Genomic DNA, 70,885 nt, shown 5'->3' on the forward strand with positions numbered 1-70,885 from the left:
GCTCAACCTTTTGTCTCTCGGGGACTCTCTTCTCTTTCGCTTCTCCTTTTACCCATCAAGTCTATGGCTTCTTAATCTCTTTTGACAGAGGAGCCATTTCTCATCCCCTAACTGTCAGAATCCCTGGCGTTCCAGCCTGGATTTTCCTCTCTATGGTTTTTTCTTTTTCTTTTGGGCACATTTTTAGAAAATGCTTTTTCACAGATTTAACAGTTGTTTACCTGTACAGTCTCACTTGGTAATGCCATCAGTTTAATTATCATACTTGAACAGATTAATCCCAATCTATATTGCCCCAGTGCTGGATGCTCTCCTGAGCCCTGTCCCTATAACTCCCAACTGCCATTTTTACATTTGAATCTGGGAGTCCTGTAGGCATTTCAAACTCAACAGATCCCAATCTAAACTTGTTTTTTTCTCCTAGGGTACCTTTATCCTCTAAGTACCCCTGGATCACAACTTCAGAGTCATCTTTAAATTCTCCCTCTCCCTCCTCCTCTCCCTCTCTCTCCATCTTTCTCTGCCTTCCATCCCATCTTCCCTTCTTCCATATATATGTATATATGTACACATATATACACACACACATATATACACACATACACATATACATGTGTGTTTTGTAGATTGTACTTCTACAACATCTTTCAAATCTGCCCCTTTCTCTCCATTTATACAGAGACTATTCTAGTTTAGACTTCTCACCTAAATTACTGAAATAACCACCTAATTGTGTTCCTGCCTCCAGTTTCTCCCTTCTCCTATACATATTCCCTGCAGCTGCCAAAATATTTCTTTTTTTTTAATTTTTAAAATTTTTTTATATTTTATTTTATTTTATTTAATAATAACTTTATATTGACAGAATCCATGCCAGGGTAATTTTTTTTTATAACATTATCCCTTGCACTCGCTTCTGTTCTGATTTTTCCCCTCCCTCCCTCCACCCCCTCCCCTAGATGGCAAGCAGTCATATATATGTTAGATATGTTGCAGTATATCCTAGATACAATATATGTTTGCAGGACCGAACAGTTCTCTCGTTGCACAGGGGGAATTGGATTCAGAAGGTAAAAATAACCCGGGAAGAAAAACAAAGATGCAGATAGTTCACATTCGTTTCCCAGTGTTCTTTATTTGGGTGTAGCTGCTTCTGTCCATCATTTATCAATTGAAACTGAGTTAGGTCTCTTTGTCAAAGAAATCCACTTCCATCAGAATATATCCTCATACAATATCGTTGTCGAAGTATATAATGATCTCCTGGTTCTGCTCATCTCACTTAGCATCAGTCCATGTAAGTCTCTCCAAGCCTCTCTGTATTCATCCCGCTGGTCATTCCTTACAGAACAATAATATTCCATAACGTTCATATACCACAATTTACCCAGCCATTCTCCAGTTGATGGGCATCCATTCATTTTCCAGTTTCTAGCCACTACAAACAGGGCGGCCACAAACATTTTGGCACATACAGGTCCCTTTCCCTTCTTTAGTATCTCTTTGGTGTATGAGCCCAGTAGTAGCACTGCTGGATCAAAGGGTATGCACAGTTTGATAACTTTTTGGGCATAATTCCAGATTGCTCTCCAGAATGGTTGGGTTCCACCATTCTCTACCAACAATGCATCAGTGTCCCAGTTTTCCCGCATCCCCTCCAACATTCATCATTATTTTTTCCTGTCATCTTAGCCAATCTGACAGGTGTGTAGTGGTATCTCAGAGTTGTCTTAATTTGCATTTCTCTGATCAATAGTGATTTGGAACACTCTTTCATATGAGTGGTAATAGTTTCAATCTCATCCTCTGAAAATTGTCTGTTCATATCCTTTGACCATTTATCAATTGGAGAATGGCTTGATTTCTTATAAATTTGAGTCAGTTCTCTATATATTTTGGAAATGAGGCCTTTATCAGAACCTTTAACTGTGAAAATGTTTTCCCAGTTTGTTGCTTCCCTTCTAATCTTGTTTGCATTAGTTTTATTTGTACAAAGGCTTTTTAATTTGATGTAATCGAAATTTTCTATTCTGTGATCAGTAATGGTCTCTAGTTCATCTTTGGTCACAAATTTCTTTCTCCTCCACAAGTCTGAGAGATAAACTATCCTATGTTCCTCTAATTTATTTATAATCTCGTTCTTTATGCCTAGGTCATGGACCCATTTTGATCTTATCTTGGTATATGGTGTTAAGTGTGGGTCCTTGCCTAATTTCTGCCATACTAATTTCCAGTTATCCCAGCAGTTTTTATCAAATAATGAAGTCTTATCCCAAAAGTTAGGATCTTTGGGTTTGTCAAACACTAGATTGCTATAGTTGACTATTCTGTCTTGTGAACCTAACCTATTCCATTGATCAACTAATCTATTTCTTAGCCAATACCAAATGGTTTTGGTGACTGCTGCTTTATAATATAGTTTTAGATCAGGTACAACTAGGCCACCTTCATTTGATTTTTTTTTTCATTAATTCCCTTGAGATTCTCGACTTTTTATTGTTCCATATGAATTTTGTTATTTTTTTCTAGATCATTAAAATATTTTCTTGGAAGTCTGATTGGTATAGCACTAAATAAATAGATTAGTTTAGGGAGTATTGTCATCTTTATTATATTTGCTCGGCCTATGCAAGAGCACAAAGTGATATTTCTAAAGCACATTTCTGATCACATCATTCCCCTGCTTAATAAACTTCATTGGCTCTCTGTTATCTAGGGTCAAAATTTTCCAGGTTGATTATGTATTGCTCCCTTTCACATACTCAGGCATCTAGCCATAGAGCGCTTCTTACTATTCCTTTGTGAAAGACTCTTCTTTTGTCTCCCTGTTTTTAAAGGCACAGATGTCTCCCATGCCTCTAATATACTCCCTTCTCACCCTAACTTTCTTCACAGCTCATGTGTCACTTCCTACATTACCCTTCCTGATTTTCATTTACCCTTAATAACCCTTTGCTACTAGTGCTTCCCCATCAAATATTTATATTTATACTTATGTGTGTATTATGTGTGTGTGTGTGTGTGTGTGTGTGTGTATCTGTATCTGTATATAAGAGAAGGTAGTACAACATAACTGACTACCAAATCATGTTAGGATTCAAGTCCTGACTTTGACAGTTATCATTTGTGTGACCCTAGGCAAGTCACCTAATCTCTCAGTATCCTGGACAATTCTGTATAATAATAAGATGCTGAGGAAGTCTCGATTGCCTTCCTAGAAGGAGTTCCCTCTCTAGGTATTCTCAATACTAATGAATCATAGCTCCAGTCCAAAATAAAATTATGTATACATATTATCTCACCTGATAAATTTGTAAGCTCCACGTGGGCAGGGCCTGTTGCATTTTTGTCTGTATAGTCTCAGAACGTAATACAATGCCTAGCTCATAATTGTTTTGTGATTGTTTGATTGCAGAAATTGAGATCCAGAGAGATTAAGGGCTTGGCCAATGTCATCAAGTTAGTCGAAGAGTCAGAAGTAGGACCTGGGTCACCTGAGTTTGACGCTCTTTACATTGAACCACCCAATTGATCCAATGCTCTCGCCATCCCTTTGGAAAGGCTTTTCTTGAGTTGACACTTGTTTGAGCTTTGGGTTTCCTTTGCCTCTTTCTTTGAGGTAACTTTTCCAAAAATAGTGGCCATATTGGTGTGCCCAGCGGCCCTTCCCTTTAATTTTTATCTGAGGGCCTTGTGCCTAATCTCTTACACCGGGCATCCAGGCAAGTTGACAAGAATGTTGCCATGGCATGGGAATGTTGGGAAATTCTGTTGTAAAATACGGGTAGGAACGTGGGGCCATGCTTCATTTAATGTGTGTGTTTCCCCTGCAGGTGGCGACTCACCAATAGGAATATTGTTACCTCATTTCAAATTGTGAAAATAAAATTAGTTTCAAAGGAAAAAAGATTGGCATCTATTCTTAGATGAGTGTGTTTCTTCCACTGAATGGTTAGCTATTCAACTGAGACACTGTGTTGAGTTGTTTGAGCTGTTTGCCCTCATGTTGTTAATGATGATGTAAAGAGGCAGAGGTATAAAGCCTGATCGCGGGTTAAATCAGTGGCTGTGAAAGAGGGGCTTGATGGGCTTGCTAGTATTTGGCTCCTTGTCACACATCAAGAGAGAGACCTTGCTGAGTAGCTGCCTGAGGGAAGAGTCTGTGGAATATTTAGCAGTAACATACTGACCACCCAAACACAACTGGCTCTTGTCAGTGGCCCCGCTAGGACGAGCCTCAAACACAAAGCCTTCTTTGTATTTTTAATTCCACGTTCCAGATTCGACCTTGTCACACACATTCATCTCAGCGATACTTTATTTTTCTTATTTTTATTTTTCATTAATATTTGATGGTACCTTCCACTAGCTAGTTTTGCATCCTCACAAGGAGGTGGCATTCTTTATTATCCATGTTTTCTAGATGAAGAAACCGAGAGAGAAATAGCTACATGGCTAGGCTAGGTAGGCCTCGACTTGGGGGTGGGCCAACTTACCTTTGAATGACTTCTAAATGTGTGTTTTTTATTTGGGAATAGGAATGGTTCTTTTGATTTTGATTCCCCAGCACCTAACACAGTGCCTTTCAACTAGTCAGCACTTAATAAATGCTTACTGATTGAGTCTCTACAGTTTTCTTCCCCATTATGCATAGATATTGTTGTGATAAATTGAAAGTGTTGAGAGGTTCCAAGCCTGTGGTAAAATATAACCCTCTGAGGCCTGGGGCGTCATAAGACCGTGGCCTTTGGCCTTGAAGGGACTTTTGAGGTCCTCTTTCTCACTCCTCTCATTTTATATATGAAGAAACTGAGACCCAGAGAAGTTATGAACTACTCAGAGGGAGCAGAATTAGATCCTCTCACACAGACCACCATTACCCATTCTACTGTGTCCACATGGTGCTTTTCCATCCTACTTTGTTATCGCATTACATTCTCGTGGAGAAAGAAGTAGGATGTTATTCCTTTTCTTAACATGGGAAGCAGACACTAAGAAGTTAGTTTGTGATATAACAAGCTGCAGTGAACCCAGATACTTGGGTTCCTTAATTCCTAAACCAGTACTTTTTCTTTGCACCCAATTGATCCAATGATCAATTCACAATGATCCTTTAGGTTGATTTCTTTGAAGAAAAAATAAAGTTTAAAGACTGAAGCCTGGCAAAATCTATAGATGCTTTGTAAGATTTAGACTTTGTTGTCCAGGTTTCAGCATTGCCTTATGGTTTTTGATTTCTAGGAAACCTTTTTCCTGTGCCCCAAAATGTCCAGTATCCAAAGGCCATGGAAGACCCACTATTTTCCTGCCTGACCTTGGGCAGTTCACTGGGGCCACTCTCTGTGCCTCAGTTTCTTCCTCTGTACAAAGAAGATGTTAAATTAAATGGCCCCTCTAGTTCTAGGATCCTATGTGTGATCTTAAGTAAGTCTCTTCACCTTAGGGGTCCCTTCCTTCTCTAGTTCTCTGCTCCTCTGATCAGTATGATTTTGGAAATTGATGGTTTCGAGGGGAAAAATACATTAGGCACATTCAGACAAGTGTCATTCATTTTTCATGTCTTATTGGAGAGATTAAAACCAGGAAGGACTTCTTAAAATTTTTTCCACTTTGACCCTTTTTAGCCTGAAAATTTTTTATGTGACCCTGAGGATAGAGGTATATAAAAAATATAGAAACAAAACATTTACTAATAATAAATGATAATTTTGTGATTCCCACAGTCAATTACATGATCCCATGTGGGGTTGCAACCCATAGCTTAAGTAGCTTTGGTTTAAACTAACATATAGTTTAAGATATAGCCAAATTTATTTTGTTCATCTTGATGAAGTGCCAGTTGTAACAGGATATTGCTCATTTATGAGGCCTTTGTGAAAAAGCAAGAAGATAGTTTTGTTCCCTTTGGTAGCATATAAGGTCTTCATTTTGGTTTTTATAACTCCAACAGCCAGCACGGTGCCTGGCACATGGAAAGCAGCTTAATAAACACCTGTTGATTGATTTTGATTTTGGTTTTTGTCATGCGAACCGTCGGAATTCTGCTACAGAAAACAAGGAAGCAATTGGCTAGGTTGATTTATACCAAATAAATGTGGCTGACCCTCTGACTTTGAGAAATGTCAGGTTTAATTATTACCATCTTAAATGTCATTTGCAGAAGGACTGCAGCTTTAAAGTTTAAAGGTCTGGTAAAGAGAAAAGGCAACGAAATCCTATTGAATATGTCTGGCATCCTGGACCTGTAGCTGGAAGGACCCTCTGGGGCCAACCCTCTTGTTTTATATATGAGGAAACTGAGACTGAGGAAAGGGAAATCACTTGCTGTTATAATGACCCAGCCCTTTGCTTCTAGAGGCAATGGAGTTTTCACTGCCCCCTGTTGCCTCCCATTTCCTCCTCTTAACAGTCAGGTTTAGGAGGAGTTGGCATGAATGCCTTTGTCCATCCCTCAAGAGGTGAAATTAAGGAAGTTGTTGGTTGTGGTCATTTAAAAAAGGGGTACAGAATTTTCATGAGAGCAGCTCATTGTTCCCTCACTCACAGACAAGAAGACTGGGTGACTAAAGAAAGCAGCTCAGGTTGTCTTGAGGTTTCACCCACAATCTCCCTTCCATAAAAGAAGTGTGTGGAGGCTTTAAAATTCCAGCATCAAAGTATGTTCACAAGATATTACTGGAATGCACTGTCCAAACATTATGTTACCGTGACTTTTCCCCAAGGTTAAAAGAGCTCTCATTTGCCTGTAAAAATAAAATGGAAAACAGATTGATTCAACGGTGTTACTTTTGATGGAAAAACTCAAAAGAGTCCAAAAGAATATGGGAAAGGTGTTTTTTTAAGAACTTAATTCCATGTCATAAAAACGACATGAAAAAGAGCATTTAGGTCTTCATCAAGCTCTTCTTTAACAGCAGTGGGACTTGCTAGCAGAGAGAGAAATTGCTAATAAATTCTGTCCTTGCTCTCAGTTGAGAGTCAGTTTGGTAAAATAAAATTTTCTCAAAGAATTTGGTTGTTTCTGAAGGCCAATTTTTGAACCTAGCCAGAGAAGGGTGGGGATTCTGCCAGCTTTGTTTACATTCCAAATAGGATTTGTTTTAGAACCATCTTGTATAGACTTCAGAAACCACTCATAACAGCATGTCCTAAGTCAGCTTTCACTAGGTTTCAGACTGGCATATTCTGGCTGCCTGTTGACACACCGTCTCATTTTAATTAAGAATAAGATTGTTGTCTGTGAACTCCTAAAAGAGATTCATGGATTTATTTCTAAGGATCTGTGAATTTGTCTTTTTAATATTTTAATAGAACTGGTTTCCTTGGTAACGCAGTGTCTTTTATGCATTTGAAAATTAAAAATGATTCTGAGAAGATGTCTGTTGGTTGCCATATACTGCAAAATGGATACAGGCACAGAAATGGTTAAGAATTCTCTGAATTAGAGCTATTCAAAATGGAAGGAGCAGCCTTAGGGGGAGGTAGTAAGTTTCCCCTCAACTGAAATCTTTAAGAAAAGGATGAATGATCATTTGTCAGGAATATTATAGAGACTATTGATATTCAAGCATACAACACCATGGACCATTTATTGTTTTTTAAAAGAATAACATTAAAACTGGGATCTTGAGTGGATGTAGAAATTTTCTGAATTTTCTGAAATGTCTGGCAATAAACTTTGATATTTAAAGCATTTCTTTGACCACAGTGATCATAACCCTCCATGACTTAGTAGAAGGTCTTAAAGTGTTGTCATAGCCAAAAATTTCAATCCCTTTGGCCAAGGGAATGATGAGCTAGGTAGGCATTTATTTAGCTAGGCTAAATTTAGATGTTTGGTAGATTACTAGGTCTATGCTTCAAGCCTTTTCCATCTTGGAGAGCCTTTGGTGTCTCAAGGTCACCTCCACATCTCCAGGAGGCAACAAAGGAGGACTTCAGTTGGAAGATTACAAATGAATGAACATTGATTGACAAAGTCATTTCCTGGGAATTGGTTCTATTTACATCTCTTGCTCTTGGTCCTGTTGAGTGCTGATGAAATGGCTAGCTTCTACTTTGTTAGAAATAGAACAGATTTTTACTCTCCCAAATCAGTCTTAAAGTTGAAAGGGTTAGTATCATTAAATAGAAGAGTTCTTCACCTGATCTTAACTTGTAGTCCATAGAGCCCCTAAGGAGTCTATGGATGGATTTCAGGGGATCTTTGAACTTGGGTGGGGAAAAAATCCAGCCATTTTTATTTTCATTAATTCTAACTGAAATTTTGAATTTCCTTCAATTATTTAGAGACATTATTTTGAAAAGGAGTCCATGGGTTTCACCAGAATGTCAAAGGATCTGTGATCCCCAAAAGCAGTGATTCTCAAAGTATGGTCTAGAGAATCCTGGGGATCTCTGAAACCCTTTGAGAGGGTCTACAAATTCAAAAATAGTTTTTATTTCCAATATGGTAAATGTCTATAAATATAATCCAGATAAAAATGCTTTGGAGAGATCCTTAATAATTTTTAATAGGATAAAGATACTGAAAACAAAAGTTTGAGAACCACTGCCCAAAAGATTCAAAATCCCTCAATTAGTTTGATCTTCTACCTGTTGCAAGAAAATTAGATCTCAATGGTGAGATCTGGTAAAACCAGAGGATTGTATCGTATGGTCATTAAGGCCCCACTGTTTATGGATTCATTCCCTCCAATAATCTCCCAGAGGGCAGGGAATTTGATTTTTGCCTCTGTGTCTCCAGTACTTGACATGGTTCCTGGCATATAGCAGATACTTAATAAACGTTTGAATTGAATATTTACTCTTTGCAAAATTGTCTGTCCCAGGTTTTTTTTTTTTAACCTTTTTTTCTATTGATAATTGTATATTAGTAACACCTTATGGCTTTTGGATGTCAAATCTAGTTCTGCTATATTTCATGTAACTAGTTTTCCCCATGTTTTTCTTTTAATTGTAGTGACTGCTTTTATAAGGGCAAGTTCTTTTTGTCTCTGTACAATCAAACCTTTTGAGATTTTTTTCTAGTTGATTTAGGAAAAAGAGCCCCTCTCTGCACAGTTGAGACAAACTTACTCTGTTTTCCAGTTTGAAAAAAGTGTTGTTTTATCCTTGTATGGTTGTCCAGTAAGAATTTGTAGGGCAAGGTATGAAGTATGAGTCCAAACTCAGTTTTTGCCCTGTAACTAGCTATCCAGCTTTCCCAATAGTTTTTATTGAAAAGTGATTCCATTTCCCAGTGTATTTTCTACATGGACTTATCAAATACTGACCTTATATTCATTAGGCTCTATTTTTATATCCTCCCTTCTGCTCGTTTTCTCTTTTATAGATCTGGATATTCTTGTCCTTCTCATTTTCTGTATGAGTTTTGTTACAACTCATTCTATTAAATAACTTACTAGTACTTTCATTGTTATCGTATTAAATCTGTACCTTTGCTTTGGTTTAAAAAATTGACATTTTTACTATCTAGCTGTGAGCAGGGGATATCTTCCTTTCTATCAAAATCAGAAATGTTCAGCTTGCCTTTACATAGGCCTTTTGTATAAATTGATAAGTTAATGACCAAATATGTGATGTGTTTTCCTGGTAATATAAAGCACAGTCCTCTTTCTTTGTGTTTCTTTTGATTCTTGGTGTTGGTCCAAATATGGAGATAATTGCTATGGGTTTATCTTGTGTCCTTCTACTGGTTACTAAAGCAACTTACCTCCATTACTTTTGGAGCTGTCTTGAGTTTTTCTGGGTAAACAATCATGTAGCCTGCAAATAGAAGTAGTAGACTCCTGCACTTTGCTCATCTACTTAGATTAAGTCACACAAGGAGTAAGCAGCAAAATCTGGTCCTCTGACTCCAAATCCATTTGAACTCCCATCAACAATGCTTATTTCATTCATTGCTTTTTCATGTTATGTAACATCAGCTCAGGGTTTCAAATATGCACTTTAAACAGCATAGCAAACAGATTCAGCTCATTCTTCTTTTTGGATGGTTATATTTATTAGACAATTTTTCCTTCTTATTGAACTGAAATTGACTTCCCTATAACTTTGAGCTGCTTATTCTCCCTTTCCCTGGAACTACACAGAATTAAATGTGAAACAACTTCTTTAAGACAGCATTCTACATGTTTGAAGAGGACCTAATGATCTTCCCTACTCCTCAACAACAGCAAAAGCTTTGACTACACTAGGCTAACCATCCCCAGGTCCTTGAACTGTTGTGCATGTGGCTTGTTTTTAGAATCCTTTACTGTACTTCCCTATTCTATGGATTTGGCCCTGTTCCAGTTTGTATGTGCTCTTAAAATGCTGATCCCAGAGGTGAACACAATATTGCAGAGATCGTCCGACCAGGACTAAAAGAGAACAGACTGATGCTTTCCCTTGTTCCAGTTAATTTGCTTCTTAATGCCATCTAAATTTTTATTAACTTTCTGGATGGTTGCATCATCATATTCTTGACTTACAATAAACTTACCATTAGTTAAAATCCTCAGATCCTTTTTTTTCCTATATGAATTACTAATTACCTTTCCTTCATATTGTACTTTTATAGTTTTTGGTAAACCTAAACGTGAGAATTCAAATGTATTGCTCTTAAGTTTAATCTTACTGATTTAGACCCATCAAGATGGTTTTTGAATCTAGATTCATAAAACCACATTAGCTATCTATCTTCATTTCATCTCTTCTGAGATTTTGTTAAGACTGCCTTTTATGTTTTCATCTAAGTCGCTAGTAGAAGCATTCAGTGAGATGGGGCCAAGTACAGGGAAACTTCTAGCTTGCCGCCAGAGTCCATCAGCCAACATCTACCTATGACTGCCGAAATCTACCATTATCTGACATATGTTCCTCTATGTTGTTCACATGGATCATGAGAGACTGTCATATGAATGAATAAAAACCATTTATTAGACATGCTATCCTATGTGCCAAGCATTGTACTGGGTTCTAGGAGTAGAAATACTAAAAGTCAGAAAGGCTTTGCCATCAAGGAGTTTGCAAATAGGAAAGGACCACCTACGTGGGAGACTGATGATGGGAGGGAGGGAGGGGAAAGGAAGAGAGCCATAAGGAGACTTATGAGATCCTTCCCAGAATGCTAGTGTTGACTCAGAGATTGGTGTGCTCAGAGGTAGAGGAAGTGACTCTATATGTTGTGGCTTGGCATAAAGATGACGGGCTGGCTGTGGTGAATGTTTGCCAGAATCTGGCAAAATCTGATCAGTTCTCTTCTCCACTCTTTAGCAATATCCTACTGCGTACTCTGAAATTTAGGCCAGCCCCACAACCTGGTATTCAAGGACCTTCATGATCGGATATTACTTCGTTCTTCCAGCTTTATACTGTTTCAGGTGAATTGGGCTGCTTGGTGGCCCCTGAATGCATTTCCTAACTTCATGACATTGCCTTCTGCTTTTATTCCCCTTCTTCACTTGTTGAATTCTCCTACCTTTTAAAAGAAGCTTGCTAATCACCTTCTGCCCTCCCCCCTCCATTGTACTTTATTTTTGAATGTACTGAGGCACTGAGCTTGTAATATTATGTATTTTAGTTATCTCTGTGTTTTCTCTGTTTGGATGCCCTTCCTGAGGACAAGGATTATGTCTTATCAGTAGCTCTTTTATCTCCCATGGCAGCTCATTTCACATCTAGATAACGCTAATTGTTATGAAGTCAGTTCATGTCAGTTGTTTCAGGGTCTTCTCTTTTACCCTGTGTGGGTTTGTGTTTGGTTTTTCTTTCTTTCTTTCTTTCTTTTTTTTTTATCGTTGTCCTGGCAGGATCACGTCAAGGATAAAAAGACTGTCTCTAAAAAAAGTGAAATCTGTGAATTTTAGTTTTAGTGAGAGAGCTTAAAGAATCTAGCTAGGAGAGTGTTTAAGCCTTTGTATTTCTTATACGTAAAGTGTTTCGCAAACCTTAAAGCACTATATAAATGCTAGCTAATATTATTAATAAAATACCATCTCACAAGGGTATGCATTTTTTCAAAAGAAGAAATCATCTTCAGACCCGCAGTGATGGGGTTAAAACAAAGTAATGCAGCTCTGAAATTTTATAACCCATGTAGTTGGCAAATATTATAAAAATGCTAAGAACAGTTAGTGTTGGTGGCTCTGTGGGACGGTAGGCACACTGAGACACAATTAATGGAGCTTTGAGTTGGTCCAGAAGTCTTGGAAATAATTTTAGAATTATGTGAGGAAACTAAAACATTGAACTTTGCCCTCACAATCTCATTATTAGGCAAATATCTTCAGGAAAGAAAGATTTTATGTATAATAAAATATTCATAACAGTATTCTCTGTGATAATAAAAAAGTGGAAACAATGTGTATCCATCTGTTGGGGAATGGCGGAAGGAATGGTGGTACATGAATGTAATGGTATGTTAGGTATACTAAAAAGTAACAAATAGGAATTCAGAGAAACATGGGAAGGTGTGTATGAAATGATGCAGAGTGAAAAAGGCAAAACCCAGAGAGGAATTTATACAGTGACCGTGATAATTTAAATAATAACAATTAAAAGCAAATTTGGAGGAATAATGATGAACAGTATCCATTGGTCTTGGAGACCTGATAAGAACATGTAGTAGAGAGAACTACAAATGTAGAATACAGGATATACTGTCAAAAGGGAGTCTGTTTTCTGGAATTTTATTGAATCATGTAATGCTAGGAAATGTCTTTGGTCCTAGATGATCAATGTTTCGAGAACTATAATTGCCTTATATGAAACATAGCATTCGTTGTTTGTTTTATGGGGGAAGTGATTTTAAATAATTAATTATTTTTGCTTTTATATCATCATTTCTGAATATATCCTTTCCCTTCTCTTACCCAGTGAGACTGTCTTTGTAACAAAGAAAGGAAAAGGAAAAAAGAAAAAAAAAAGGTTCCGCAAAATCAAACAATACATTATCCACATTAGATAGTAGATGCAACATTTTCTGTCCTCTGCTAAGAAGGGAGAGGTATATTTTCCTAGCTCTTCCCCAGGACCAAGCTTAGGTCTTATAATTAAACTACATTCACTATGGTTATTTTTGTTCTTTCTGTTTGCATCATTGTTGCTGTCATTGTATATATTGTTTTTTCTGCTATTTACTTCCCTATGTATCAATTCATATAAATCTTCTCATTTCAAATGGTGGGGTGGGGGTAGCTAGATGGCACAGTGAATAGAGAACTGGCCCTGGGGTCACTTAAGGCCCAAGATGACACAACAGTAACTGTGTGACACTGGGCAAGTCACTTAACCCCATTGTCTCACAAAAACCCCCAAAACAAATAGGGCTTTTTTTGTCTTTTAACCTCTTTCAGGTATATGTCTAGATATAGGTTCTTTGGATCCAAAAGTATGGATCTTTTAGTCACTTTTTTAAAAAGCATAGTTTCGATTATTTTTCATAATGTTTGCCCCATTGACAGTGTGTCAATGTGCCTGACTTCCCACAGCCTCTTCAGCATTGACCATTTCAATCTTTATTCCTTTGAATCAATTTGTTGAAATGAGATAAAACTGAGATTTGGGGAAATCTTTCACATGATTGTTAATGGTTTGTAATTATTTTGCAAACAGTTGGTTCATGTCCTTTTGACCACAAATGGTGGGGGGCAGCTAGATGGCACAGTGAATAGAATACTGGCCCTAAGGTCTCTGAGGACCTGAGTTCAAATACGGTCCTCAGACACTTAATACTCACTGTTTTACATTAGGCAAGTCACTTAACCCCATTGTCTCACAAACTCTCCCCGCGACCAATACATTGGTGTTCATTATTTATATGTCTTAGTTATCAGACTCAGGGTGGGATTATGAGAGGATAGAACTTGCTCAGTTTATAGTCTCTTTACAAATCCATTTCTTTAAAATATCTATTGTTACCTTCTGTTTAAGATGGGCAAGAAGAAATATTAATTTTCAATTTTCCATTTTCCATTTTAGGAATCCTCTTAAAAATGTTCCGTTCTGGGGATCATAATGCTATTTTGTTTTTTGCAAAGATGAACAAATGAGGGTCAGTTAGATTTGGAACTAGTTGAACAGCTGGCTTGATATGTAACTGGAGAATGTGGAGTGCTTTAGAGATTGGTGATTGGCCCTGTGTTACTTTTAATATTTTTGTGAATCACTTGGACAAAAGCATAAACGGCATGCTTATTGAATTTACAAGTGACACAAAGCCACCATTGGGTGGCTAACATATTGGATGACCAGTCTGAATCCCAAAGATCTTTCTTGACAGACTAGATTATTGAGCCAGATCAAAGAAGATGCTTTTTAATAGAGATAAATGTGAATGCTTTAATTTTTTCTTTGAAATAGTTTTATTTTTATTTTATTAATTTTTTTTATTATAACTTTTTATTGACAGAACATATGCTTGGGTAATTTTTTACAACATTATCCCTTACACTCACTTCTGTTCCAACTTTTCCCTTCCCTTCCTCCACTCCCTCCCTTAGATGACAAGCAGTCTTATACATGCTAAATATGTTATAGTATATTCTAGATACAATATATGTTTGCAGAACCAAACAGTTATCTTGTTGCACAGGAAGAATTGGATTCAGAAGGTAAAAATAACCTGGGAAGAAATACAAAAATACAAACAGTTTATACTCATTTCCCAGTGTTCCTTCTCTGGGTGTAGCTGATTCTGTCTATCATCGATCAATTGGAACTGAGATCTCTTTGTCAAAGAAATCCACTTCCATTAGAAAACATCCTCATACAGTATCATTCTTGAAGTATATGACGATCTCTTGGTTCTGCTTATTTCACTCAGCATCAGTTCATGTCAGTCTCTCCAAGCCTCTCTGTATTCATCCTGCTGGTCATTTCTTACAGAACAATAATATTCCATAACATTTATATACCCCAGTTTACCCAACCATTCTCCAATTGATGAGCTGAATGCTTTAATTTAAAACATCTGCCTCACAAGTTTAGGATGGAGCCATGACTAGATAACTGTTTATATGAAAAAGATCTGGGTTAGGGTGGGGTGATATAGATCCCAGCTTCTTAAACTGTCGGTAGCTACCTCATATGGGATCTTGTAACTAAATGTGTGGATTATGAAATTTATTATCAGTAAATGTTATAAGATCATGTTATAAGAGAAGGAGTTAAAGGAACTTGAGGTGTTTAGCTTGTAGAAAAGAAGTATTCAAGTATCTTCAAGAACTTGAAGGACTATCACTGGAATGGTTGTCATATGTTCTTTTTGGCTCCAGAGGGCAGACCTAAGAGGAAGTTGCAGAGGCAGCTCTGGGCTTGATCCCTCCAGAAAGCACCTAATAGTTAGGTCTGTCCTAGAGTAGAATAGACTGTCCCTACCAGTACTTTTCAATCAGAGGCTAGCTGAACACTTGTGAAATCTGCTGTATGAATTGGTCTGTGTGATCTCTGAAGACCTGTCAGAGATTCTTTAGAAGAACCATGTTGGTCTGCTGGATGAAATGCTAGGAAGGTCCTTGTGTTTTTAGGTGTTGCTGGTTTCAAAGGAAAACGCAAACTGATGAGCTTATCTTCTTCCAGTAGCCAAGCTAGTAGGGGAATACTCTTTCAATCTCAGAGATGAAATGTGTCCACTGAGTATCTAATTCATGAATGCTGCTTAACAGAACTAGATTTTGCAGTACATGTCATCCTTTATAGGATCTCAAACTTGCGAGTTGATGAGACATACTAGATTGAGAATTTTCCTTGACAGCTAGAAGCCCTGGGGTCAAGTCCTACTTCTAACACTAACTTTGTGATTCTAGGAAGCCTCTTCATCAGTCAGGGCATCCTAGTAGCTGTCTAAGACTGTGAGTTGCTGTGCAGGCGCTGACCCTCATTGGTAAAAAGACTTTCCTCATTTGAGATTTTCCTAGACCACTTCAGTTACAGAGTCCAGTCCTTAGCCCTTTTCCAAGCCGAAGATCTTTTGGGAATCCTAGGGTTTCAGCCCAAATCAGTCAGGGTCTAATTTTAATTCTAGACACTTATTTTGACTGGCATTTTGATATGCCAGTGCTAGTGGGAGGTGTCCAAAACTCGATCTTGATTTCCCTGTTTGTGTTAACATCATTTTATCTTTTTTCTCCTTAAGGAGCATTGAGGACACAATGACTGTCAGCATAGTTTACGATAACTCAGAGGCCATGGAGCTGTGTGCAGCTCAGCACCTGTATCTGAAGCCTATAGCCAGACTGACCATCAATGTGATGCTGCCCGAAGATCTCACATATACTAGATCATTTTCCAACTGGGAGATACTAGACCATCTGAAGAATCTTATTTGCCCAGATCAGTTTAGCACTGTTCGACTCTCAAAAAGCACCAAGGACTTCATTCGGTTTGAGGGCGAGGCAGAGACCAGAAGTCTAGTTCAGATCCTAAAGGCGAAACTGCATGGAAAGATCATTAGGTTGAACGGCTTGAAGAACGGCTTGAAAGTAGTGGCCACAGATGCCTGGCCAGACTTCCCATCCCAGCAAGACTGGGAATTGGCTTGCAAGAAAAACAAGGCAGAAAGTGATGAGCTTCTTAACCAAAACTTTAATGAGAGTCTTGATTCCATTTACTTTCAGGGGTTGCCCTGCAAATGGTTTGCATCCAAGGGTTCCACTGGGGAAAAACCATGTGAAGAGATCCTCAGGGTAGTGTTTGAAAGTTTTGGGAAAATAAAGAACATTGACATTCCCATGCTTGATCCTTACCGAGAAGTGATGGCCAGTGGCACCTTCAAACATTGTACATTAGGCAGCCTTCAGACTTTTGAAGCTTTCATCCAGTATCAGGAGTATGCTGATTTTGTCAAAGCCATGGAATCCTTGAGGGGAATGAAGCTGATGCTTAAGGGGGAAGATGGGAAAGCCCTGGCCTGCAACATAAAGGTAACAGGCCTGGCTGGGATTTACAGATGGGACAGAGCCGAAATGAAAACATCCAGACCAACCTTGTGCCTCTGGTCCCATTAGGCATCCACATGACAACTAGCATGTGGATCTCGGTTGTCATGACATTGAAGTCTTTTAGAGAGAAATCTTCTTTTTGGAAGTCTTCTTTTCTTCTTCTGTTACCAGGCATGCCATCAGCTAGTGTTTGAAGAGATGGTTATTAGAAGTGGATAGGAAGACGAAGACAGGGCATGTGGGTTTTTTCCCAGGATATTGGTATCTTGATGCCAATGATGAGTACAAACTCCCAAGTTGATTATTGATAGGTTCATACATCTGGAAGAGTCCTTAGAGACAATCTAGTTACAAGCCCCTCATTTTACAGAGGGGAAACAGAGGCCTGAAGAAGTTAAGCAACTTGTGCCTGAGGTCACAGAGGTAGTATTTAGAGGTAGGATTTGAATCCAAGTCCTGTCAATCTAAGAGTCAGTTTTCTTTGCTATATTGTCTCTCACTCTCTATACCATAGTTAGGAAGTCTTTGATTTTGGTTTGGTTTAGGTTTTTTTTTGTTTTTTTTTTTTTTGTTTTTTTTTGTTTTTTTTTTTTTTTTTTTTACATCTCTGATGTGGATTTTAATGGAGCTAGGTTTTTTTTTTTTTTTTGGACATCTCTGAGTTGAATTTTAATGGAGCTAGTTTTCATTGAAGGACATTTCTGAAGCTAAGAAACTTCCAAATTTGAGAGATTAGGACTTGACAGAAACTATGAGGAAAATCATAGGAGCTTTGGCTTTGGGGAAATAAGAGACTGGCATTTAGAGTCTTAGCCCAATTCCACCGAGAAAGGAGAGAAAAACTGGAAGATAGTTAGGTAACCTTGTCAAAAAAAAGGAAAAGAAGTTCCTTTGGCATGATCTGTTCTTGGGGAAGCAACCATTTCTTTGTGATCTCTGACTGCTTCCTTACCTAAATGGGCACTGATCATGATGTAGAATTTAGCCAGAAAAATGAATGCAAATTCCCTTTGTAGGCGCCATTCTCTTTCCGTTTTTGAAAACTGGGATAATATTTGCTTTTCTCTTGTCCTGGAGCCACCATCTTGTTCTCCATATTATTTCAAAGCTTAGTTAAAGCAGTTTAGCAATCACTTCCACCAGGTCTTTCATCAGCTCGAGTACGAATTCATCTGGGTCTCGTGTGACTTGAACTCAGTAAGTATAACTAAATTCTATCTTATATCCCTTTACTTCCATTTCATCTCTTCTAATTTTCTCTTCTATTGCTCTAAAATTCATTTTTGTCATCCTTAGCTTTCCTTATCATTGTTGGCTTGTTCTGATAGCCTTAATTCTCATCATACAGGGATGTGCCAGGTGTTGTCATTCATCTTCTGTTATGTGCATCCTGGCTTCCATCTTGTGTGCCCCTGCTTTCGTCTTCTCTGTTTGACGTTGAACAGTCAGCTGGGTTGGTGAAGCCCATGTGCATTCACATCTTTAAACATTTTCTTTCTTCTTCACTGAAATTATTGCTTGTCATGTCCTTAGGACTTCTTTCTTGGGAGTTTCCAGTCCCTCTTGGACTTCTTTGGGTGGTAGAATTTCAGGGCATGGGATCCCCTCTTATTTTTTCCTCAAAACCATTAAAATGTATTCTCCCCAATCTAAGGTACACACTATTCCCAGTTCTCCTCTCTAGCATAAATTTTATAGGTGGTCATCTCCCCACTAGGCTCCCATCATTTTTACCCCCATAGTCAGTTCTCCTTTGCAAGTGGGAGTAAAAATTTCTTTTATTGGTTCTTCTACCTTTTGAAGGATGAAATTACTGTTAAGGTAAGTAAAGAAGTTATGACCTTTTTCGTTTTTAGTAGAGAGAAAGCTATATCTAGATAACAGAATTCTTCTCTCATGCCTCAGGGCCAGTCTTGTGATTTGTTTCCTGAACTCATCTATTGACTTTTTCTGCCTAGGTGGTCTGAAGTATATTCTGATGATAATGTCACTTCTTGTTTCTGCCTCTATTGCTCTTTTCCCGAATGTTCCCTGTCATGATTTCCTTTTCTGATTCCTGGATTTCTTTGCATAAATATATCTTCTTATACCCCCATGTGCTGTTTTTCCATTCTACATTTTTTATCTATGTTATTCCTTTCGAATAAAGTATATTCCAGAGCCCTATTGAAGTCATAAATCTAATTCAAATTACATCTCAACAATACCTCTGAAGTAAGATTTGTCTTGCTGAGGATAGGATTTTCAGTTTTATCTTGTTTATTCCCCATATTTTGAGTTTAGAGATTTAATACCCCGGGTTTTGTGGCTGGCAGTTTTATACCTTATAGTTGGTAACTTTTGACTGTAGGAATACTAAAAACCCTTAATGGAGCTCATCTTGATAAGTAGTAAGTAAGGTGATATGTAGACAACTTGTACAAGTGTGCCCCAAGAAGGGCACTTGAAATTACCTCCCTTAACTAACATGGAAATGTGCAAATGAACATCTAATGACTCATGAGACAAGGCCTGTTCTCCAACATTATGGCTGGAGGAAATTCTGGCCTCTTGTTCAGAGAAGCCGCTAGATACTGTTGGAGTGGGAATAAGCCAGGATAATGAGGGATTTCTTCAACTGACTATGAGCCCTTGGGTTTGGTTTTCGTGGATGGCTAGCCAGACTCGGCAAATCCTTGGTTTCTCCAAGTCAGTGAACTTGGCCTTTTACTGAACCTTCATCTTCTTTTTGGACAGGTTATGTTTGATACAACCCAACACTTCAGCGAAGGAGCTATAAGGAAGAGAAACCAGGAAAGATTAAAATTGCAAGAGCTGGAACAGGAGAGAAAAAGAGAAAAGAAGCGAGAAGAGGCAGAAAGGTGAGTTTAACTTTTTTTTTTTTTATCAACTTCAGGGTGAAATCCATGCAGCAGGCTTTGATTGTAAGGGCCCTGATTGTTAGGAGTCGAACAAGCCGGGGCCAATATTGGCCCAAGCTTAAAAACACAACCAAAGACTGTACCTGCTTGGTTTGTTTGTTTCATGCAGGAAGTCTCCATCTTGGTTGTTCCATTTGTGTTGGCGTGAAATGAAAATGAATGTGGCCAGAGGTTCCCTTTCACAAATTTCCTGTTGTTTTTTTTTAAATTATGAACTCAGACATCAAGTAAGAACATTTTCATGTAGATGAAGAACAGAAAAAGAGGATTGTAAATGAAACAATGAGTATCATATGTTTTTCTTAAAAAATACATATGTGTGTGTTTTTATACAAATATGTACAAACATATGTATGTATAAACAAATTTTCACCCAACGATACCACCATTGCTCTATTTCCCTCTGAAGCTTCTGATCTTCTTTCTGCTTTCTTCTGTATATTTTAAAGTGTTTTATTGACATTGTTTCTTTTTTGTATCTCTGTCACTTCCCCTCCCATTTTCACACACTTAAAAACTCTCCCTTATAACAAATAGTCAAGCCAAACAAATTCATTCAGTTATCCAGAGATTTCGAAGACAGAGTGTGGAAGTGCAGAATGTTAGTCATGATGGCAGAACTTGAGAGGCCTAGAATTATAGGGAGGATGAGGTTAACTAATATCAGAGGTCCCTTCACTGCTAGTTAGTGCCTTCCCTCTGAGGTCACCTACCATTTACACTGTATAGATCTTGCATGTTCATTTTTTATATATGTTCTTCATTAGATTGTTTCTTGGGAACAAGGAGCTCACAGTGTTTTTACCTTTTTTGTATCTCCAGAGCTTTGTATGGCATCTGGCATATATAGTAAGTGCTTAATAAATGCTTATTGAGTGATTTACTCACCTAAGTTTACCATAGGTCTGGGAAAGATTTTTGCTGGGCAAATGGCAGCTAGAGTTAGGTTGACCCAATAAGGCCCACAAGTATTGACTTATTGGCCACCTCTGTGTGGGATCATTTTTGTTGTCTGGGGTACTTTTTTGGTGTTCAAGAACCTTTCTCCTTTTTTGAACCTATCAGTATTTTTCACATGGACCCAGGTTCCTTAGGAAGGGGAATTGGTTTTCCCCAACAGCATGTCAGGAAGGTCTGAAATATCAGAAATCTGAAAATCTATTCTCCCATGATTTATATGAATAGAATCAGACTCTTTCACCTCTTTATGCCTTCTCCCTTGATCTCTTTCAGTCTTTTACAACAATTTCTTGCCATTTCTTCCTTCTTTGTTTTCTACTTATTTTTCCTAATGGGATAATGAGTCACCTTGGGTCACTGCAAAATGAAGATATTTTAGAGAAATATTGCCAGAAACCTAGTCAAGACAAGAAGCTTCAAGATCAGCCCAGAGGTGTTTCCAACTAAGCATAGTTTGCCTGGCTTTTGAACAAGGCCTTGGTCACATTGTTGGTCTATCTTTTTGGAGTCTTGAGCAAAATCAGGCTTAATTTTTGGATGACTGAAGCAGGCAGACTCATGACATTCTAGGCCAGTAGGTTCTTCTATTTGTACCCTATTTGGGACTAAGGACTCATTCTCATTCTCTAGGTTCTTTCAATACTTGTAACTTATTTTCTGCTTTTGAAGGGGAGGGGACTAGCAAACTGAACCTTTGATGGTATCTTAAGTTTTTAAAAAATCCACGTAAACTTCAGGCCTGGCATAAGAGTTGGATTGCAGAGGGCCTTGCCTGCAGGAAAGAGGGGGCTAGAAGATCATTTTCCTTTTACATATCACACCATTTTTGCATAGGTTTCTGTTTTAAACACTTTGTCTCAGTCAGTTAGTTGACTATAATGCCCCAGGTGAGTTCAATTTGTCAAAAGAACTTGAACAGAAACAGTAATGTTTGGACAGATTTTTCAAAAGACTTCTCTTGGGATTCTCTTTTGACTGAATGCTAAAGAAACGTCAGTGACCCTTAAATTCTTGATGTGTTGAGTGTATTTCCTTGTTCATCAAGGATAATAAAGATTTTTCTTCATTTTTCTCTTTCTATAGTTTTCCCTTTTTTTTCCCCACTCAATCAGTAAGCATTCATTAAGTACCTACTATGTGTCCATTACTCTTCCAAATGTGGGGAATACAAAGACAGAAGCCTTTCCTATGCTCCCCGAGCATTGTATTCTATCGGGGAGACAGTATCAACACGCAGGAGTATATACAACATGCATAGAAAAAAAAGACTATTTATAAAAACAGTTTTGCTCTATGGGAATGTGATTTTGTCTCATGAAATTTTAAAAAATGTTTGAGGTAGTGCTTAACTAGAAAGTGCTATGGCTCCTTTGTGAGGCACAAATAAACTATTTTTTCCCTGCCACAAAGATGTAGAGTCAAACAAAAACAAATTCCTGCATTGACCATATCCCAAAAAAGTCTCCTAAATAACTTTTTTGAAAACAAATTTCCTTTTTCATTATTATCAACTTAGCAACCATGAACAGTTCATATATAAAGAGGATCATATATGAATCTATGACTCTCTATTCCAAGTAATTTATCTTAAAGTATATATTAAATCTAAGCTAGTGATTCCAATGCTATCATTCTGGTTGATGTTCCCTTCTTTTGTGTATTTTTAAAAACATCTTATTGATTTGATCTTCTTCTTTTTTTGCCATCACTGTCCCCTCTCCTCCCCCAGATAGCATTTCCTTGTAACAAATAAAAATGGTCAAGTAAAGCAGATCCATACATTGGCCATGTCGGAAAATGGATGTCTTTTATGGACCTCCAGGCCATCAGTTCTCTGCTGTTACAGATAACAGTAAGGAGCACTGTGGCACTGTTCAGGACTAGCTCTCCTACCTGAAAAGAGGGTTAGGGACAAGAGCTGATCTAGTTGGAGAAACTATTGATTTTGCTGGGCAAGCTATTGGTCATAGGTAGAGCTGCTGGAAAACTTTGGTGTTAAAGAATGAATGAACGACAGTGACTGCTTGCTCTTGCCCAAGTACTGTGCTGTGTGCTGGGGGATAGGAATAGAAAACAACTAGATAGTCCCTGGTGTGAAGGATCTCATGTTCTTTTTTTTTAATTTTTAATTTTTTTTTTTGCTGAGGCAATTGGGGTTAAGTGACTTGCCCAGCATCACACAGGTAGGAAGTGTTAAGTGTCTGAGACCAGATTTGAACTCAGGTCCGCCTGACTTCAGGGCTGGAGCTCTATCCAATGTATCACCTAGCTGCCCCAAGATCTCACATTCTAATAGGGAAGGCAACACATATAGAAGGGTTCAGTTGAAGATGGGAAGGCCCAGTGATCCTTACAATGCAGTAGCAAATGCCAAAGGTTAATGTAATCTGCTTTCTTGCCATTTCCATTGGTAAAAAACCATATGACATTCAATTTGGTCTGAGGATCTTGTATCTAACTCAAAGGGCTTGTAAAATGGCTATTCCAAAGAATAGGAATCACTTCTCCCCCAGTACTCTCTGGAGCAGGGATTCTGTACCTTTGGGGAGGTCACAGACTCATTTGGGCAGTCTGATAAAGCCTCACAATTTTAAATGCATAAACTAAAACATATGGAATTACAAAGGAAGCCAATTATGTTGAAATAGAGAGATCAAAATATTTTTAAAAAACAAACTTACAGATCTCAAATTAAGAACCTCTTTTCTAGAGATATTTTCACAAGCATCAATGAAAAGGAACATGTAAACGCAGTGAGGAAAGAGAATTTGAATATTAGAAGCAGCTAAAGATGAGCAGATGTGATTGCATAGCTTCCTCCATGAACGATTTAAAGGGATTTCTTGAGAATGAAGCTTTGAGAGCCCCCTACAAATCCCTCCATGTGTACATTCTTCATCCTAGTCTGAGAGTGCCAGGACCTGACATTTCTTGGTTAGTATAGTCTGTTGATGCCAGATATCTCAGTTCCAGCCCTTAGAGAAATACCCTGTGGCTTGTTCATCTTAATCGTTACCTAGGAAACGAAAAGATGATGAGAAAAAGCTTCGAGAAAAGAAGAGGAAAAGCAAGCTCAAACGGAAAGAACAGAAGCAGAAACTAAAGGAGGAGAAGCGCCCCAAAAAGAAGGCTAAAACTCAGGTACCTAATTCTGGTTCCCATGATGAGTGGGGGAGGGGGGAAGAGAGTATTTGCTGGTCTTGAGGCATGAAGGGACCCTTCTACTGCTAAGGTTGCTGCTGAGTGGAATTATTTCACAGTCCCTCTTTAGATTTGGCAGCAAGCCCTTGTGCTAAAAGGGATACCCCTTTTTACTGAACTTGGGTGGTCTCTTCCAAATAGGATCCATTTGAAGACCATGCTGAATTCAGTGAAGCTTTCTTTAAGCTGCTATTAACAACTCAATTCATGTAAACCATAACTGGAATATGGGGTGAGACTCTGCATTTATTTAAAATGGAAAATAATCTTCCCTCCCAGCATCTTCTGAGGTCTCCCATCAAGAAGAGTTTCTTAGGGTTTCCACTCATTGCTCCTAGTACTAGAGAAGAGAAACAACACTATAGTCTGTGAAGAGTTCAGATATGGAGCCTCTGTTTCCATTTATCAGACTGACCTTTTGCCTGCTATATAGCTGTTTGTTTTACAAAGTTCCATTTATGTTTTTTTTTCTTTCTAACAATGGACTTTGAAAGACATTCAGAGATCCCAGATATGGTTGAGTAGCAGCTAGGATAGGGGGCCTGACTTAGAGTTAGGAAGTCCTAAGTTTGAATCCTGCCTCAGATACTTATTAGCTGTGTGACACTAGGCAAAGTCATTTTACTTCTGTCTGCCTCAGTTTCCTCATCCATAAATAATAGCATCCATCTCCTAGGATTGTTCTGAGGAGCACATGAAATAACATTTGTAAAAGTACTTTGCACACCTTAATGAGCCCACATAAAGTCTAGCTGTTATTAGTAATAATTATGCATATTTAATCATTCTGACATTAAATAAGCACAACCTGGATTCTTTCAGATTTTACAGAGGAGGAAACTGAGAGCCAAAGGAGGGGAGGGACTTACCCAAGAGCAGATGATATTACCATTAGCGCTGCTAATTAGTGCTACTGCCACTATCTAGAACCCAGAGGTTTACAGGGCAATGGCCCATAGCAGGCCTATGGCAAGTAGTGTAGTAGTTATTATCCTCATCGTATAGACGAGGAAACTGAGGCTCGGATAGATGAAGTGACTTGTCTAGGGTTCCACATCTATTTTGTGGAAGGTCCAGGATTTGAACTAAGGTCTCCCAGTTACAATTTGTGCTCTTTCCACTGCACTAAAACACCTCTTAAGAATTCCATTTATATTTGCAGTCTGGAGCCTACTTACCAGTGGGGGGGGGGGTTGCAGATAGGGAAATTCAAGGTCAAAACATTATTAAAAAAACATTTAAAATGTTTAAAAATGTTTTTATTGATGCCTTGTTTTCATGCCAGTCATTTTCTGATATACCTCCTTGAATTCTTCCCTGTTTAAAAAAGAAAAACAATTAACCACATTTGACAGAATATATGGCATGCCATGCCAGCTCTCTATAGAGATGGGGAAAGTATAAGTGGCATTTGCTATCTAGGACCAAGATTGGTCTTCGCTGCAATTAGTCTGAATTTAGCTGACTTTTAGCCTTATTTGCATTGCTGTGGTTAATGTGTACATGATTCTTCTGCACATCACACCATGTAAACCTTCCCTGTGTTTCCTGGAATTCTGCACATTTGCCATTTCTTCCAATGCAATAACATTTAATTCTATTACTATACACCATTTGTTCAGCCATTCCTCAACTGATAGGCTCTAGTCTCAGACATAGATATTTTCTGACAAAGTTGAAATGACCTTTGATTTCATCTTTCTTTATGATAGCCAAGGAGTAATTAATTCTCTTTTAGGTACCAAGTATCTAGCTCTTTAATCTTGTAGTACTTAAGTCTTGTTAACATTATTTATTGGCTCTATAATCTACAGAGCCTAATGTAGTCAGAGCTCTGATAATAAGTGGTTGCTCCTGATGAGTGTTAGATGTCACTAGGAGCAAAGGATAAGTTCACTGGCAGTTGAGAGACTGTTAATAGGCTCTCCCTCCTACCCTCCCCCTCTCCCTCTTATTCAACAAGAAGCTAGCTGATGTCCACTTCCCACTTTTTATCTTCTCCATGAGCTGTGACAGGAGATAGAAGGGGACTGGGATGCACCAGTTCATGTCTTGCAGAGCCCTGCGAACAAGACCAAACAGGAACCTAGAGAAAGTAGCACGTAACAGAGGACAACTCTTTGTCTTCTAGCTCTCTAATGTAATCTTGTTAACTGCGTGGCTTGCTCCTGTGGTATTAATGATAGCTCAATGAAAAGAAATTAAAACTGTATTTGAGACCTTTTTTTGCTGTGTTTTCATCTGAGGTTTTTTTGTTTGTTTTTAAAGCATTTTAATTCGAAGGAAAGTGGAAAAGTTAACAGTCAGAAGATGGAGAACCCTAAAACTGAAGAAGTGTACATTCTGGAATCTGAGGTGAAGACAATGAAGAGAGAAAACACAAACCCTCTAAATTCCCTGTTCCAAGAGACAAAGAAGAGAATGTTAGAAAAGAAGTCTATTCCGAATATAAATACTCTATTCCCCCAAACCACGAAGAGGAATGAACTCTTTGAATCTCCTTCCCTTCTAATGGGGAAAATGGTTCTAAGTGACCCAAGTGAAGAAGACACCGATCATTTATCTGAAGTAGGCAAGCACAGTTTTGTCACTCCCTCAAACTCTTTACAGATCACAATCAAACAAGACCCGAGCCAGGTAATGCAGTTTGTTAAAACAGAAGAAGATGATGAAGAAGATTGGCGGGTATGGAATACATCCTCTAACCCTAAAGTCTATAAAGAAAAACGTAACAGAAAAGAGAAAATCTACGAAACTGAGGAATTTATTTACTACCTGTTAAATTACTACCAACCTTCAGAATATGCCCGTTTTTATGAAGACCCAAAGAATACCTTAAGCAAATTTCGGTGGCAAAGAGAGGTCCGTGACATTGGAACAGAGCTAAATATCAATTTGAACCAGTCAGACAGTAACAGCATGCAAAATGGGCAGAAGATCAGTTGGGCTCCAGAGGATGATCAGCAGTGGAAGTTTGCCCATCAGGAGTCAGGGCCCAGACCAAGAGAGGCTACAGACGCAAGCTGTGCTGAAGGATTCACGAAGGCACTTAAACGCCGTTGCGTAGAGTCGAGCAGTGAAATTGAAGATTTTGCATTTGATGTGGATGAAAAACCATATCAGTGGCAGAATTCCTATGTTAGCTCCAATAAAGATCCCAAGTATCGGCCTAAGAGAAAGAGTTCTCAAATCACACTTACTAGCGCTACTTACGAGGTAGCAGACTTTTTAGAAGAGATCAGCAGTAATTCTGATTGCTTTAACGAAACACTGAGTGAAGACAGTGGGCCTCAAAGCCCTTTTCCAAATACAGACAACTTGGTGAAGGTGAAGGAGAGATCAGACAATTATGATGAAATTATCGCCTTTGACCGAGAAAACAGATGTAGCCAGTGTGGCATGTGCCCAAAGTCTAGTGGCTTGTCAAAGCCCTTCAGATCCAAGCTCAAGAAAAAAGTAGAGAGGTCCATGAATGAATTAAAATACTCAAGGCCCAAAGATGAATTTGCAACCAATGGTATTGAGAAAAACGCCCGAAAAATGAAGGGAAAATCACTCGTAGGAGACAGTTTTTATGGAGACCTCCTTGGACCAGATCACTTCAACTTATGGCCTATCAGAAAACCTGAGAAGAAATTGATGGAACCCAAGATGAAATTTTCATCTTCACAAAGCATTACCATCCCCCTACTCAAGGATTTTTGTGAGGCTCCAGATAATCCTTGGGAGCTGAAATTTGATCAAGACATAGGAGCCTCTAACAGATGTGTTAAACTGAAAGAAGGAACCTCAAATTCCAGTAGTTGTCCCACCAGTTGTGACAGTCCGGATCTTCTTTCCTCTGAAAATGATTCCGAAAAGAAATCTTCATTCTTTAAACCGAAGAATTTTTGAGAGCCGCTGGGCTCAGTCACCCATTTTTTTCATAAGGGTAAATGACTTGAGAAGAGAAAAAAAAACACAAAGCAAGATCTTAGGAATTCATCAGCTAGATGGCAAGATGTCACTTAAAAGTTTTAGTTGTGACCAGTTTAACCCTTCATCTAGTATAGCTCATTTATTGTGATGAAAGCCGATATATTAGTAAGGCTTGGGGATAGTTCTAAGATGTACTTGCAGATCACTGCTAGCTAAGAGTGAGCAGTCCAATAGTTTAATTGAACCTTCGATAGAGTATCCGACAAAGTGCAAATATAACTTTGCAGAGTAGGGAAGTGTCCTTACCACATTATTTTTTGTTCTTCTCAAAACAACAGCTGTGAATTTTGGGGATCTTTTCCTGTTTTCTTCCATTTGGTCAAAAATGATTTATGTATCAAGAAGCGTGATCAAAAATGATTTATGCATCAAGAAACGTAATCTTTGCATATGGCAGAGTTCTTAGCCTTTTTTTGTGTCTTGGAGCCATTTGATAGCAGTCTGGTGAAACCCATTAACTTTTTTTTTTTCATAATTGAAAAGAAATGCTAAATTTCATTTAGAAATTAGGGAAAATCAAGATGTGATTTTTTTCCCCCTCCTCCAAGTTCATGGACTCCGTAAAATCTATTTGTGGACCCCAGGTTAAGAACTAGAGCTTAAAAACGTCTGGTACCTTTTTGTGTTTCTTCTTGGCAGAGAATGGTCAAATGAAAAAGAGAAAGAGCTAGAATCACACTTTGAATTGTGATTTTGAAAAAATGATTTTGAACATTTTATGGACAGGTACCGGAAGAGAATAAACACACAGTCATCAATTGACCATTCCTTTGGGGACAACATATGGAAGAAGAATGTGACAATTCATTTCATTTCCACTTCTTCCAATTTTTCCTGGGTGCCACCTGCTAAGTGTTCGGACCCAGGGAAGAGATGACATGTTCAGAAACATCTCAAACACAAAAATAGAGTCTTGGGGGGGGAGTACATCAGACCAAAGGACTAAGTTCCTAGGGAGGAAGACTAATGTGCTTGGAGGTTTAAATGGGACAACAGAGCTCCAAGGACCTGGCAGTAGCATCTGCTGCTTGCAACATGTCTTAATGTGAAGGCAGGTAACAAAATTGCATTGAAGTTGGCAACTAAGCAACTGGATCCTAGATGACCTGAATCTGGCTGAAGACTCAGCCATTCTGAGGTCTAAGGGCAGCTCGAATGCTGTTTTGAGAAATTGAGGGGAAGACTCAGAGAAGTGAAAGAGTAAGAAGAGCAAAATACTTTGTGAGTTTGTATACTTGTTTTGCTTAGAGTCGAGAATGAAATCTGTTTGTAAAAATCATTCAGTGTCCCAGGCTTTGCTTTTTAAAGGCCTCCTCATTTGTTATCCTGAGGTGTCATGGAAAAACATGACCTGGTCTGAGTCCTTGGTGAGGTTTTCTAGATGGAAACATGTTAAGATTTTTTGGATCTGTAGGCTGAAAATGGGAACTTTTTTATTGCATTACATGTTTGGTGCTGCTTTAAAGCTGAACCCTTCCCCAGAATTATATAGTTATGACTTTAAGAATTTTGCAGCATATACATGATATATTGAAGTTGGGTACTCCAGACATAGGAGATAAAAATAATTCCTACAAAATCATACTTGGCTTAAACAATTGAAAATAAATGGTCAGAGACCATTTATTTTACAGAGGCTAGAGACTAGATCAGAGACAACCTGAAGCATAAATGCTATTTGATGCTCAGAAGTCATAGCAAGCCAGGTTTGAAAAATTTGGCTTTTTTTAAAACAGGCCTGATTGAAAATTCTTCTGGATTTCTATGAGCACATTCCTGAATTTCTATATTCTGTCTTGTATTATAATTATTTCTCTAAAAGTGCTCCCCCTCTAGCCAACGAGATTGTGTATATGTGCTCCCATCCTATCCACCCAGTAAGATTTCTGTGTGCTTTGACCTCCCACCCCAGCCAATTAGATTGTGTTCCCGTGTATAAAATCCCCCTAGCCAATTTTGCTGCATGCTCCCTAAGAGCAAGGTCTGCCTCATTTCAGTAGCCTCATGTATGAAGCCTCATACGTGGCGGGGGCTTAAGAAATATCTGCTAAATTGGTTAAATTGAAGCGTACGAGGATCCCATCTTTCCCCCTAGTAGCCTGAACTGGTTGAACCCCAAAATTTGACCGACTCTTGGGCCGGGCCTTCTCTGGGGATCGACGGGGAGATGGGTGGTGGAAATGGAGACGGATCCTCTTCTCTTGAGCGGCCTGTTTGATGTCCGGTACCTCATCCTTCAAAACTACCAAATACCCCAACTTTTCTGCATTAAGAACCACATGGTGGTGGCTTAAAATATTTAAATGTATAGCTATGTGACTCAACAAGGACTCAACCGAGAATATGTTGTGATGTACGTACGCGCTTATCGTGTTGTTGAATAAGATTGTGATGAGAAAAATGTGCTGCTCTTCGTGTACAATTTGGCTTTTTGTTGAATGACTCAGCAAACTGGATGTGATCTGTTGTCAAATTTTCAAATCCCTCCTGTGTATCGAGTGCCTTTCCATGTTCTCCTAGGCTCAGGAATGACTGCTAACATTCAGACGGAGTTACTATTTTTCATAATACCTTGGAAAGTTCATACAGCTTGTCTTTTGTCAAGGGACTTTGTGTGAATTAGTGTCGAAAACCTACCCTCTTTGGCTTCTGCTTTTATTTACAATCTTTTGTACAGTTGCGCTAAAGAGATTGTAACAGCTACATTTATTGTGATAATATGTTGTTTCTTTGGTCATCTGGTTCAGAGTATTTTTCTATACAAAGTTTATGGGTATAAAAAGATTTGCTACTGAATGCTTCTGAAATGAAACTTTAATTGCCATAGCAATCAAACAACAAACATTTTTTAAGCTGGGCCATGTGCTTCAGAGTATTGGTGTTAGATATACAGACAGAAATGAAGAGCTTACATTCTTTCTGAATGTAGCATATGTATAAAAGGAGTTTAGTCTAGGTGTAGCACAACAAAGGATAAGATAAGATAAAAATGCTGGACCTGAAATCTGGAAAGCTTGGGTGGTTCAAATATGGCCTCTGCCCCTTACTAGCTGTATGACCAAGGGCTAGTCACTTAAGTCAACTCTTGAGCCCCCAGATTGGCGACTCTCTCCTACTTCTCTCAAGTTACGGAGAAGTGATCTGCTGTGTTGGAGGGCATTCCAATGAAACCCCACCCATGAAGTCCTTGGCTTTTTGCCTAGTGATTTGATATCATGGAATTGGTGCTAAGGTATTCATTTGTAGCATTTCCTCCCTCCCCCCCCATTCTTTTATACCCCCCCCCCCCATTTGTAAGCACTTGTGGGGCCCAGACAGAAGTAAAAATACTGGTTTTGTGTTTGTGTACTTGCTCCATTCTGCTCCTTCCTCTTCCCTCTATCTTATGTTTGAGGTCAACTATTTAGAATGTGCAGAGAGAAAAACCAAAACAAGGTTCACTTTATGATGTTCTGTGCTTTAGAAATCCGATGGCTCCACAAAAGTGAGGCGTGACACTTAAGAATACTGTCAGTTGATTCTCTTGCTATCTTTTCATCTTGGTGGTGGTTTAGGAAAGCTTCTGTGTAGTGTTAATAAATTGCTCAACCTTCTGCCTCTTGCACTAATGAATTACCACCATGTTAGCTTTTCTGTTTGACCTCTTAAATATGTGACAGTCATAATGGTGACTCTTTATGAAAGATGCTGAAAGCTTTAGCGCCATAGGGTCAGCGTGTTTTTAGTTTGCTTTGCACGTCTCAAGTTTCTCAGGTAGGAAAAAAAGTGACCTCTGGGTGCTGATGGAAAAACCAGAATGTATTTGCAGCACCTTTCTTATGGCTATTTCTAATAAATTGTTAACTCGATGTCTTACAAAGGTTCACGTCAGTAAAAAGAATGAATAAGTTTACCAGTTATAAAAATCCCATGAATTGTCAATCAACAAGTGCTTTGTACATAGTAAGTTCTTGAGTTTTTCCCCATTCTTTTAAGGATTTATTAAATATCCCCTTCTTTTGTGCTGAGGCACCCGAAGCTTTAGGTCTGTCACTTTATCCTTTCGACCCATGGTGGAGGAACTCCACAATCCTGAAATAGCCAAAGGACTTGGTCGGTGAGGAAGGAGCAAATTTGCATAAGTAGAAATGGCCTACTTGGCCGAGGAAGTATACCTACCTGTCTTAGGCCTTGCATAATCTTGGCCATTACAGATTTGCTTACATGTGTTCCTTAACCTGAGGTCTATGATTTCCAAGCCCTTCCGACCACGGTGCTGTCAGAAAAGGGTGTTGATCAGCCAATCGGGTTTTGAGCTTGGAAGAGGTCTCAGAGGCCAATGAATCCAACCCTCTCGTTTTTTTCAATGGGGAAACCGAGGCTCAGAGAGAAATGACGTGCCCAGAGCCACAGCTAGTGAAATTCCTCTAAGGGATTTGGACCCAGATTTATCCTGACTTCAAGTCCAGCCTCTTTCCATTCCATCATACCTTCCCCCCAATGGAGCAAGTGAAATTGTAAAAGTTAACTTCTGGTTGATAATAGCGTTATGAAACACGTTCACATGTGTTCCTGCTGGTTCCCTGTGAAGTAGTAGAACTGTATTAAATCTTCTGTTAAAGAATCCTAGGTTGGGGAACTTGTAAGGGACATTGACCCTACTGTCACAATATTTTTGGGCTTCATATGGACATTTGTTTTGCTTGACTATGCATATTTGTTACAGGAATTTTTTGTTATTCTTTGGTTGGGGTGGGAGGGGAAGGAGATAACATTGCTTGTTAATTGAAAAAAAAATAAAATATAATAAAAAAAAAACCATATTAGCACGTTTCTGTTTTTTGCGCTTTTAAAACCAAGTGTGATTCTGATTTTTTTTTCATGGTAATTTACTTTGAATGACAGGATTTTCAGGCTGAGAGGGACCTTGAGTCTGAGGATCATAGGTTTCCAGATGGGAAGGACTGCCGAGGTCATCTCTTACCACCTCCATCATTTCACAGGAACAGAAAGGGAAAGGGATCCAGTCAAGGTTGAATTTAGACAATCATAAATTTGGGTTTAAGAATGAGGAAATGGGCCTTGAGAAAAGAAATCACTTCTGAGTTGACATAATGCTAGAATTGACTGGCTTTGAACTCCAGTGATTGCATGGCTCCTGCCACTTTTTTGATCCATTATATAAATTACCATTTTCTTAGTGTCCTGGTTTTTGATTTTTAAAGAATATAACCGAGAATACCGGAAAAAGGTGTTGTTAAAGTCTGCACACAATACAAGGTAGAAAAAAATGCCTCAACCACTGGGCAAAGGCACTAAGGAAAAAATTACCTTGAGCTCATTAACACTTGCTGGTTGCATGTATTCTCACCTTTTAAGGTTGTTTACATAAATGGACTTTTAAGAATTTGTTGACTGGGAATATTGAAATCCCTTTTTTTTTTTAGCTTTAAGTAATACCTAGTAACAAAACGAGTGAAACAAACCCATTTCTGAAGGCCTGGAATCTGGCTACGTGGGGATGGTTTTTTGAGAGGTTTTTCCCCCCTCCCAACTGCCAATTCTGTTTACATATAAAAGGAGCAAACTGATCTCTTCCCATGTAAGAGATTGTGTCACAAATATTAGGTCATTTGAAGGATCCTTCCTTTATATGATATGTGTATGGGGAACTCTTCAATTACTGGTTGTAAACCTAAGGGTTCCCCTATAATCAGAATTCACTCGGAGAAAGGCATTCTGGAACCCGAAAAGGAAGATGTCCGGCAAAGTTGATTGAGGTCTGAGAATCCAGTTCCACGTTGTATTTGCTGGAAACATTTCAATTCCAACATTATTGTGGCCAGACATTAATAACTGGGTAATAAATGGTGTTTATATGACTCCTTATCTTCCTAAATAAAATATAAAGATTCCCATATTATCTTCTGACTGTTAACATGTATTTCATTCAATACAACAAGGGCAGAGGGATGGGAGGGGGAAGCTGGGCTGCTTGGATTGTGCAACCTGGAGTTTTGCCTTGGACATTTCAGAACTATCAGAGTTAATGGAAGTAGGGTCAAAGTTGGAATACCTTTGCAGAATCCCCTGCCATGTTGGTTTCTTGTAGTGACTCAAGGGGACATTTGGTCCATGGGTATAAATGAGTTAACAAATAAATAAAAAATGAGTCAAGTGTGAAAGCATTTTGGCAATCTTAGCATGGTATAGAAACACTAGGTCTTGTAGGAAAGCTTTCACGAGAGACGATGTATGTTACATTGGGGAGCAAAAGAGCTGGTGTCCAAAATGATAACGTGACTAGCAAAGGGGTAGAGAGTCTTGGTGCTGGTTCCTATCAAGCAGGGACACTTAAGGGACTCCGGAGATCCGTGACCCTGAAGGGGGAACAAAGGGAACACCCTGTGCTTTCCACTCCCTCATCCCTAGGTACGGGCAGCCCTTGGCTCGTGGCCCTCCGGGGCTTCTGGGCCGGGTGGCCCGTGTGACAGGCTGCGTTGGCACACCAAGAGTTAAGGATCCGAGGACTCCTTGCTGCCCGCCCGGGTCCCTCCAGCCCGGGTCTGGGAGGCTTGATGTCATCTTCAGCAAATCACAGGCCGGGATGAGCAGCAGCATCAGCAGCCTCGGCAGCAAAGGCCAGTCTTGGTGCCCGTTTCAGTGGGAGGCGGCATGGTCTAGTGGTAAGAGAGCTGGCTTCTCGAGCCAGTAGGACTTGAAGTTCTAATCCCGCTCTTCCACTGCCTGCCATGTGGCCTTGAGCAAGCTGCTTGACCTCCCGGGTGCTCTTTTTTTGCCCCCCAGGGGCCCTCCCACCTGCCACAGTCCGGCACCTGCCAAAAACAGAAACTCTCCTTTTTCTGATGGGCTCTGGCTCTCAGCCCATCGGAGGGGACTCCTTTTGGGACCACCGGGCACATCGTATAATTCACCGGGCAATCATATCCTTATTATTAAAGGGGGAAATGGGCCTCCATGGTCCCTGAGGTCCCTTCGAGCCCCAGGAGCCTATATGTGCCCTTGGCCCAGCATGTCCCCCTCTCTGGGACTCACTTCTTCTGCAAAATGAGGGGGGTTGGATAGAGCAGGGGCTCTTAACCTGGGATCTATTGGTAAGGAGCCCAGGCTCAGATGGCAGGGGGTCCACAAATCTTGATGGGGAAAATATCCTTTATTTTCAACAACCCTGAACTGAAGTTTCACATCCTCCAATTGTGTATTCCTTCTCCAGACAGACTGCCCAAGGGGTCCATGCCCCCAAAGGGTTAGGAGTTCCTGACCAAGATGGCTTCAGAGGTCCCTTCTAGCCCTAGAGCTAAGAGCTTTTGTGTGACTTTGGGAAAGTCATGTTTCCTGTGTCTCAGTTTCTTTCTCTGGTAAAAAAGGAGATTGAATTAAAAGTCCTCAGAGGTCCATTGTAGCTCTAGAGCTAGGAGCTAATGGGCGACTTAATGTAAGTAATTTTTCCTGGGCCTCAATTTCTCCCTATTAAAAGAGAGGATTGAACTAAAAGGCCTGAGAGGTCCATTGTAACTCTAGAGTTAGGAGCTTTTGTGTGACATTGGGGTAAGTTGTAACATGCTATCATTGCATTTACTATTACCAGTCTCTCCTAATTCCCAAGGCATCAGGGTACCTCTGGCCGCTGACCTTTGCAGGGTCAACTGATTCTACCAACTCGCCTCCTCTGAGGCCTTCAGAGGCCTCTGGCCACGATTTCTTGAATGGTAGTTTTCTAACCGGTAGCACGCTCAAGAACAGCCACGTGCAAACTTAAAGCCTTTATTATACCTGCTCACACGATGCCCTGACTTGTTAACTCCCTAGGGAACACCTGGTCTGAAGACCCACGTGTTCACTATCAAGCTCCTTACCTCTCTTGGCTATCCATCCACTCGGCTCGGCTCCCCCAGGATAAAGAGAGCGACTTGCTGCCCACAGTGGGCTTGAAGAGGGTCTGTGAGGTCTCACACACAGCCAACCAGTGAGGGGGCTTTCTCCCGTTAAGAAACCATCTTGATATGCCCAGGATCCCACGCATGGGCCAGTCCCCAGTCACAGAAAATTACTTCCAGGCCACTCAAACCTGCTGCACTGTGGCCGCCCATTTAAAGATCTCTTACAGTAAGTACTTTTTCCTGGGCCTCAATTTCTCCCCCTGTTAAAAGAGAGAATTGAACTAAAAGGCCCGAGAGGTCCCTTCTTAGCCCTAGAGCTAAGAGCTTTTGTGTGACTTTGGGGAAGTCACTGTGCCTCAGTTTCCTTCTTTGTAAAAAGAGAGGATTGAACTAAAAGGCCTCAGAGGTCCCTTCTAGCTCTTGAGCTAGCTTTGTGTGTCTTTGGGCAAGTAATTTTTCCTATGTTTCAATTTGTTTCTATGCAAAAAGAGGGGATTGATATAAAAGGTCTGAGACATCCTTTCTAGCTCTAGAGCTGGGAGCTTTTGGGTGACTTTAGGGAAGTAATTTTTCCTGTGACTCAGTTCCTTTCTCTGTAAAAAGAGGGGACTGAACTAAAAGACCTCAGAGGTCCCTTCTAGCTCTGGAACCAAGAGCTTTTATTTGACCTTGGACAAGTAATTTTTCCTGTGTCTCACTTTCTCTTCAGTAAAGAGAGGGGGTTAAACTAAATAGCCTCAGTAATTTTTCCTGTGCCTCAGTTTCCTTCTTTGTAAAAAGAGGGGATTGAACTAGAACTGCTTGGAGATCCCTTTGAACTCAAGAACTAGGATCCTCTGTGTGACTTGGGGTAAGTAATTTTTCCTTTGCCTTCATTTCATTTTTTCTTTCTTTTAATTTTTTTGTAAAAGAAGATGTGATTGAACGAAAATTTCCCTTGTAGCTTTGGGGCTAGGGAGCTTCTGGCTGACTTTGTGTAAGTAATTGTTCCTGAACCTCAATTTATTTATTTACTTTTTAAAAAAGGGGATTGAACTGAAACTCCTCAGAGGTCCCTTTGAACTCTAGAGCTAGGAGCTTTTGTGTGACTGTGTAAGTACCTTTTCCTGTGACTCTGTTCCTTTTTCTGAAAAAAGAGGGAACTGAGCTAAAAGGAATTAGAGGTCTCTTCTAGTTCTGGAGCTAGGAGCTTTTGTGTGACTTTGGGCAAGTATTTTTCCTGTGTCTCAGTTTCCTTCTCTGTAAAAAGAGGAGATTGAACTAAAAGACCCCCTAAGTCCTTTCTAGCTTTAGGACTAGGAGTTTTTGTGTGATTTTTGTCTGTCATTTTTCTTATGGTTCAGTTTCTTTCTCTATAAAAAGAAGGGATTGAACACTGGGGAATCATTTTTCCAGTGTCTCAGTTTCCTCCTCTGAAAAAAGATATTGCTCTAAAAGGCCTCAGAGGTCCCTTTTGTGTGCCAGGAGCTTTTGTGTGATTTTGAGTAACTATTTTTTCCTGTGACTCAGTTGTTTTCTCTGTAAAAAGAGGGGATTGAACTAAAAAGTCTTTGGCAGGTGCCGGACTGTAGCAGGTGGGAGGGCCTCTGGGGGGCAAAAAAAGAGCACCCGGGAGGTCAAGCAGCTTGCTCAAGGCCACATGGCAGGCAGTGGAAGAGCGGGATTAGAACTTCGAGTCCTACTGGCTCGAGAAGCCAGCTCTCTTACCACTAGACCATGCCGCCTCCCACTGAAACGGGCACCAAGACTGGCCTTTGCTGCCGAGGCTGCTGATGCTGCTGCTCGTCCCGGCCTGTGATTTGCTGAAGATGACATCAAGCCTCCCAGACCCGGGCTGGAGGGACCCGGGCGGGCAGCAAGGAGTCCTCGGATCCTTAACTCTTGGTGTGCCAACTCAGCCTGGCACGCGGGCCGCCCGGCCCAGAAGCCACGAGCCAAGGGCTGCCCGTACCTAGGGATGAGGGAGTGGAAAGCACAGGGTGTTCCCTTTGTTCCCCCTTCAGGGTCACGGATCTCCGGAGTCCCTTAAGTGTCCCTGCTTGATAGGAACCAGCACCAAGACTCTCTACCCCTTTGCTAGTCACGTTGTCATTTTGTCTCACTTTCCTTCTCTGTAAAAAGAGGAGATTGAACTAAAAGGCCCCATAGGTCCTTTCTAGCTTTAGGGCTAGGAGATTTTGTGTGACTTTTTGTAAGTCAATTTTCCTGTGCTTCAGTTTCTTTCTCTGTAAAAAGAGGGGATTGAACCCTGTGGAATTGTTTTTCCTGTGTCTCAGTTTCCTCCTGTGTAAAAGGAAGGTATTGCTTTAAAAGGCCTCAGAGGTCCCTTGTAGCTTTAGAGTTGGGAGCTTTTGTGTGACTTTGGGTAAGTATTTTTCCTGTGACTCAGTTCCATTCTCTGGAAAAAGAGGGGACTGAAGTAAAAGGAATTAGAGGTCTCTTCTACCTCTGGAGCTAAGGGATTTTGTGATCTTGGGCAGGTCATTTTTCCTGTGTCAGTTTTCTCTTCTGTAAAAAGAGGGGATTGAACTAAAAGTTCCCAGAGGTCACTTCTAGTTCTAGGGCTAGGAGCTTTTGTGTGACTTTGGGCAAGTTAAGTTTCCTATGACTCACTTTTTTTCTCTGTACAAAGAGGGGATTGAACTTTGGACGAGTCATTTTTTCCAGTGTCTCAGTTTCCTCCTCTGTAAAAAGGAAGGTATTGCACTGAAAGGCCTCAGAGGTCCATTGTTGCTCTACAGCTAGGAGCCTACTGGGTGACTTTGGGTAATTTTTCCTGGGCCTGTTTCCTTTTCTATAAAAAGAGGGGATTGAATTAAAAGGTCTTAGAGATCCCTTATAGCTTTAGAGCTAGGAGCTTTTGTGTGACTTTAAGCAAGCTATTTTAATTATGGCTCAGTTTCTTTCTCTGTAAAAAAGGGGGTTGAACTTTGGGCAAGTCATTTTTCCTGTGTCTCAGTTTCCACCTCTGTGAAAACGGGATTGAACTACAGTCTCCGGGGTCCCTTGTAACTCTAGATCTAGGAGATTTTGTGTTACTTTGAGCAAGTAATTTTCCCTGAGTCTGTTTCCTTCTCTGTAAAAAGAGGGGATTTAAGTAGAACTCCTTAGAGGTCCCTGGAACTCTAGAGCTAGGAGCTACTGGGTGACTTTGGGTAAGTAATTTTTCCTGGGCTTCAATTTCTCCCTGTTAAGAGGGGATTGAACTAAAAAAGCCTGAGGTCCCTTCTAGCCCTAGAGCTAAGAGCTTTTGTGTGACTTTAGGGAAGTCATTTTTCCTGTGTCTCAGTTTCTTTGTCTGTTAAAAGAGATTGAACTAAAAGGCCTCAGAGGTCCCTGGAATCTAGAGCTAGGAAGTATTGGGTGACTTTGTGTAAGTAATTTTTCCTGGGCCTCAATTTCTCCCCTTGTTAAAACAGAAGATTGAACTAAAAGGTCCCTTGAGCTAGGAGTTTTTGTGAGTCTTTTTAGCAAGTAATTTTCCTGTGTCTCAGTTTCCTTCTCTGTAAAAACAAAGGATTGAACTTAAAAGCCTCACAGGTCCCTTCTATCTCTTGAGCTATCTTTGTGTGTCTTTGGGTAAGTAATTTTCCTGTGTCTCAGTTTCCTTCTCTGTAAAAACAAAGGATTGAACTTAAAAGCCTCACAGGTCCCTTCTATCTCTTGAGCTATCTTTGTGTGTCTTTGGGTAAGTAATTTTTCCTGTGACTCAGTGACTTTCTTTGTAAAAAGAGGGGACTGAATTAAAAGGCCTCAGAGGTGCCTTCTAGCCCCAGGAACTTGTATGTGAAGTTGGGGGCAAGCTTCTCTCTCTCTGGGGCTCACTTCTGCAAAACAAGGGGCTTGGGCTAGAGCAGGGGTTCTTAACCTGGGGCTTACTGGCAGGGGGATTGCAAATCTTGATGGGAAAAATATTCTTTCTTTTCACCAATCCTGAACTGAGGTTTAACATCCTCCAATTGTGTATTCTTTCTCTAGACAGACTGCCCAAGAGTTGGTCCTTGCCCCCAAAGGATTAGGGGCTCATGGTCTAGATGGCCTCAGTGGTCCCTTCTAGCTCTAGAGCTAGGAGCTTTTTCGTGACCATGGGCAAGTCATTTCTTTCTGTGGCTGTTTCCTCCTCTGTAAAATGGCTTGAACTCGATTCTTAACCACAGATGATGTCATGGGGTCTGTGGACATGGGGGGATGTCACCTTTACTTTCACTCAACTATTTACCATGTTATTTGTGCGAAGGGGGCCCAGACCGCTAAGGCTGTCCAGGCCCTCTTTAGTGAGTGGGGGGGGAAAAAAAGGCACAGAAAGCAGTTTGAAGAGCTGTAGTACCACATCGAGCCATTTTATTTAATGACAATAGCACTTCATTCTGATTTGAGGTAAAACCATTACACAGTTGACAAAAGTAAATGGCTTTAAGAAAACCAGCTTGCTTCGGTCATTTGAAGCTGCTCATGCAATGCTTTGACAAGTGCCCCTTCCCCACGCTTCAGGTGTGTGCTTTGCTTTTGGTCCAGACCTGGGATCTGATCGGTGTCGAGAACCCCACTAGAGCAAATTCTCTCCCCCCTCCGGCAGGCTGGCTGCCTCTGTATGATGACATGTTTTTCCACAGGCCTTTTGTCCCCAGAACTTTTTTTTTTTCTTCCCCACACCTGGGTTTTTTTTTTTTCTCATTTTTTTGTCAGTGGCTGTATTTTTTCTGTGATCAAAGAACTACAAGTATCGTCCAAAGAGTGTATTTTAAAGTCCCGGTTAGTAGTGTGTGCTCTTACTCATGGGTGATGAACAGAAAGGTATATCTCTACTTCCTGCAGAGCGAAGAACAGATGACTGGGGCTTGAAAGACTGGTAGGGCTGGAGTCCCAGTTCTGCCTCTCTCATGGGGGAGACCTTGGGTAAGAGAATTGATTTTTTTCTGGGACTCCTAAAAGCATGAACCAACCTCCTTATATCCAGTCTAAGGGTACCCTTGACCAAAAGGCACTGTGAGAGAAATGATAGTTTTCCCCAGAACATCAAATTCATTCACTGCAGCTACTCTAAGAAAGTGGTAACGTTTGGCACGACACAATGGTTTCTAAGATGACAATCCAATTCCTTCATGTCTGACACCTGAGAGGGCTAGGTCTTTGTGAATATGGGCAGTAAACTGAAGAGGAAAAGGTTAATCCACGGACAGAGGTCTCCACTGGACACCCACTGGAGACACTAGCATGGTTAAGATAGAGGTGCGCCACTACCTAAAAGATGACAGCACTTTAGGAGAATTCACCATCAGAGGCAGATGTTGTGACGCCATTCCTCTACACAAACTCAAAACATCTAGCGCTCTGCAGCGAGGGGGGGAAAGGGGGGCTCCAGGAGTACTGGGCGGAAAGCTTGGGCTAGCTTCCTACTTTGGGGAATTGTGGCATCGAGTTTAGAAAAGGAACATCCAAAATGGGGTCTATGATTTCTTTGGTATAGGGAACTTCCCGGATAAGGAAACCCCTTCTTTTATCAATATAGGTCTATACCTTCTCTGCAATTGATAGTTCCAGGGTTGCCTGCAGCATCAAGAGATTAAATGACTGATCTAGGATCACACAGGCACAAGTACTTGGAGGCCTTATTGGGTGGGGAGAAAAAAACAAAACAAAAAACTTTTTTTTTCCCCAAAAAACTCATGGGTTACTTAGGTGCTCAGGGTCTACGTACCATCCCTCCAATTGCCTTCAGTTCAACATCCCTTGGAGCTCCAAAAAAACTTTCCTTCACTGCTTCATGAAAGCCTAACAATCTAGATGATATTGAAAAGCTCCCTCTCCCTCCCCTCCAAAGCTTGCCTAAATTTTCCTCCTCGATCTTATTAACCTTTGTGGACTTGATGATTTTTCTTTCTGGTGAAATGAGTGCTTTTGAGACACAATGAATAGTCAAAATCTGAAAATGAGTTTTCTGAGTGACCATTTCTAAGTGGATAATGAGTGACCAATCCTAAATGGTGTGACTGACAATGAGGGACGATACCCCAAAATTAATTTTTTTCTTAAACTACAGAAAAAGCCACTTTTTTTCTTATTCTGTTTAAAAGAAGAGGCAGGAAATCTACCTTCAAGGTTGGCCTCTTTTACTTGGAGTACTTTTTTTTTTTCCCAGGCTGAGAAAGAAGTGGACCGAGAACATGGGCCGTGGCAACGGGGCTCAGGAAACCATTACTGTCGTTTTGTTGAGTATTCATGAGTGGGAACTTTGTTAGCTGCTTGCCCGGGAGAGTCTAGAAAGCCATTAACAAGCTATTTCTAAATGAACTTGTCGCTGAAGAAAGGACTTGTCCCATTCTCTTCTGCTGGGCACGGGAATGTTAAGATCAGTTCTTAAGAATTCTTTAAAATGGTCCAATAAAGGGAGAGAAACAGGAAGCTTAAGGAGTAATCCCTGCTCCCCACTAAGAGTTAATTAACAACATTTCACATGGATTCCCTTTCAGTCTGGACGACAGTGAAAGGAGAGCCAAGCTTTGAAGCTTCATTCTGGTCCTAGGTGGCCACCTCGGAGCAATATTAAAGCTTTTGTAACACTGCAGATTGGTTTTGGAGGTAGAGAAAACCGAAATCGTGCAGTCTGTCTAATTGGAAAATGGGATGTTTGCTGTCCTCAAGATCACGCCTGAAAGGGGCTCTTACGGGTGGGTACGTGAGAGTTGTTTTGCACGGGGTCCTTCTGGTTGCTTTGGTATCAACCTCTCCTCAAGAGCACATTCTCACCTGGCACTAAAAAGCTCTTCGGTCTACATTATGCTATGAGTTTCAACAATTACAACAACAACAACAACAATAACAATATAACAGGATTACCATTTTTCTCACTTTCTGTAAGTGCTCTACTTTGGGGTTCTCTAAAGTTTATCATGCATTGTCTAAGACGGGGAGAGCTAAAGTGATCAAGGTAACTAGTGAGTTTCATATGATTAAAAAACAATTAACAACACATCCAAAGCTTTGCTAAGGCTGGACTTAAAGCTGACTAGGGTGAGACGAGAGGATATTACAAATGATGCTGGGACATACAAAAATAGATCTCATCCACCTAGCCTCTAGTCGTTCTTTCGCTCCCTGGCATCCTGGGGACCTTCTTCGTCATCCGAGTAGACGGTGGGTTCCTCCCCTTCCTTCAGCAGCTTGCCCACGTAGTGATACTTAACTGTAAGGAAGAAAATACACAACTGGTCCTTAGAGAAGGTGCGAAAGGGTTGGAGGAAGGGGGGGAAAGTACCAGAAAGGGAGGAGGATAAAATAACCTTAAAAGGAGAGGTTAGAAGGGTAGGCAGGAAACAGGGAGAGTAGGAAGAAACACATGACAAGGGCCAGAGTTTCAAGGAAGGCCACTCGGCCATCTGAGCCACTGAGCCGAGGTGAAGGAAGTTAACGGCCAAGAGAAGCTCTCGAGGGCCAAGGCGCTGGCAATTTTGGAAACTAGTTAGGCGCCAAAAGGACGGACATAAATAAAATAGGCAAATAGAGGGGATAAATGTTTTTGAAAAAAAGGGGGGTTTCAAGATGAGGGAGATCTATGGGGCTGGTGGTGGTAGGTCAGGAACAAGGCCTCTTGAATTGAGAGAGCTCAAGCAGACTTCGTGTCGTGGTTCTCGGTTCAAAAGTCTCATTGCCTCTCACCACTATCTCCACTCTGGAGAAACTTAGCAGTTTCCAAGGATGCGATTACCCCTTCTTTGTAGATTCTAAAATCTCTGCGTTTGGATCTCTCTCTAGAATCCTAGTCCAGTAGCGCTAACCACTAACCGGACAATAACATTTGGAGGTCCCACCTCTTCAAAATTTCTGTCCGTCCCTCCCCACCAGATGTCCCCTTGTGTTCATGTGGATGGCACCATCTTCCTGGTCACCCAGAATCGAAGACTCGGGAATTATCTTTGGTTACTTGCCAAGTCCAATCGATTCCTACCTCCCCATCTCTCAAATGTGTCCCCTTCCTTCTTGGATCATAGCATTCTATATCTAGACTGGAAAAGGAGGCCTAGATCGAGTCAAAATCCCTCATTTTACAGAAGAAGAAACTGAGGGCCAAGGAGATTACAAGGATTTGTCCTAGGTAGTTTCAAAAGATTTAATGGAAGAATTGGGCAAGGATTAATGACATTAATATAAGTGGCCAAGAAGACTGCTTCTCTCTTGGAACAAAGGTGAGAAAGAAATGATCAACCTGTCTAACCAGGTAATCAGAGATGCTTTTGTGTGAAACAATTACCCTGAATGTTTGGAACATAGTGAAGGTTTCTAGGGTGCCTGGTATAGAGGAAACAGCTCAGAAGCAATATGCTGATTCATAGAAATGAGCCCTGAAAAGGGTCAGACATGTTGGCTTGAAGTACAATTGGGAGTCCATAGTAATACTGTGGAGTAGCCTTTGTTTGAGAAGTGGGGGAAGATTAAGTTGACATGACATATTCATGAAAGTAAAACAGCAATCCACTGATTTAACTTAGCAAGATAATTTTTTTTGGGGGGGGCACTAAACTTTAACTCGCAGAAATGTGCCGAGTTGGGTATCTCATACCAGTGGTCCCCACTTTACAAAAAGGCTTGTGTTCAAAAGCCAATTCAGGGAAATCCTAAGTAGTGTTCATCCCCTCTCCCCAGAAACAATAAAACATAAAGATGAGGGGGGTGTTCTTGGGTATACCAGCTGGTGAAGGTCTACTGATGCTGATAGCATCATGCCTATGACTGAGTAACAGAAAAATCCTTCCCATGGATAAAAATGTGCCTGCGGGGAAAAAATCATTCCAATCTGGTCAAGGACCATTTTTCTTCCCACCACTGCTCCCCTACAGAAAAGCTCCCCTACATCTAAGCCACTGGTAATGGCCTGAGGGGACGGGGAAGGCAGCAGGGACTTCCGACTCCAGTGTCACCATCTGTTGCTTCCAAGTCTCTTGTCTTCTGCTGCTCAGAAGAACCACAGGGATCCAGCATTTCCATAACCCTAAAGGTTCTGTTTGAGGAATTGTTAAAACTTGAAGGTAGAACCTTCTGGTCACCAGTAGATTAAAAGCAAAGGTTATAAATAGACAATTTGAAATGGGCAATTTTTAAAAGGAACACAAATTATTAATGCGATGCTTAATTTCATTAATAATCAGATGTGAATGAAGCAAAAATAATTAAAACCAATGGAACCCAATACTGTGGCAGTTGTGGAGAAATGGCAACCTCATTCATTCCTTGTGGCTGGATTTATCAGCTCGCAGCCTCTTTCTGCAAAGCTATCTGCAAGTACGTAGTAAAGGCTGTAAAAATAATCACGCTCTTAGTGGGAAACAAGAGGGTTATCAACAAGGAAAAAAGCCATCACTTCAAAGATCTTAATAGCTGGGATTTGTGATTGCAAAAACAAACAACTAAGAGCGGCCTAAATATTCAACAATAAGGGAATGGTTAAATAAAATAAGAATTCATTTGTGTAATAGATTCAGAGACCAAGGGCTTTGGCGATCCCAGGGCCCTCCGGAACGCTGGTGTTGCTTCCAGCCCGGTCCCCACAGCCATCACTGAGGGGGACAATCACAGTGGAGAAGGGGGCCCTGTCATTACTGACCCATCTGACTTTAGAGCAGATGAGCCCAAGAACCCTTGCAACAGCCCTCCCTAGCCTGACCCTTCTGTAATCAGGATTATCATCCGGGGGAGCCACCCCAGTGGAGATACATTCTGTCAACTGCCACCGTTGCTGCTGGAGTCCATGGCTGCTGAAGACCAGGAAAGGAAGCTTATCACCAAAGTCCTTGCCACTGTGACATGGTTTGAGACCAAAAATGGATGAAGCTCCATTACCATTAGCTCTTTTGCCTCTGCACCAGAAGGACCCCCAGGCCTTTCTATTTGCCCTGAAGCTGTTCCCTCTTATCAATGCTGTCTGCCTCTCATGAGAATGTAGGATTCTTGAGAACAGGAACTGTCTCACTTATCTATTCACATCCTTAGTGCTTTTTCAATTACATTCATTCCAGGGCTGGCTCTCTATCCACTAGGCTACAATGCTTCTGGTTTTCTATGTTTAATTTTTTAAGAGTAAAGTTCAATTAGATTCATAAACTGCAGGTCTGCTATTTTTTTAAATAAAGGTACCCTGGGTTGCTTGAAATGTCAAGTTCTACAAGAGGAAGCTTGGGTACATATTAGCTAACATTTATGTAGCATTTAAAAGGCTTCCAACAATTTTAAATATAGATTTTAATATCTAATGAATATATTAAATATAATTATATAAGAAATAATAGAATATATAATATAATAATTGCATATTTTATATATATATATATATATAATATATATATATATATATATATTTTTTTTTTTTTTTTTTTACTGTATTTGATCATGTGCCTCTTCTTTCCAGTGAGGATAATTATTTGAAATCAGAGGAGACAAGTTCAAAGACCATCTGATTCCACCCTTTCTTTCTAGCTTCACCAGACATCATTCCTACTCCTGTACCCTGAAATCCTGGTCTTCTCTCTGTTCTTCACGTGTGATACTCCATGTCTTGTCTTTGTCTGATATGTACTTCCTTCTCACTGTAACCTCATTGCACTGAATATAAGACATAGCTTTTTTTTTTTTTTTTCCCCTGAAGCAGTTGGGGTTGAGTGACTTGCCCAGGGTTCACAGCTAAGAAGTGTTAAGTGTCTGAAGCCAGATTTGACCTCAGGTCCTCTTGACTTCAGGGCCAGGGCTCTATGCTGCAAGAGCTTGCTCAAACACCTTAACTACAAGCGCCCTCCCCCAAAACAAGCTTGTATGTAATTGCTCTGTATACACTGGCATTTATTCACTTTCTCTATATATAAACATCTATTTTTATATGATCTTGACCCATTAGCATACAAGATCATTTTGAATAGGGATCCTTTCATTATTTGTCTCTGATTCTCCAGCATTGACTACTAATCTCTTAATAAATACTTGTGGACTCGAGTCCCTTCCCTTCTCTGGACCTCAATTTCCCCTTCTGAAAAACAAGGGGATGGGACTGGCTGGTTTCTTAGACTCCAAGTCCTTCATCTAGGAGCCTCTATATGACACAGTGAGCAGCAAGAGTTACACGGGGGAGATTTTCCCCTCTAGATTTCAGTGTGTGTGAGATCCAAGTGTTTTGAACCTTCAGGTAGAAGCTAGGGGAAAAAACGAGCAGCATTTCAACACAGCAAAGGAGTCATTCTAGCAGCAACAGCCCTAGGACGTGAACTTTATTCCAGTTTAAAAAGCCAATCAGAATATGCTTCGATTTCAAGCTATTAGGAGAAAATGGCACTGGACTTTCTTGAATCCCCACTACTAATGGAAATTCAATACTACTACAATTAAGCAAACAAACAAAAAAAAAAGCTTACATGTGAACTGCGATTCCCAGTCTTTCAAGGTCTCCTGCTGAGTAGCATTGAGGTCTGACAGATCATCATACTCGTCTTTCAAAGCTTCCTTATCCAAGCAGAAAGTGGCAAGGCCCCGGGAAGCATCCCGGCCGGCAAACACTCCATATGGACCCTCTTTAGAAAAGAAAACAGAAGAGGTGTGTTCATTAGCCAAGGATTCTCTCTCTCAGCTTCTTCCCAGGTCCAATAGCCCCAGCAAGCTTCCCCTGAACTCTGGGAGTTGAGATTGCGTTCTGAAGTCATGTAGGGTGTTGGCTACAACCCGGTGTCCGAGAAACCACGATGGCCGTTGGAGAAAATGACCTGTCCAAGGTCTGAAGGCCAGGATTGGACTCCAGATTTTTTGTTTACTGAAGTGCTTAACGTTTAATAAGGTGCTTACTCCTAGGACTCCAATTCAGGGGAAAGAAGCTAGAGTCAACAAAGGGAAGGTGGGGAGGATTAAATAGTTAGAAACAAGAGAAAGGAAGGGGACAATAGGTCATCCAAAGAGGCAAATTGGCCAGAGGCTTAGCTAGACTGGCACATTCAGTCTGTTTGGGTAGGGTTTAAAGCCTTTAAAAATAAAGGCTACCAGAGTTGGAGGTTTTTTTTTTTTTTTTTTTTTTGGGGGGGGTAGAGAGAGGGAGTTGATTTGTTTTTGTTTTGTTTTTTAAATAACTGAACTCCCCAAAGAGGAAAGGATAAGACTCTGGTCACTATGAATTCAAGTATAATAGTGGCCACCAGTGAAAATCAATTTTTAAAAAATAGCAAAATGCTTTACTTTTTTACAATTTATTTTATTTTTCTCTGAACCTAAATAACCGCCAAATGCAATGTGAGTTTCTAGGACTTTATGTGAAAATGCCAATCAATTCTATACAGATGGCTTTTTAACAAGGATGGAGTCACTTCAGAATGAATTTTCCAAGCTGTCTTGCTTGTTAAAAATTCCAACCTCTACTCTACATATACACAGTATGTATAGAAATGCGTTCCTGATTTCCAGAGCAAATAGGCATAGCTAAAAACTGAGACCCAGATGAGGGGAAATGATTGGGCTAAGGTGATATAGCTAGTAAGTGGTAGAGCATAGGGTTTGGACTGGATCACTATGCAAAAAAAGAGGGAGAAAAACATTGGAACACAAAATTTTGCAAGAGTAAATGTTGAAAACTCTGCATATATTTTGTTTTGTTTTTAAATTTTTTTATTGAAGCTTTTTATTTTCAAAATATGTATATATTTTGACAAGAAGGAAAAGGAGAAAACAGGCCACTGCTCCTCTTGGGGCCTCAGTTTCCTCATCTGTAAATGTGAGGGTTCTGCATAGATGATCTCCAAATTGCTTTCCAGCTCTAACAATAATAGTCTCAGAGCAGGGAAAACAAAGCTCAAAAATCGGAGACTACAGAGGGGTCAGGAGAGCAAAAGAAAGGATTTTCATGGGGTTTGGATAGTTTTAATATTTTTTGTCAGTTCTTGCTGAAAAATCTTTCCCTGATTTTGGATTCAAAACCTGACTGCCACTTACTTAACCACCTATCCAAAATGAGGATGGTAAACTATATAATCACTTTCCTCTCAAATTAAGTTTTCTCATTTCCAAATCTAGTATCCTTTCAAATACATCAAAAGTAAATCTAATTTATTTTTAGATTTAAAAAAATTTTAATTGGCATATTAAAAAGCTTATTCCTTAAGTAATTTGTGATTAATTCACTATGCTTGTTCTAAAAAACAAAGCATGATGTAAAAGTTTTTGCTATGTGAAAAATGGAAGCACACAGACAACAAATATGTAAAAGAAATTCCCATGTTGGCTGAAAATCACAGGTTTTGAAGTGTATCACTAAAATAATAATAAACTGTAATAATTAATAAACAGTAATAAACTGATTTTTCAAAAAAATCTTTGAGGTTTTTAAATTCTGAACTTAATGGGTAAATAAAAAATAAAACAAGCATTTCTAGGAAAACAGAAAAAGAAGGTTGCACATGTTAACATATACAGCTGGCTTTCAAAAAGGATATAATTAATTAAATCTGGAACTTTCAAAGCTGTCCTGTTTATCTGTGATTCTTTTTGAGCAGTTAAAAATATTTCAACGTCTCTCTTTTCTTCTTCTTCTTCTTTTTTTTTTAAGGGGGAAGGAAGCAACTGTACCCTGGCCCAAAGTCACTTCGACTATTCCCCTCCTTCCTTTCCCTATTCTAAACTAGAAAAGAAAAAAAAAAAAAAAAGAAAATCTTTGGAACACATTCATAGTGAAGCAAAACAAATTCCTACACCTTCCAAAAATCAAAGAATCAGAAATAAAACTCTATAAAGAAACTAGAAATTTTCTAATAAACTCTAAATATATCTATAGAATAAATGTACAAAATTATTTTTATTCTGGCTGTAACAAAGCCCAAATGAGCATTTCCAAATTCATAGTAGAATTAAAAATTTATACATGAAGTGGCAAAGTATGTATAATTTATTAAAAATGTATGAGCAATTCAACATTTAATTTTTTTTTTGTTAATTTGGGTTGGTTTGTTTGTTTTTCTAACATTTAACTTTCAAAAGCTATCCTGTTGGTCTAAAATTCCTTCTGGCCTGTACATTTCAAAAAAGTTTCAAAGATTCTTTCTTTTTTTTGAGGGAGAAGAGGGCAATCCTGTTCCTAGTCTCCTTTCTCCCTCCAAACTGGAAAACAAAACAAAAAACCTTTGTACTAAACATGCAGTCAATTGACCCAAAAGCTCAGGTTTTGAAATGAAAAAAAAAAAAAAAAGCTTCTAAAATAACTAGAAGTTTTGTAATAAACCTTGATTTTTTTTTTTAAAGTAAGACAAAGGTATCTTATCAAGGTATCCTGTTGCAAAACTCCATTAAACATTAACACATGGTATTTGTTGGAGAAATCACTTTGCAGAAGTTATCCACGGTCCCCTATCTGTCCAGTCCCACTGTCCTCTTCTGGAGGAAAGAGAGTGGGCTAGCTATCTAATCACTGCTAGGGGAAAAAAAATCCAGCAACTTTTTTCCTTTATATGAAAAAAAAAAATCCTGGTTGGGGAGAGCAGCAGTGGGAAAGGAAGGGCCTTTTGGACTTCTGAGACTATATAAACTTGGAGCAATCCCATAAGTGGGGGTGTGCACATTTGCTAAGTGAAGATGTCCTAGGGCATGTGAAATAGGGCATGAGGGCACTGTTTCAACAGAGCTCTCTTCCTTTAGAGATTGCCAAGGTGAACATGGAAGATGTCTAGCAGAATAGTCTGGTTAAATTGATTTCTTTTTAAAAACCTTTGCAGGTCCCCATGCTCTCCTCCCCACACCCCAATTGAGAAAGCAAGAAAAACAAAATCTGGTTAACTTTCAACAGAATCTGCGAGAGCATTTGTGATCAGGCTCATTTCCAGGCCAGGAGCTGGATACAACGGCCATTCATTCTCCAAAGGGGATGGGGGGTGGAGTGGGTGGAGGACTTTAAGCACCTGAACTGAATATCTGTTTGTATTTTCCCGGATTAGGGAAGGTGGTCGAAATGTTAGGATTCCAGACCCAAGCATTTTAGCACAGTAACAGCTCTGCAAGCTGGACTCCATTGAATTCACAATTTATGATCATCTGACCAAGTGCCAGGCTTGAAGCTTACTTACCTGTTAGCAAAATCAAGAAAAAGATTGAGCTCTTTTTGTTTCAATGTTGTCATTTCCAGAGAGATTACCATTTTTTTAAAAATAATTAAGAATAAAAAAGGGAAAAAAAAGCAGTTCAATCAATTTAACTCATGTCCAAAACATACCCCTTTCTAAAACGGACCTCAAGGAGGTACATTTTGTACATCTTTTTGGGTCAAGCCTGGCCACTAGATTTAGCATTTTAGGGGTATTTTCCTCTGTTTTTTAAAAATCATTCTTTCTTTCCTTTTAAAAATTTTTTTTTTATTTTTAGCTTTCCCCATTTCTTTAGCCAATGCTTTAGACCAGTATAAATTCAATAAAAGAGAGAACTTGAAAACAGTTTGCAAGAAAAACGAATCTGAAGCATCCCTTGAGGCTTCCAATTGCTCCATTTTGTGCTGCTCAAATAGGTAATGTGGCAATTAAATCATTCTTTCCTTGCCAGTCAGATTTTTTTTTTTATAAAAACCACCTGTTAGAAGACCACAGAAAGAAAGAAGGGACTTTGAGATCCCAGGCCAGGGATTATTAACCTTATTTGTGTCTGGGACTCCCCTTTGGTAATTTGGAAAAGCCACCCCTTTTTAGAATCATGGTTTTAAAATGCATCAAGTAAAATATCTCGAGAACCAATTCAATTGAAGCAGTGCCATCAAAATGAAAAAAAAAATAACCCTTTTCGAGTTAAGAGACCCTGATTCAAGGAAATGAGGCACAGAAAGGACAAAGCAGCTTGGTCAAGGTCACAGAATCAATGACATAGCCAGAGCCTTGAATCCAAGCACTTCCTTCCAGACTCCCGGCCCTCAGGTACTTTCCCTTTACCATGATGATTCCAGCATTGCCTCATCCAGGCAACATCCAGGGACTGTGTAGACTGTGGATAATTTGTGGTTGAATTCATCTGCTTTGCCTCCCTGGGTTTGCTACCCTACCTTATGCCTCCTGATGATGCAAGGGTGCCCCATCAATCATGTTTATTGGCCGTGCCTCTAGGGGCATTTATAAATGTTATTTTAAATGCACCCCTATATTTTAAATTACCCTTTTTAATAGCAATATGTCTCTTTTTGTGGTATTGAAATACTGCAGACTAAGAACAGGCCCAACGACTGGGTAATGGCTAAGCAAACTGTGGTCTGTCTAAAGATGGAATGGATTATTACTGCAGTTAAAGAAAATAGGAATATGAAGACTACATATGAAGCATGGAAAAATTTCTATGGACTGAGGGAAGAAAGCAGAACCATGAAAACAATACATATCACTGGGAAAAACATACAGAATTAAAAAAAAAACCAATAAGGAGACCAACCACTTTTAATTTTAACGACTGAGAAATAGAGATCCTTTCTTTCACTAATGAAAATGTAGCGTGGAGCACAACTGTATGCCATCAGCCCTGATGAGCTCAATCAGTTGGATTTGCTAGTTCCTTTTTCTTATTTCATTTAAAATCTTCGAGACATGGGGTGGCTTTCTGGGAAGGGGAAGGCCACGTGTGGAAATGAAGGCCATGTTAAAAACCAAAGCTATCATCAAGAAAAACCAGGCTTCAAAAATGAAATATTGCCCGTGGGAGACAAAAATGCGAAAAGGAAGGGATGTTCCGCATGGAAACGGACATGAGCAGAATCCATAGGATTGATTCCCACGCAGTACTGCTGCACACCTGATTTTCAGGTAAGATATAAGCTTTACCTAACATTTGGGGGGAGGGGGGAAGGGGGGGGGAGATTTGTGCTTCATTTCTTCTCCCTTTCCAGCCAACCACTCCAGAATGAACAAGCTCAAATCCCATCGTCCTCGACGTTCTCGCCATCAACACCGAATGTAAAGCATTGTGTCAAATCCAGAATGCCACATATTCGTCAGTCATTATCCCTGCTAGCAATTCTCGCTCTCTCGGGCCGTGGCTCTGTGGCGTAGCCCTCCCCCCACCCCAAATCTGCACTCCCATTTTCTATTCCACTCATCAATCCTGCTCCCACCTGACCATAATCCTTCAGCTGCCCGCCCAGCCACCAAATCGCATATTCCTCAAATTCCCAATCCCCCAGCGCATTCGGAGGCCGTGGATTGGGAGCTGGAAGAGGCCCGAGAGGCCATCTTGGCTACCGTCTCTGTTTAGGGAGCAGGAACATGAGGTCGGGAGGTGAGAGAAATTGCTCAAGATCTCGGGGACAGAAAGGCTCGCGGACGTGGAAATTTGAACCTCGGGCCTCGGACTCCAGACCTAGGGCTCTGACCACGGCGCTTTCCTGCTTCTCCTCCTCTCCCTATCTCACTTTCAAGCTCACACCCATATTACTTCATATTTCTAGTTCAACCTCTAACCTCCTCTCCTTCTCTCCCACACACGCCGACAACCGCCCTGCCCCAGGCGCCTAGAATCGTGCACGGCACGGAAATGCTGGCTGATTGACCTATGGATCCGTGGCAGAAAAATCCCACCAAACCTGTCCATTCTGCCCTCTAACCCTCTTGCTCTCCCACCACAAGGCCCGAAATCGCTGAGACTAGTCTGCCTCCACTGTCTGCATCTGGGCTCCTACTCCTCTGAGATTCCTATACTGTGCGCGCCCCTCCCCCTAACTCCATTACTCCCCACCGCGACCGCCCGAGTCCCCCATTTTACTTCTCATTCTCCCATGACGGCCCCTCACGTCTCCATGATTTTCGCTTTCCTAATTCTCCATGGCAATCCAATCCTTCTAGATTCTTAATGACCACCACGCCGAAGCCCCCAAGCCTGCCTTCCATTCCTCCATCATTGCCTCCCCAAGACCACCCCGCGTGCCCACAAGTCTCCCCTCCCCGACCCTCATTGTCCCCCAGATCTCATCGGTCAGGCGGCCGGTCCACGAGCCCGCGGCCCCCCAAATTCTCTCCCCCCCCCTCTCTCCCCCACCTCGTCAGGCTTTGCGCCCGCGCCTCCGCCCCCTGCTGTCCCACCCACTCTCCTGCGGGTCAATCTGCGTGCCCCCCGCCCCTATCTCGGCTGCACCCCACCCTCCCACAGGAGGATTGAAGGCCCCCGCCACCCCTTCTCTCCCACGCAGATTGGCCCGCTCGCCCCCGCTAAGCTCTGCAGGTAGCCCGCGTACTCCCTCTTCCTCCACCCCGCCCGCAGGTGGTCTTCGGGCCTCCGCCCCACCCCCCGCCGCCGAACCCGCCAGCCCCCGGCCTCCCGCCGCCACTCTCGCCCCCTCCCCCCCTCCCGCCTCCCAATCCCCGTACCCGGACCGTAGAACTTCCTGCCCTTGGTCACGTCGAAGACCTTGCCGTTGATGGCCATCAGGATGCGCGGGTCCTGGATGCCGTCGAAGCGGCGCAGCTGAGCCAGGGTGAAATCTCGCCGCTTGAGGCGGGGTAGCGCGGGCGGCTCGTCGCCGTCGCCGGAGCCAGCGGTCGGGGGCTGCTCACCACGCACGATCTTGTAGAGCAGGAAGAAGCAGAGGCCGAGCAGCAGCAGGTTGAGAGGGGACGTGAAGATCTCCTGCAGGAGGCCGCCCGCCTCGCCCTCCACCTCGCCGGGCGCCACCTCCTCGGCGGCCATGATCGCCATCGAATGTATTGAGGGAACGAGAGGGAGCGGAGCTCGGGCTGAGAGCCGCAGGCCGGGGCACGGAACGAGAGAGCTGGGTCTCTGTCAGGGGGCCGCGGCTGTGGCTGCTGCGACGAGTCCCACCCTCGCTCTGGCACACTGAAGCGCCCAGGAACCCGGCGGCCAGAGGAAGAGCAGCAGGAGGCGGGGCCAGGGGAGGCGGCTTGGGAGGCGGAGTTCGACTCGCTCTCGCCTTCCTTCCCCCACCCGCTCGGCCCCTGGCCCCGCCTCCGGCCTAGCGCCTGCCCTCTCTCCTTCTTCCCTTCTCCCCCCTCCCTGCCGTTCGGCCACACCCCCCAGCTGAAGCCTCAGCAACAGACCCCACATCTAACCTCCTTGTCAAGAAGAGGCGGTATGGTTTAGTGGAAAGAGCGCTGGCTCCGCAGCCAGAAGAACTGGGGTTCTAATCCCTGCTCTGTCACTGGCCTGCCGTGGGGCCTTGGGCAAGCCCCTTAACCTCTCGGGGCCCCAATGTTTTTTTTCCCCTCCCTCTAAAATGCCCCCCACCCAAACATCCTCATCCCCTCATATGCCAGACCTGTCAATAACCCAATTGCTAATTGCATCCAGGGAGCTGGTAAATCTTCTATTTACCATGTCTGTGCTCATTGGACAAATCATTTTGCAGCTCCTCAGTTACCCATCACTAAAATGAGGGGATCGGACTAGATGTGCTCTGCAGTCCCTTCCAGCTCTGGGTCAAGGGTCTTCTGTTAGACCTTGGAAACTTATCTTCCCCTTCTAGGCCTCAGTTTCCTCCCTTGTAAGATGAGGAGGTTAAACTAAATCAAGGATGGGGTTCTTAACCTGAGGCCCAAAGAAAGGGGTGGCGGCTATGAATAGATTTCAGGAGGTCTGTGAACCTGACTGGCTTTGCAGAGCCCCCTGCCATGTTGGTTTCTTGTAGTGACTCAAGGGGACATTTGGTCCATGGGTATAATAAGAAATGAGTTAAGTGTGAAAGCATTTTGGCAATCTTAGCATGGTATAGAAACACTAGGTCTTGTAGGAAAGCTTTCACGAGAGACGATGTATGTTACATTGGGGAGCAAAAGAGCCGGTGTCCAAAATGACAATGTGACTAGCAAAGGGGTAGAGAGTCTTGGTGCTGGTTCCTATCAAGCAGGGACACTTAAGGGACTCCGGAGATCCGTGACCCTGAAGGGGGAACAAAGGGAACACCCTGTGCTTTCCACTCCCTCATCCCTAGGTACAGGCAGCCCTTGGCTCGTGGCTTCTGGGCCGGGCGGCCCGCGTGCCAGGCTGAGTTGGCACACCAAGAGTTAAGGATCCGAGGACTCCTTGCTGCCCGCCCGGGTCCCTCCAGCCCGGGTCTGGGAGGCTTGATGTCATCTTCAGCAAATCACAGGCCGGGACGAGCAGCAGCATCAGCAGCCTCGGCAGCAAAGGCCAGTCTTGGTGCCCGTTTCAGTGGGAGGCGGCATGGTCTAGTGGTAAGAGAGCTGGCTTCTCGAGCCAGTAGGACTCGAAGTTCTAATCCCGCTCTTCCACTGCCTGCCATGTGGCCTTGAGCAAGCTGCTTGACCTCCCGGGTGCTCTTTTTTTTGCCCCCCAGGGGCCCTCCCACCTGCCACAGTCCGGCACCTGCCAAAAACAGAAACTCTCCTTTTTCTGATGGGCTCTGGCTCTCAGCCCATCGGAGGGGACTCCTTTTGGGGCCACCGGGTACATTGTATAATTCAGGGGTCCCCGGCCTCCTCATTATTAAAGGAGAGAGATGGGCCTCCATGGTCCCTGAGGTCCCTTCGAGCCTCAGGAGCCTATATGTGCCCTTGGCCCAGCATGTCCCCCTCTCTGGGGCTCACTTCTTCTGCAAAATGAGGGGGTTGGACAGAGCAGGGGCTCTTAACCTGGGGTGGGGAAAATATCCTTTATTTTCAGCAACCCTGAACTGAAGTTTCACATCCTCCAATTGTGTATTCCTTGTCCAGACAGACTGCCCAAGGGGTCCATGCCCCCAAAGGGTTAGGAGCTCCTGGCCAAGATGGCCTCAGAGGTCCCTTCTAGCCCTAGAGCTAAGAGCTTTTGTGTGACTTTGGGGAAGTAATCTTTCCTGCGTCTCAGTTTCCTTCTTTGTAAAAAAGAGAGGATTGAACAAAAAGGCCTCAGAGGTCCCTTCTAGCTCTAGGTCTCAGAGTTTTTGTGTGTCTTTGGGCAAGTCATTTTTCCTATGTTTCAATTTGTTTCTATTCAAAAAGAGGGGATTGATATAAAAGGTCTGAGAGATCCTTTCTAGCTTTAGAGCTGGGAGCTTTTGGGTGACTTTAGGGAAGTAATTTTTCCTGTGACTCAGTTACTTTCTCTGTAAAAAGAGGGGACTGAACTAAAAGACCTCAGAGGTCCCTTCTAGCTCTGGAGCCAGGAGCTTTTATTTGACCTTGGACAAGTAATTTTTCCTATTCTCACTTTCTCTTCAGTAAAGAGAGGGGGTTGAACTAAATAGCCTCAGTAATTTTTCCTGTGCCTCAGTTTCCTTCTTTGTAAAAAGAGGGGATTGAACTAGAACTCCTCAGAGATCCCTTTGAACTCAAGAACTAGGATCCTCTGTGTGACTTGGGGTAAGTAATTTTTCCTTTGCCTCAATTTCATTTTTTCTTTCTTTTAATTTTTTGTAAAAGAAGATGTGATCCCTTGTAGCTCTAGAACTAGGGAGCTTCTGGCTGACTTTGTGTAAGTAATTGTTCCTGTACCTCTATTTTTTTGGTAAAAAAGAGGGGATTGAACTGAAACTCCTCAGAAGTCCCGTTGAACTCTAGAGCTAGGAGCTTTTGTGTGACTTTGTGTAAGTACCTTTTCCTGTGACTCTGTTCCTTTCTCTGAAAAAAGAGATTGAATTAAAAATTTTCAGAGGTCACTTCTAGTTCTAGGGCCAGGAGCTTTTGTGTGACGTTGGGCTAGTCAATTTTCCTATGACTCAGTTTCCTCTTCTGTAAAAAGAGGGGTTTGAATTTTGGGCAAGTCATTTTCCGGTGTCTTAGTTTCCTCCTCTATAAAAAGAAAATATTGCACTAAAAGAGATCCCTTTGAACTCTAGAGCTAGGAGCTTTTATGTGACTTTGACCAAGTAATTTTTCTTGGGTCTCCATTTCCTCTGTAAAAAGAGGGGAGGTCCCTTTGAACTCTAAAGCTAGGAGCTTCTGTTTGACTTGAAGTAATTTTTCTTGTACATCAATTTCTTTTTTTTCTTTTCTTTTGTTAAAAAAAAAGGAATTGAACTAAAAAGCCTCAGAGGTCTCTTGTAGCTCTGGAGCAAGAGCTTTTATGTGACTTTGGGCTAATAATTTTTCCAGTGACTCAGTTTCCTCCTCAGTAAAAAGAGGGAATTGCATTAAAAGACCTCAGAAGTCTCTTGTTACTCTAGAGCTAGGAGGTGATGTATGATTTTGGGTAAATAATTTTCCCTGTGCCTCAATTTACTCTTTTGTAACAAGAGGAGATTGAACTAAAAGATCTCAGACGTGCCTTGTAGCTCTAGAGTTGAGAGATTTTGTGTGACTTTGCCTAAGTACTTTTTCCTGTGTCTCAGTTTCTTTCTCTGTAAAACAAAGGGAGTGAACTAAAAGGCCTCAGAAGTCCTTTCTAGCTCTAGAGCTAGGAACTTTTATGTGACTTTGGGCAGGTAATTTTTCCAGTGTCTTAGTTTCCTCCTCAGGAAACTTTTTTCTTTGCCTCAATTTCTTTCTATGCAAAATGGGAATTGAACTAAAAGGTCTGAGAGATTCCTTCTAGCTGACCAGCTAGGAGTGTTTGTGATCTTGGGCAAGTGATTTTTCTTCCTCAGTAAAAAGTTTTTTGAACTAAAATTGACTGCACTAAAAGGTCTCAGAGGTCCCTTCTAACTTCAAAGGTAGGAGCTTTTGAGTGACTTTGGGCAAGTCATTTTTCCTGTGTCTCAGTTTCTTCCTCTGTAAAAGGAGGGTATTGCACCCAAAAACCTCAGAGTTCCCTTCTAACTCTAGAGATAGGAGCTTTTGTGTTACTTTGAGCAAGCAATTCCTGTCTTAGTTTTCCTCCTAAGTAAAAAGAGGTGATTGCACTAAAAGACTTCAGAGGTCCCTTGATGCTCTAGAACTAGGGGTTTTTAGTTGATTTTTGGGTAAGTAATTTTTTTGTGCCTCCATTTCTCTTTCTGTAAAAAGAGGGGATGGAACTAAAAGATCTCAGACATCCCTTGCAGCTTTAGAGCTAGGAGATTTTGTGTGACTTTGGTGAAGTACTTTTCCTGTGTCTCAGTTTCTTTCTCTGTAAAAAGATGGGATTGAACTAAGAAGTCTCAGAGGTCTCTTGTAGCTCTAGAGCAACGAGATTTTGTATTACATAGTATATATAGTATTTGTTCATACAAGCACTATCTACGTACAAGTAATTTTTCCTGTGCCTCAATTTCTTTTTTTTTTGGTCAAAAAGGGGATTGAACCTCAGAGGCCTCAGACCATTGTAGCTCTAGAGCTAGGAGCTACTGGATGACTTTGTGTAAGTAATTTTTCCTGGGCCTCAATTTCTCCCCCTGTTAAAAGGGAGGATTGAACTAAAAGGCCTGAGAGGTCCCTTCTACCTCAAGAGCTAAGAGCTTTTGTATGAATTTAGGGAAGTAATTTTCCTGCATCTCAGTTTCCTTCTTTATAAAAAGAGAAGATTGAACTAAAAGGCCTCAGAGGTCCCTTCTAGCTCTTGAGCAAGAAGTGTGTCTTTGGGCAAGTAATTTTTCCTGTGTTTCAGTTTGTTTCTATGCAAAAAGAGGGGATTGATATAAAAAGTCTGAGACATCCTTTCTAGCTCTAGAGCTGGGAGCTTTTGGGTGACTTTAGGGAAGTAATTTTTCCTGTGACTCAGTTCCTTTCTCTGTAAAAACAGGGGACCTCAGAGGTCCTTTCTAGCTCTGGAGCCAGGAGCTTTTGTTTGACCTTGGACAAGTAATTTTTCCTGTGTCTCACTTTCTCTTCAGTAAAGAGAGGGGATTGAACTAAATAGCCTCAGTAGTTTTTCCTGTGCCTCAGTTTCCTTCTCTGTAAAAAGAGGGGATTGAACTAGAACTGCTTGGAGATCCCTTTGAACTCAAGAGCTAGGAACCTCTATGTGACTTTGGGTAAGTAATTTTTCCTTTGCCTCAATTTCATTTTTTCTTTCTTTTAATTTTTTGTAAAAGAAGATGTGATTGAAGTAAAATTTCCCTTGTAGCTTTAGGGCTAGGGAGCTTCTGGCTGATTTTGTGTAAGTAATTGTTCCTGAACCTCAATTTATTTATTTACTTTTTAAAAGAGGGGATTGAACTGAAACTCCTCAGAGGTCCCTGCAAACTCTAGAGCTAGGAGCTTTTGTGTGACTTTGTGTAAGTACTTTTTCCTGTGACTCTGTTCCTTTCTCTGGTAAAAAAAAAAAAAGTAGGATTACACTAAAAGGAATCAGGGGTCCCTTCTAGCTCTGGAGCTAGGAGCTTTTGTATAACTTTGTATAAGTCATTTTTCTTTTCTTTTTTTTTTATCTCTCTCTCTTTTAAAAATAATTATAACTTTTTATTGACAGAACCCATGCCAGGGTAATTTTTTACAGCATTATCCCTTGCACTCACTTCTGTTCCAATTTTTCCCCTCCCTCCCTCCACCCCCTCCCTCAGATGGCAAGCAGTCCTATACATGTTAAATGTCATGGTATATTCCTAGATACAATATATGTGTGCAAAATCTAACATTTCTCTTGGTGCACAGGAAGAATTGGATTCAGAAGGTAGAAATAACCCCGGGAGAAAAACAAAAATGCAAACAGTTCACACTCATTTCCCAGTGTTCTTTCTTTGGATGTAGCTGCTTCTCTCCATCCTTGATCAATTGAAACAGAGTTAGATCTTTCCTTTGTCAAAGAAATCCACTTCCATCAGAATACATCCTCATACAGTATCGTTGTTGAGGTATATAATGATCTGGTTCTGCTCATTTCACTCAGCATCAGTTCATGTAAGTCTCGCCAGTCCTCTCTGTATTCATCCTGCTGGTCATTCCTTACAGAACAATAATATTCCATAACATTCATATACCACAATTTACTCAGCCATTCTCCAATTGATGGGCATCCATTCATTTTCCAGCTTCTAGCCACTACAAACGGGGCTGCCACAAACATTTTGGCACATACAGGTTCATTTCCCTTTAGTATCTCTTTGGGGTATAAGCCCAGTAGAAACACTGCTGGATCAAAGGGTATGCACAGTTTGATAACTTTTTGAACATAATTCCAAATTGCTCTCCAGAATTCCACCAACAATGTATCAGTGTCCCTGTTTTCCCACATCCCCTCCAACACTTCACATTATCTGTCGCTCTCATTCTAGCAAATCTGAGAGGTGTGTAGTGGTATCTCAAAGTTGTCTTAATTTGCATTGCTCTAATAATGATTTGGAGCATCTTTTCATATTGTTAGAAATAGTTTCAATTTCTTTGTCTGAGAATTGACTGTTCATATCCTTTGACCATTTATCAGTTGGAGAATGGCTTGATTTCTTATAAATTAGAGTCATTTCTCTAAATATTTTGGAAATGAGGCCTTTATCAGAACCTTTAACTGTAAAAATGTTTTTCCAGTTTATTGCTTGTTTTCTAATCTTGTTTGCATTAATTTTGTTTGTACAAAACTTTTCAATTTGATAGAATCAAAATTTTCTATTTTGTGATCAGTTATGATCTCTAGTTCTTCTTTGGTCATAAATTCCTTCCTCCTCCACAAGTCTGAGAGGTAAACTATCCTATGTTCCTCTAATTTATTTATGATCTTGTTCTTCATGCCTAAATCATGGACCCATTTTGATCTTATCTTGGTATATGGTGTTAAGTGTGGGTCCATGCCTAATTTCTGCCATACTAATTTCCAATTATCCCAGCAGTTTTTATCAAATAATGAATTCTTATCCCAAAAGTTAGAATCTTTGGGTTTGTCAAACACTAGATTGCTATAGTTGACTATTTTGTCCTGTGAACCTAAATTATTCCATTGATCAACTAATCTATTTCTTAGCCAATACCAAATGGTTTTGATGACTGCTGCTTTATAATATATTTTAGATCAGGTACAACTAGGCCACCTTCATTTGATTTTTTTTTCTTCATTAATTCCCTTGAGATTCTCGACCTTTTGTTCTTCCATATGAATTTAGTTGTTATTTTTTCTAGATCATTAAAATATTTTCTTGGAAGTCTGATTGGTATAGCACTAAATAAATAGATCAGTTTAGGGAGTATTGTCATCTTTATTATATTCGCTCGGCCTATCCAAGAGCAATAAGTCATTTTTCTTATGGTTCAGTTTTTTTCTCTGTAAAAAGAGGGGATTGAACCCTGGGGAATTGTTTTTCCAGTGTCTCAGTTTCCTCCTGTGTAAAAAGAAGGTATTGCTCTAAAAGACCTCAGAGGTTCCTAGTAGCTCTAGAGCGAGGAGCTTTTGTGTGATTTTGAGTAAATAATTTTTCCTGTGCCTCAATTTCTTTTTCTGTAAAAAGAGGGGGTTGAACTAAAAGATCGCAGACATCCCTTGTAGCTCTAGAGCTAAGAGATTTTGGGAGACTTTGCCTAAGTACTTTTTCCTGTGTCTCAGTTTCTTTCTCTGTAAAACAAGGATTGAACTAAAAGGTTTTAGAGGTCCCTTCTAGCTTTAGAGCTAGGATCTTTTGTGTGATTTTAAGCAAGCTATTTTTCCTATGGCTCAGTTTCTTTCTCTGTAAAAAGAGGGGATTGAACTTTGGGTAAGTCATTTTTCCTGTGTCTCAGTTTCTACTTCTATGAAAACAGGATTGAACTACAAAGTCTCAGAAGTCCTTTGTAGCTCTAGGTCTAGGAGCTTTTCTGTGACTTTGAGTAAGTAATTTTTCCTGTTACTCAGTTGTTTCCTTTGTAAAAAGAGGGGATTGAACTAAAGGGCCTCATAGGTGGCTTCTAGGTCTAGGGGCAGTAGCTTTTGTATAACTTTCAGCATTATTTTTCCTACGGCTCAGTTTCTTTCTTTGTAAAAGGAGGGGATTGAACTAAAAAGTCTGAGGTTTCTTCTACCTTTAGAGCAAGGAGATTTGTGTTATGTGTGTGGGGCAAGTAATTTCTCCTGTAGCTCAGTTACTTTTTTATTTGTAGAAAGGGAGGAATGGAAATTAAACTCCTCAGAAGTCCCTTCAAACTCTAGAGCTAGGAGCTTTTGTGTGACTTTGTGTAAGTACTTTTTCCTGTGACTCGGTTCCTTTCTCTGTAAAAAGAAGGGACTGAACTAAAAGGAATTAGAGATCTCGTCTACTCTGCAGGTAGGAGCTTTTGTGTGACTTTGGGCAAATCATTTTTCATATGGCTCAGTTTTATATCTGTGAAAGAAGGGATTGAATTTTGGCCAAGTCATTTTTCCTGTGTCTCAGTTTCCTCCTCTGTAAAAAGAAGGTATTGCACTGAAAGGCCTCAGAGGTCCCTTCTAGCTCTAGAGCTAGGAACGTTTGTATTATTTTGAGGAAATAATTTTTCCTGTGGCTGTTTCCTTCTCTGTTAAAAAAGGACTTCAGAGGTCCCTTCCAGCTTTAAAGCTAGGAGCTTCTGTTTGACTGTGGGTAAGTAATTTTTCCTGAACAGCAATTTCTTCTTCTTCTTTCTTCTTCTTCTTCTTCCTTCTTCTTCTTCTTCCTTCTTCTTCTTTCTTCTTTCTTCTTCTTCTTTCTTCTTCTTCTTTCTTCTTCTTCTTTCTTCTTCTTTCTTCTTCTTCTTTCTTCTTCTTCTTTCTTCTTCTTTCTTCTTCTTTCTTCTTCTTTCTTCTTTCTTCTTCTTTCTTCTTCTTTCTTCTTCTTCTTTCTTCTTCTTTCTTCTTCTTCTTTCTTCTTCTTTCTTCTTCTTCTTTCTTCTTCTTCTTTCTTCTTCTTCTTTCTTCTTCTTTTTTTTTGAAAAAGAGGGAATTGAACTTGTAGCTCTAGAACAAGGAGCTTTTATGTGATTTTGGGCAAGTCATTTTTCATTTCCCTCAATTTCTTTCTATGCAAAACAGGTCTGAGAGATTCCTTCTAGCTGACCAACTAGGAGTGTTTGTGATCTTGGGCAAGTAATTGTTCTAGAGACTCATCTTCTTTTTACTGAGGAAGAAACTATCACACTAAAAGACCTCAGAGGTCCCTCGCTGCTCTAGAGCTAGGAGCTTTTGTGTGATTTTGGTTAAGTAATTTTTCCTGTGGCTCAATTTCTTTTTCTGTAAAAAGAGGGGATTGAACTAAAAGATCTCAGACATCCCTTGTAGCTCCAGAGATAAGAGATTTTGTGTGACTTTGCCAAAGTATTTTTTCCTGTGTCTCAGTTTCTTCCTCTGCAAAATGATGGGATTGAACTAAAAGGTCTCAGTCTCTTGTAACTCTAGAGCTAGGAGCTTTTGTGTTACATGGGGCAAGTCATTTTTCCTGTACCTCAATTTCCTTTTTTTTTGGTCAAAAAGTGGGGATGGAACCTCAGAGGCCTCAGAGGTCTTTTTTGATCTAGAGCTAGGAGCTTTTATGTGACTTTGGGTAAGTAATTTTTCCTGTGCCTCTGTTTCCTTTTCTGTAAAAAGAGGGGATTGAACTTTGGGCAAGTAATTTTTCCTGTATCTCAGTTTCCTTCTCTGTAAAAAGAGGGGATTTAAATAGAACTCCTTAGAAGTCCCTGGAACTCTAGAGCTAGGGAGCTTCTGTACAACTTTGGATAAGTCATTTTTCCTGTGCCTCAATTTTTTCTTTTTGTAAAAAAGAGGCGTTTAGATTAAAACTCCTCAGAGGTTCCTTGTTGCTCTAGATCGAGGAACTTTTGTGTGACTTTGGGCAAGTAATTTTTCCTGTGTCTCAGTCTCCTTCTCTGTAAAAGGAGGAGATTGAACTAAAAGGCCCCATAGGTCCTTTCTAGCTTTAGGGCTAGGAGCTTTTGTGTGACTTTGTGTAAGTCAATTTTCCTGTGCTTCAGTTTCTTTCTCTGTGAAAAGAGGGGATTGAACCCTGGGGAATTGTTTTTCCTGTGTCTCAGTTTCCTCCTGTGTAAAAGGAAGGTATTGCTCTAAAAGGCCTCAGAGGTCCCTTGTAGCTCTAGAGCTGGGAGCTCTAGGTGACTTTGGTTAAGTAATTTTTCCTGTGACTCAGTTGTTTCCTCTGTAAAAAGGGAGGATTGAACTAAAAAGTCTCAGAGGTCCCTTCTAACTTCAAAGCTAGGAGCTTTTGAGTGACTTTGGGCAAGTCATTTTTCTTGTATCTCAGTTTCCTTCTCTGTAAAAAGAGGGGAGGTCCCTTTGAACTCTAAAGCTAGGAGCTTTTGTTTGACTTGAAGTAATTTTTCCTGTATATCAATTTCTTTCTTTTTCTTTTCTTTTTTTTAAAGACAGAATTGAACTAAAAAGCCTCAGAGGTCGCTTGTAGATCTAGAGCAAGGAACTTTTTTGTGACTTTGGGCAAGTAATTTTTCCAGTGACTCAGTTTCCTCCTCAGTAAAAAGAGGGAATTATACTAAAAGACCTCAGAAGTCTCTTGTTGCTCTAGACCTAGGAATTATGTGTGATTTTTTGGTAAATAATTTTTCCTGTGCCTCAATTTCCTCTTCTGCAAAAGAGGGGATTGAACTAAAAGATCTCAGACATCCCTTGTAGCTCTAGAGCTAAGAGATTTTGGGTGACTTTGCCTAAGTACTTTTTCCTGTGTCTCAGTTTCTTTCACTGTAAAACAAAGGGAGTGAACTAAAAGGCCTCGGAAGTCCCTTCTAGCTCTAGAGGGAGGAGCTTTTGTGTTACTTTGAGCAAGCAATTTTCTTGTGTCTTAGTTTTCCTCCTCAGTAAAAAGAGGGAATTGCACTAAAAAATCTCTGAGGTCTCTTGTAGCTCTAGAGCAAGGAGATTTTGTATTACTTGGGGCAAGTCATTTTTCCTGTAACTCGATTTCTTTTTTTTTTTTTTTTGGTCAAAAAGTAGGGATTGAACCTCAGAGGTCTCAGAGGTCCATTCTAACTCTAGAGCTAGGAGTTAACTGAGTGACTTTGTGTAAGTAATTTTTCCTGGGCCTCAATTTCTCCCCCTGTTAAAAGGGAGGATTGAACTAAAAGGCCTGAGAGGTCCCTTCTACCCCTAGACCTAAGAGCTTTTGTGTGAATTTAGGGAAGTAATTTTCCTGTGCCTCAGTTTCCTTCTTTGTAAAAAGAGAGGATTGAACTAAAAGGCCTCAGAGGTCCCTTCTAGCTCTTTAGCTAGCTTTGTGTGTCTTTGGGCAAGTAATTTTTCCTATGTTTCAATTTGTTTCTATGCAAAAAGAGGGGATTGATATAAAAGGTCTGCGAGATCTTTTCTAGCTCTAGAGCTGGGAGCTTTTGGGTGACTTTAGGGAAGTAATTTTTCCTGTGACTCAGTTATTTTCTCTGTAAAAAGAGGGGACTGAAGTAAAAGACCTCAGAGGTCCCTTCTAGCTCTGGAGCCAGTTTGACCTTGGACAAGTGATTTTTCCTGTGTCTCACTTTCTCTTCAGTAAAGAGAGGGGGTTGCACTAAAAGACCTCAGAGGTCACTTGGTGCTCTAGAACTAGGAGCTTTTGTGTGATTTTGGGTAAGTAATTTTTTTTGTGCCTCCATTTCTTTTTCTGTAAAAAGAGCAGATTGAACTAAAAGATCTCAGACATCCCTTGTAGCTCTAGAGCTAGGAGATTTTGGGTGATTTTTTTGGTAAATAATTTTTCCTGTGCCTAAATTTCCTCTTCTGCAACAAGAGGGGATTGAACTAAAAGTTCTGAAGTACTTTTCCTGTATCTCAGTTTCTTTCTCCGTAAAAAGAGGAATGTGAACTAAAAGGAATTATCTGGAGCTAAAAGCTTTTGTGATCTTGGGCAGGTAATTTTTCTTGTCTGAGTTTTCTCTTCTGTAAAAAGAGGGCATTGAACTAAAAGACCTCAGAGGTCCCTTCTAACTTGGAGCCAGGAGCTTTTGTTTGACCTTGGACAAATAATTTTTCCTGCGTCTCACTTTCTCTTCAGTAAAGAGAGGAGGTTGCACTAAAAGATCTCAGAGGTCACTTGGTGCTCTAGAGCCAGGAGCTTTTGTGTGACTATGGGTAAGTAATTTTTCCTGGGCCTCTGTTTCCTTTTCTATAAAAAGAAGGGATTGAACTAAAAGGTCTTAGAGGTCTCTTCTAGCTTTAGAGCTAGGATTTTTTGAGTGACTAAGCAAGATATTTTAATTATGGCTCAGTTTCTTTATGAAAAAAGAGAGTTGAACTTTGGGCAAGTCATTTTTCCTGTGTCTCAGTTTCCACCTCTGTGAAAATGGGATTGAACTACAAAGTCTCCGGGGTCCCTTGTAACTCTAGATCTAGGAGCTTTTGTGTTACTTTGAGCTAGTAATTTTTCCTGAGTGTCAGTTTCCTTCACTGTAAAAAGAGGGGATTTAAGTAGAACTCCTTAGAGGTCCCTGGAACTCTAGAGCTATGGTGCTTCTGTGTGACTTTGGGTAATTAATTTTTCCTGTACCTCTTTTTTTTTTAATATATAAAAGAGGGGATTGGTGTAAAACTCCTCAGAGGCCCCTTCAAACTCTAGAGCTAGGAACTTCTGTGTGACTTTGGGTAAGTAATTTTTCCTTTGCCTCAATTTCTTTCTTTCTTCCTTTTTTTTTTCTTTGTAAAAAAAAAAGACATGATTGAACTAAAAGGTCTGAGAGATCCTTTCTAGTTTTAAAGCTAGGAACTTTTGTTTGGGCAAGTCATTTTTCGTGCCTCAATTTCTTTTTCTATAAAAAGAGGGAATTGAAATAAACAACCTCAGACATGCCCTGTAGCTGTAGAGCTAAGAGATTTTGTGACTTTTCCTAAGTACTTTTTCCTGTGTCTCAATTTCTTTCTCTGTAAAACAAAGGGATTGAACTAAAAGGTCTCAGAGGTCCCTTCTAACTTTAAAGCTAGGAGCTTTTGAGTGACTTTGGGCAAGTCATTTTTCCTGTGTCTCAGTTTCCTCCTCTGTACAAGGAGGGCATTGCACCCAAAGACCTCAGCGTTCCCTTCTAACTCTAGAGATAGGAGCTTTTGTGTTGCCTTGAGCAAGCAATTTGTCCTGTGTCTGATTTTTCCTCCTCAGTAAAAAGAGGGGAGGTTCCTTTGTACTCTAAAGCTAGGAGCTTCTGTTTGACTTTAAATAATTTTTCCTGTACTTCAATTTCTTTTTCTTTTCTTTTTTTTTTTTTTGGTTAAAAAAAAAAAGAGGGAATTGAACTAAAAAGCCTCAGAGGTCTCTTCTAGCTTTAGAGCTAGGATTTTTTGGGTGACTTTAAGTAAGGTATTTTAATTATGGCTCAGTTTCTTTCTCTGTGAAAAAAGAGGGTTGAACTTTGGGCAAGTCATTTTTCCAGTGACTCAGTTTCTTCCTCAGTGAAAAGAGGGAAATGCACTGAAACATTTCAGAGGTCCCTTGTTGCTGTAGAGCTAGGAGCTTTTGGCTGATTTTGGTTAAGTAATTTTTTCCTGTGACTCAAAATTTTTTTAATAAAAAGAGGGGATTGAATTAAAAGATCTCAGACATCCCTTGTAGCTCTAGAGCTAAGAGATTTTGTATGACTTTGCCTAAGTACTTTTTCCTGTGTCTCAGTTTCTTTCTCTGTAAAACAAGGATTGAACTAAAAGGTTTTAGAGGTCCCTTCTAGCTTTAGAGCTAGGATCTTTTGTGTGATTTTAAGCAAGCTATTTTTCCTATGGCTTAATTTCTTTCTCTGTAAAAAGAGGGGATTGAACTTTGGGCAAGTCATTTTTCCTGTGTCTCAGTTTCTCTGTGAAAAGTCAGGATTGAACTAAAAGTCTTCTACCCATAGAGGAAGGAGCTTTTGTGTGACTTTGTATAATTTTTCCTGCCTCTTGATTCCTTTCTATGCAAAAAGGGGATTGAACTAAAAGATCTGAGCGATTCCTTCTAGTTGATGAAACAGGAGCATTTGTGATCTGGAGCAAGTAATTTTTCTGTGTCTTCAGTTTCCTCCTCTGTAAAAAGTGGAGATTGTAGTAAGAGGCCTGAAAGGTCTCCTGTAGCTCCAGACCTAGGAGCTTTTTTGTGACTTTGGGTTATTAATGCTTCCTGTACCTCTATTTCTTTTGCTGTAGAATGAGAGGACTGAACTAAAATGCCTCAGAAATCCCTTCTAGTTCTAGAGCTGGAGTTTTGGTGTGACTTTGGACAAGAAATTTTTCCTGTCGCCTCGATTTCTCCCTCTGTAAAAAGAGGAGATTGAACTAAAAAGTCTCAGAGGTCCCTTGTACCTTTAGAGCAAGGAGATTTTGTACTACTTGGGGCAAGTGATTTTTCCTTTTGTCTCAATTTCTCCCTCTGTAAAAACAGGGGATTGAACTAAAAAGTCTCAGAGGTTCCTTGTAGCTCTAGAGGTAGGAACTTTTGTGTGACTTTGGGTAAGTAATATTTCCGTTTCTTAGTTTCTTTGTAAAAAGAGGGGATTGAACTAAATGGTCTCAGAGGTCCCTCCTAGCTCTAAAGCTAGGAACTTTTGCGTGACTTTGGGCAAGTCATTTTTCCTGTGTCTCAGTTTCCTCCTCTGTAAAAACAGGGTGACTGTACTAAAAGTCCTCAGAGGTCCCTTTGAACTCTAGAGGTAGGAGTTTTTGTTTGACTTTAAGTAAGTAATTTTTCTTGTGATTTAGTTTCTTTCTCTGTAAAAAGAGGGGATTGCACTAAAATGCCTTAGAGATCCCTTCCAGCTCTAGAGCAAGGATGTTTTGTGTGATTCTGGGCAAACAATTTTTCCTGTGACTCGGTTTCTTTCTATGCAAAAAGGGATTTGAACTAAAAGGTCTGAGAGATTCCTTCTAGTTGAAGAGCTAGGAATGTTTGTGATCTAGGGCAAGTAATTTTTTCCAGTGCCTCAGTTTCCTCCTATGTAAAAAAAGGGGACTGAACTAAAACTTCTCAGAGCTGTCTTTGAACTTTACAGCTAGGAGTTGTTTGTGTGACTTTGGGTAAGTAATTTTTCCTATGGCTCAGTTTCTTTCTCTGTGAAAAGAGGGGACTGATCCAAAAGGCCTCAAAGGTCCCTTTCAGCTCTAGGGCCAGGCAGGGGCTTTTGTGTAACTGTGGGTAATTAATTTTTCCTGTGCTTCAATTTCTTTTTTTTTTATTATAGGTTTCTATTTACAAATTATATGCATGGGTAATTTTACAGCATTGACAATTGCCAAACCTTTTGTTTCAATTTTTCCCCTCCTTCCCTTCATCCCCTCCCCCCGATGGCAGGTTGACCCATACATATTAAGTATGTTAAAGTATAAATTACAATTTCTTTTTTATATGTAAAAATGCGAGGTCTCAGAGGTCCCTTGTAGCTCTACAGGTAGGAGCTTTTGTGATCTTAGGCAAGTCATTTTTCCTGTGTCTTAGTTTTCTCCTCTGTAAAAAGTGGGGCTTGAACTAAAAGGTCTGAGAGATCCCTTCCTGCCCTAGAGCAAGGAAATTTTGTATGAATGGGCAAACAATTTTTCCTGTGACTCAGTTTCTTTCTCTGTAAGAAAAAATGGGATTGAACTAAAAGGCCTTAGAGGTCCCTTGTAGCTGTAGAGCAAGGAGCTTTTGTGAGACTTTGTTCAAGTAATTTTTCCTGTGACTCAGTTTCTTTCTCTGTACAAAGAATGGATTGAACTAAAGTCCTCAGAGACCCCTTCTGGCTCTAGAGCTGGGAGTTTTTGTGTGACTTTGGGTAATTAATTACCCAAATTAGTTGGGTCTCGGTTTCTTCTTCTATAAAAAGAGTGGATTAATTGGAACTATGCCCAAAGCTTTCATAAAACTGTGCCTACCCTTTGATCCAGCAGTGTTACTACTGGGCCTGTATCCCAAAGAGATCTTAAAGGAGGGAAAGGGACCCGTATGTGCAAAACTGTTTGTGGCAGCCCTCTGTAGTGGCCAGTAATTGGAAACTGAGTGGATGCCCATCAGCTGGAGAATGGCTGAATAAGTTCCGGTATATGAATGTTATGGAATATTATTGTTCTGTAAGAAACAACCAGCAGGATGAATACAGAGCGGCCTGGGGAGACTTACAGGAACTGATGCTGAGTGAAACGAGCAGGACTAGGAGATTACTATTCATGGCAACCAGAAGATTATATGATGATCAATTCTAATGGGCGTGGCTCTTTCCAACAATTAGTTGAATGAGATCATATGTTATAGTCTTGTGATGGAGAGAGCCAGCTACACCCAGAGAGGACTGTGGGAACTTAGTGGGAATCGTAACATAGCATTTTCTTTTTTTTTGTTGTTGTTGTTGTTGTTGTTTGCTCGTTATTTTCTTTCTCAGTTTTTCCTGTT

At 40.6% G+C, this 70,885-nt stretch overlaps 2 protein-coding genes across 2 annotated transcripts; one reads left to right on the forward strand and one right to left on the reverse strand.

Annotated features, from left to right (window-relative positions):
• Positions 1-16,121: 16,121 nt before the first annotated feature.
• Positions 16,122-32,798, forward strand: LOC127543034 (A-kinase anchor protein 17B-like). Its single transcript, XM_051968997.1, has 4 exons — positions 16,122-16,907; positions 19,662-19,786; positions 23,827-23,947; positions 26,276-32,798. The coding sequence occupies exons 1-4, from the start codon at positions 16,137-16,139 to the stop codon at positions 27,899-27,901; spliced, it is 2,643 nt and encodes an 880-aa protein (XP_051824957.1). The 5' UTR covers positions 16,122-16,136; the 3' UTR covers positions 27,902-32,798.
• A 7,376-nt stretch (positions 32,799-40,174) lies between these two features.
• On the reverse strand, positions 40,175-54,704 carry PGRMC1 (progesterone receptor membrane component 1). The gene is made up of 3 exons (XM_051969214.1): positions 54,201-54,704; positions 47,259-47,414; positions 40,175-43,048 (listed from the first exon to the last, which is right to left on the reverse strand). The coding sequence occupies exons 1-3, from the start codon at positions 54,526-54,528 to the stop codon at positions 42,942-42,944; spliced, it is 591 nt and encodes a 196-aa protein (XP_051825174.1). The 5' UTR covers positions 54,529-54,704; the 3' UTR covers positions 40,175-42,941.
• Between the last annotated feature and the right edge of the window lie 16,181 nt (positions 54,705-70,885).

The sequence above is a fragment of the Antechinus flavipes genome, chromosome X (genome assembly GCF_016432865.1).
Source record: "Antechinus flavipes isolate AdamAnt ecotype Samford, QLD, Australia chromosome X, AdamAnt_v2, whole genome shotgun sequence".
NCBI lineage: Eukaryota > Metazoa > Chordata > Mammalia > Dasyuromorphia > Dasyuridae > Antechinus > Antechinus flavipes.

Excerpts from the sequence above, each read along its gene's own strand:
- LOC127543034 (XM_051968997.1), top strand. The coding sequence starts at position 16,137 with ATGACTGTCAGCATAGTTTACGATAACTCAGAGGCCATGGAGCTGTGT. Across the intron at positions 16,908-19,661 it reads CCCTGGCCTGCAACATAAAG|GTTATGTTTGATACAACCCA; the intron begins GTAACAGGCCTG and ends CTTTTTGGACAG. Across the intron at positions 19,787-23,826 it reads AAGCGAGAAGAGGCAGAAAG|GAAACGAAAAGATGATGAGA; the intron begins GTGAGTTTAACT and ends ATCGTTACCTAG.
- PGRMC1 (XM_051969214.1), bottom strand. The coding sequence starts at position 54,528 with ATGGCGATCATGGCCGCCGAGGAGGTGGCGCCCGGCGAGGTGGAGGGC. Across the intron at positions 47,415-54,200 it reads CAGGAAGTTCTACGGTCCGG|AGGGTCCATATGGAGTGTTT; the intron begins GTACGGGGATTG and ends TCTTTTCTAAAG. Across the intron at positions 43,049-47,258 it reads CTGGGAATCGCAGTTCACAT|TTAAGTATCACTACGTGGGC; the intron begins GTAAGCTTTTTT and ends TCTTCCTTACAG.